This window comes from Theobroma cacao, chromosome 1 (assembly GCF_053813885.1).
Source record: "Theobroma cacao isolate CCN51 chromosome 1, ASM5381388v1, whole genome shotgun sequence".
Taxonomy (NCBI): Eukaryota; Viridiplantae; Streptophyta; class Magnoliopsida; order Malvales; family Malvaceae; genus Theobroma; species Theobroma cacao.
This window is the reverse complement of record NC_142639.1, coordinates 10,331,286-10,403,374: the sequence shown is the minus strand read 5'-3', so window position 1 is coordinate 10,403,374 and position 72,089 is coordinate 10,331,286. Positions and strand designations below refer to the sequence as shown.

Here is a 72,089-nt window from a genome sequence, read left to right as displayed (position 1 = left end):
TTTGTATCCAACATATATTTCTAACCTCCATTGACGATCCATCTTTGTGCGTTAAGGTGGAGCAATTAGGTCACATACCTCATATCCAAAAATTCTTAGGTGGGAAAATTTTGGTTCTTGATCATGAACCAATTGTATAAAGGAGAATTTATGATAACTCATTGACATGATGTGTACAAATGTTGCTACATGCAAAATGGCATGCTCCCAAGCAGAGATAGGGAGTTTAGTTTTCATAAGTAATGGCCTTACAACTAGTTGGAAGTGTATAATAAACGTTTCATCTAGACTTTTTTGTATATGAACCTGAGCAATAGGCTGTTCAATACTTATTTTAACTAATATGCAATATTAGTCAAAGGTTTGAGATGTAAATTCACCATATCGTCAAAACGAATAATCTTGATTACATAATCAGGAAAATGTGCTCACAAACGAATAATTTAGGCAAGTAATCTCGCAAAAACCAAATTACAAGTTAATAATAAGCACACATGTGACCGTTTAGTCGATACATCGATTAAAATTATAAAATATCTAAATAGTCCACATGGTGGACGTATGGGTCCATATATATCACCTTGAATATATTTCAAAATGTAGGTGATTCAGTTCCACATTTAGTTGGTGATGGTCTTAAGAGCAAGCAACACATGAGAATTTATCAGATTGAAAAAATCTTCTTGTTTTTCAATGGATGATCACATGAATTTTCAATAATTTTCAATCATTCTAATTTTCATTATTGATCTGGAGTGGCCCAACTGCTCATGTTAAATATTAAAATTATTAGTAAACTTCTAGTTTACTTTAACATAAGTTTCAATCATTCTAATTTTTATGTGACACAATTCATAAGGAAAAGCAAGTAAATTTTTTTTTTCAGTATACATTTCTTACTCAAGATAATAGATATAATATAAAGGTATTCATTGTCTCTTCCATTTGTTGTCTCAATATTATATCCATTTAGATGAATATCTTTAAAACTTAATAAATTTTTTTGAGACTTAGTAGAAAATAATGTTTCCTCTATTATGAACTTTGTTCATTTAGATGGTAAAAAATATTGGTACTTTTGGAGGCTTCAATTAATCTTACACTATTAGATATTAGACTGACATTGGTTTCTTCCATTGTTAAATGGGAAAAATATTTCTTGTCTTTAAATATAATGTGCATTGTAGTGCTATCTGTTAGACAGATATTTGTGTCATTGATCTTGTACCTAATCAGATGAATATTCATATTTTTTTTCAATAAAATAAGATATATACAGTAAAAAACTTATAAGATAACATAAAAGAACATTAAATATAGAATTAATTATTATAACACATAATAAAAAATATCATTTAAATATAATGAGAACATATAATATTATCTTCATACTAAAGATATACTAAACCATACAAACCAACTATAAAGAAATTCCATTCATGACTATTTCCATTACCAATCAAATGATCAATTCCTCTTTCAAAGTGGACAAGAAAATCAGTAACATCCTGATTATATTGACTTGACCATGATTAAAATCATCTTGAACAAAATTTGTTTCAATATATACATTTCTTTTCTAGCTTTCAATCAAGTAGATGTTTCGGCATACTATAAGTACATGACCAATGGACTTTCATGCCACATTATGGCAAACATTTTCTATATTCTTTTTATTTTGTCCACTTTTATCTTTTTCTTATATCTCTTCACTATTCATCCACTTCTAGTAGTTAAAAATATTCATCCACTTCTGATGATTAGGAGTATTCATCTACTCTTAGTGGGTTAAAGTGTTAAGTGTTGACTCACTTTTGGTGGATTAAAAGTATTTATATTGTTAGAATAATAATTAATGTAACCACCACAATTATAATAATTATGACAACTTTTTTCTCATTCATGACTATAATTATTAAATGATGTTGCATTCATTTCAAGGAATAAACGAGATTCATGATTTTTCATTGGTAGCTAGTTATTTTGCTCAACTACAAAAATACATGAAACCCAAAACAAAATATATTTTCAAATACGTATAAGTATTTTTCACTTGTTACAAAATAGATATCATACAAAGTCAATTTCATATATTTAATTCAAAATGTCTTATACAAAAACCAGAGTATCAAAGATAGATTTACATATATAAAGCATAGTCAATATTTGAAATTCAAAACAAAAAAATCATGTATTGAGCAAATCATATTCCAATATCAAAATAAAGAGATCATATATAATTATATTTATTTACATTCTCAATTCGATTTAATAAATAAGGAGATAAAATATGATGCATACTACATAATAGCAAATTCACATTAAAGTTAGTTTTTATGGATAAAAACACTGAAGAGCTATCACGTCCCTTGCCTGATTCATTAAAACAAAAAATCAAATACCAATCATTGAAATCATTTTGAAGCTTAAAAGAAATAGAACTTCAACTTTAAGATGATGCTGAAAAGAAATTACACTAAAACTTAAAAGATTAAAGAATTGTGCTAATAACGTGTTATGATATATAAACTGAAAAAACGACTATGAAAGGAAGTATTTAGAGAGAATAAGAAGATTTTATTTGAGTGTGTATTTACAAATAAAGTGATGGGCCTATTTATAGTTTAATAACCCTTATTTAGATAGAATTTACAAGATAAAAAGTATGCTTAATGTATTTGATTTGGATGGATTAAATCATAATCTTAATCTAATCTAATTTACATCCAAATGTAAATATACATAATCAATTACCATATTACACTTTTTTGGTCTGGCTTGTTGCACTATTTGACTTAGTCTAAACTGCTTAAGTCATAACATAATAGATATTTACACATATATTCATAACACTTTGTTCAATACACATTAACATCTAAAATAGGGATTTATGGGTGAAAAAATGCGTTTTTCTTTTCTATTAGTTACACATTTGGTACTCAAACTATAATTAAAGTCTTAATTTGATATCTAAACTTTAAAACTTTGCAATCATTAACTTAAACTTTGCTTTCATCTATCAATTTGCACACGAGATTAATATTGTTAATTAAAAGAATGATGTGGTTAAAACAACCAATAAAAACATTTAACATGTTTCAAAATATCACATCAACATGTCACATATTACAACTAATAGTGTTACTTTATTGTGTAAATTGATGGAAGGAAACAAAGTTGGAATACTTAATTATGAATTTTTAAGCTTTAGGTCTGAAATTGAACTTTTGACTATAGTAAGGATACCAAATGTGTAATTAACCTTTGCCTTTTATGTTAGTTACACATAAAAGGCAAAGGTTAATATTGTTAATTAAAAGAATGTGTAAGAAAAATACGTTTTTCTTTTCTGTTAGTTACACATTTGGTACTCAAACTATAATTAAAGTCTCAATTTGATATCTAAACTTTAAAATTCTGCAATCATTAACTTAAACTTTGCTTTCATCTATCAATTTGCACATGAGATTAATATTGTTGATTAAAAGAATGATGTGGTTAAAACAACCAATAAAAACATGTCACATGTGTTAAAATATCACATTAACATGTCACATATTACAACTAATAGTGTTACTTTATTGTGTAAATTGATGGAAGGAAACAAAGTTGGAATACTTAATTATGAATTTTTAAGCTTTAGGTTTGAAATTGAACTTTTGACTATAGTAAGGATACCAAATGTGTCACGACCTGGAACCTCCCTCGGACCCATAACAACCGCCGCGACGTCCCAATTGACACTCATTACCTGAAATGCCAATCAGAACCCCGCAAGGCTTACATATCAGTTTCTTGCCTTTTCTGTGAGCAATCATTTTTAAACATTTCATTTTAAACAATTTTCAGTAGTTTCCTGCTCAAGTAAATCAAAAGACAAAAATATTTTAAAAGGATTTATAGATAAATATCACTATTCAAAATATTGATTAAAATATAGCATTTTTTTATATAAAATAATATTTATAAAAACACATGTAAGAAATCTTTTGTAACGTGTAAGTAAAATAAATTCACGCATACAAAAATTTACAAAGTTATAATGTACAATAATGGTTACAATGACAAGTGGCCCAAAATACACCTAGTGTTGGTGCTAGAAACCTACTGTCTGTGTGGTAGAGATGCCAACTGGAATCCTCGACAAAATAGGGTATCTACAAGCTACCACAGACCTGAAATGTTTGGAAAGGAGGTGGGTGAGATTTTGCAATCCCAATGAGTAAACAGACATTATCATAAATATCTAAATGCGAGTAACAAGGAGTCAAGTTTAAACAACAAATCACAAACCATTTCATAATGTTTTCAATTTATTTCTTAAACCATAAAATATTTGTAATTTACCAAAACAGTTGTTAAGGCTTATGTCTTTTATAAAAAAAAACAAGGCTCAAGCCAAAACTAATCCCTGGGGATACCTTGGCCGAGGCATCTAACCAAGTCCGCCAAGGTTGTTATAACATTTACATGTGAAACACATTTTTATTTTTAAAACAAGCCGTTCCTTGACGTTGGCCGAGTTACACATTCATGTGGGGGTTTAACGTGAAGTGAGCTCTAATACTACCCCGGGAGTTACCTTCATCGCCTCTACAATCGGAATAACTATATAACCGAATTTACCGTGCCCCTCTAATAGGCAGTCCACGAAAACCTATCATTGCAGTGACTAATCCAGCAATTTTAATAAAATTTCGACAGTATAACGTGGCTTTTATTTATTTATCCAGCCTGCATAGTAAAAACAGCTTACATAAATTTTTCAATGCACTTACAAAATATAGCCACATATACTTATATCTCATAAGCCATTCGTAGAAAAATATATAATTTTCAAGACAGTTAACAGCCTCCAATTACTCAATTTCATAATCAACACAATATATTTTTTTTTGTCACATTTATTTCTAAAACATCAAAAATCCTGTTTTAATCTCATTTTCGTTTCATAAAATACATGAAGAGCATTTTTAAAATAACTCTAGATAATTCACAATAATAATAGGTTTACTCACCGTTTGTACAAACTAATTGCTTTTTAAGTGCCCCGATAACTACTCATCGGGTACGATTTCCTTGCCTTTACCGGAAGGCTCTCCTCCTAAACACATTGCAAAAATTTACTCAATTCATCACATTAATGCTAAATCACTATATATTTGACTTAAATCCTATACTAATGCATGGTATGAAATGCAATAGCCAAAAATGGCTTAAACGCGGTACTAACCTATTTTTGGTACTTTACCCGATAAATTGCTAACGCGCTCCATTTTAGCTCTAAATCTTCCCATTCTCTCTCCAACATTTCTAACCATTAAATATCAGCCAATAACCTTCTAAAATCACCAAACTCAGTTCACTTTCCTCCTTGAAATATTCAGCCAAAAATGGGACATTAACTCAGTAAATTTTCTACTTTGTTTTTCTATCACATTTAACAATTTTTCATCATTTTCTCTTCATTTCTCTAAGAATAAAAATCAGATCATCATCATTGTACCTCATTGCAGATTCGGCCGAGGGTGGGTATTGTGAAAATTTAATGCTTTCTTGCCCAATTTAATTTCTAAACACATTTAACTAACTAAAACTACCAATTTAACTAAAAATCAAAACCTAAAAATTTCAAAATCTCTCCCCTAGAATTTCGTCCAGCCCTTGATGTAACTTTTAGATCTCTCTCCTCAAGCATGCTAAATGGAAACAAAGGCATAAGAAAGGTAGAAATCAAGCTAAAGTCGAAAAATCCTACCGTTAGATGCGTAAACGGGCGAAAAACGTGAATTCCCCTTTGAATTTTCTTGTTTCTCTTTGGTTTTTCTTTGTTTCTTCCTTTCCTCTCTATTTTCTCTCTTGTTCTCCCTTATGGCCGGCCAGCACTTAAAATGGGATTTAAATGGGCTGACTTTTCATTAAAATAATATTATATTATTTTAAAAATGCCACGTGTCACTTTCCCATTGGCCCATTTTTAAAATTTCATCCATTTGTTTCCAAATTTTCACCATACACTTGTCCCACATATCCATAGCTTAGATAAAATTCTCAGGCTTATCCAAAGTCTTGGTGGAGTAATTTTTGAAATTTACACTTTTGCCCCAGTAAAAGTGAAAAATTACATTTTTGCCCAAAAAACTGAAAAATTGCCCATAGACATATTTTTCATCCCTTATACTCATACCATTCTCCAATTTGTCAAATTTGATCTAAATTCTCTCAAAATCTCAAATTTTGTCTGCGAGTGGTAAAATTACGATTTTGCCCCTACACTCCAAAAATCACCAAAATTAAACGTTTTCACTTCCTATCATTAAATTATACTCCAAATAGTTAATCTTGGTCAAAAATTTCACTCCATTATCAAATTATTATCTTAGGTCGTAAAATGACGATTTTACCCCTGAACATCAAAATTTTTAATTTTTACCCCTAATGAACCCTTGAACTCCGAACAATCATTTTTAGTCATTCTTGGACTATAAAATATTAAATTTCATTCTAAAATTTCTATTTAAACTAGTTCGAGGTTAAATCAACTCAAGTGTACCGTTAGGTACGATACCGGGTTTCGTCTTTTATTAGGTACTTTCCTAACATAATAACATGTTACTCAGTGCATGTATGTCATGACATGTGTTTATAGAGTCGGGTTTTACAAAATGTGTAATTAACCTTTGCCTTTTATGCAATTAACTCCAATACTTGATATTGTAAAGGTTGGCACAACATCAGATAGAAAACATCTTAAACTAAGTTTCTAGAAGCTAATAATTAAAATGGTTCAATTTCAAGTAAGCATAACTTATCAAGCATGAATTCACCAATATCTCAAGACACCTATTGTTGATTTCTCACGCAAGTGCACGTATCGTTAATAAGGAATATATTAGTAAATAAAATTTGTTCCCACGGAGAATTGAAATAATTCCTAATTGCTGACTACTAAAATTGTAACACCTTAATCTTATCCAAACAATTAAATTTAAATTTATTAAATAGAAAATTAAAACTAATAAACCAAAACTAAAATTAAATAGTAAATTTGTTTATAAAACTCACTTAACTACCAGACCTAAAATTATGATATCCCTCAATACTTCATCTGATTATTGTCTCTCCCTCTTAACTTAATTTAATGGACTAAGTTGCTAACCTAGAGCCCTAAATTATTTACAAGTCTCTGTCAAGTTTCTCATAAAAATACCTTTCTCAACTAATTTACTATATATCTATTCAAATTATATTGAAGAAAGATTCATTAAGTTCGTGCTCTAATTTAGGCTACGTATGGCTTATAGGTGTATGTCTACCCTATATGTAAATCAAATCACCTAATCAACTAGGTGCATTCGATCATACTCTATTCAAGATCTACCTAAATCTCTTTCGTCAAGGTTTAACATAAATTTTCAATTCAATCTAATTGGTGATCAGGCAATTAGAAGTATTAAGAACAAAATAAAATAAATAACTTAAATCCATCAAATGTAAGTAAAAGAGAAACAAATAAATCAGACTACATATTGAGTTCAATTATAATATTAGATAAAAAGTTTAGTTCCCCATTAAGTCACACATCATCATCAAATAAAATTTTAAACATTAAGAACAAAACCAAGAGAATAAGAGAATAAAAAAAATAGAAAAACTCAAGAATTGTATTCTTGATCTCCAAATCTCCTTGATTCCTTCAAATTTGTCTTATTTTCAATGACTTCGTGGCTTGACTCTCAACTGCTAATCTAGTGTTTCGTTTTTTCTTTTAAAAGTCCTTTGAAAGGTTGTTTTTATAAGGTTTTGAAGTTAGGCCAAGTTGGATGAAGAAAGAAGTTAATTTCAGTTGGGATTTCCTCATTAGACTATATGTGCCGCAGCCTAGACCATTTAAATAGCAGAAATCGTAATTGCTTTAGGATTGCTACAGTATGTCAATTTCGACAAGATTTTTAACTACCTTCCATGCCGAACTGGATAAAGTAGTAAACATAAAAGTTGTATCTTTTTCTCTTATCTTTCCAATGGTTTAAGAATCACTTCATTTAGAGCTCTTTATAGAGAGCTATGGCTGAAATACAGAAACATGTGTAGTGAAAGTCTGCACCTTGAAATTGCTCTCCGTCTTTCATTAAAATTCTTCTTTCATCAAACACCTACAAAAATACAAATAATCAATAACAACCTATCCTAACCATATTAACACCAAATTAAGCATAAAATTGACTAAGATTAGATTGACTCACCTAAATTAACTAATTTAAAATAATTAAATAAAACTGATTTATTTCTATGCATTACTATAAGAACTACGCTAAATTACTATCAAAATTAAACCCAAATAACTCTATATCATATATTTATCAGCACCATTCATTTTAGATGTCATATCATTAAGGGCTGTGGATCTTGCTCAAGTGGAGCCCACAACTTAAATTAAAAAAAAAAGAAAAAGGAAGGACAACAAAGGTAAAAGCAAGTATAGGAGTCAATCAAAATCTAAGTACAAAAATCTCAAATGTCATCTTTGTGGTAAAAAGGGATATATCAAGAAATTTTGTTATTAATTAAAAAAGGAAAACAAGAGCAACAAAAGCAAGCAAGAAAAGAAAGACAATGACAATGATGATTGTGTTGCCATCGTTACTACAGAAGATCTTGTGATTGTTCTCAATGAAAATTTGATTAATGTTCTTTGTGATGAGAAAAGCTAGGTTGTCGACGGTGGCACAGGTTACCATGTGACATCAGGGAGGGATTTTTTCACATCTTATACTTCAAGTGATTTTAGGGTTGTAAAGATAGGTAATGATGGTGTGTCAAGGGTGACTGGCATTGGAACTATTTGTGTGAAATCTAGTATTGAGACAAAACTTTTTTAAACAATGTTAAATACGCATAAAACGTCTGTTTCTATTTGATTTCTGCTAGTGTACTTAATGATGAGGGTTATTTCAATACCTTTGATAGTGAAAAGTGGAAACTCACTAAGGATTTTTTTATTATGGACGTGGAAAAAAACGTTTCAGTTTGTACTCGACCAAGCTTTTAGTCCCTATTGATGTTGTTAATGCAGTTGAGAATGACAACTCTTCATAATTATGGCACAAGAGGCTTAACCATATTTGTGAGAAAGGACTTAATTGTTTAGCCAAAAAGAATCTACTTTCAAGGTTGAAAGGTGCAAGATTAGAAAAGTGTGCTCGCTGCTTAGCTAGGAAACAAAACAGTCTTTTTCCAAGAGTCATCTTCCTCTTAGAAAATCAAAGTTGCTTGAAATGGGGCATTCAGATGTCTGTGGTCCGATGAAGATAAAAACATTTAGTGGTGCACTTTATTTTGTGACTTTCATTGAAGACCATTAAAAGACACTTTTCATTTTTGTCTTAAAGGCTAAAGACTATGTACTTGGTGTTTTTAAGCAATTTCAAGCTTCTATTGAAAGAGAAACAGGAAAGAAACTGAAATGCATTCGTACTGATAATGGTGGTGAATACCATGGACCATTTAATGAATACTGCAGATAACAGGGTATTAGACACCCAAAGCTACCCCCTAAGACTTTTCAACTAAATGGCCTAGAAAAAAGGATGAGGAAGACATTGATGAAGAGAGTTAAATGTCTGCTCTTAGAAGCAAAATTGCCTAGATCTTTTTAAGGTGAGGTTTTATATACTACTGCACATGTTATTAATTTATCTCCTATTGTTGCTTTGAAAGCTAATGTTCTTGACAGAGTGTGATATGGAAAGCATGTTTCCTATGATCACTTGCATGTGTTTAGCTGTAAGGCATTTATACATATGCCTAAAGATGAGAGGTCCAAGTTAAATGTTAAGACAAGGCAATGTATCTTCATTGGTTATGGCCACGATGAATTTGGCTATAGGTTGTATGATCCAATTGGAAAGAAACCTATCAGAAGCCATGATGTTGTTTTCATGGAAGATTAGACCATTGAAGATATTTATAAGGTTGAGAAGTCAAAGTCTTTAAGTACTAATAGCTTAGTTGATCTTCACCCAATTCTTGAGACACATATCCTTGATGTAGCTAAGTTTGGTAATCAAGTTAATGTGGAGAATTATACTCTTAATGATAAAATTGAGAATAATCATGATATTGTCGTTGATGAGTATTGTTGATTTCTCACGCAAGTGCACATATTGTTAACAAGCAATATAATATTAAGTAGAATTCATTCCCACTAAGAATTGAATTAATTCCTAATTGCTAACTAATTAAATTTTAACACCCTAATCTTATCCAAACAGCCTAATTATTAAAAAGAAAAATTGAAACTGATAACTAAAACTAATCTCAAATTTATCAGCAAAATTATTTTATTAAATTCAAGTGACTACTAGATCTAAAATTATGATATCCCTTAATACTTCATCTGAATATTGTCTTTGTCTCTTAACTCAGTTTAATGGATTAAGTTATTTACCTAGAGTCTTAAATTATTTGCAACCCTCTATCGAGTTTCTTATAAAAATACTTCCCTCAATTAACTTACTATATGTCTATGCAAATTAAATTAAAGACAGATTCATTAAGTTCATACTCTAATTTTGGCTACGTATGGCTTATACGTGTATGTCTACTCTCTATGCAAATCAAACCACCTAATGAACTAAGTTCATTCGATCATACGCTATTTTATTCAAGATTTACCTAAATGTCCTTCGTCAAGGTTTAACCTAGGTTTCTAATTCAATCTAATTGGTGATCAGGCAATTAGAAGCATTAAGAACAGAATAAAATAAACAACTTAAATCCATCAAATATAAGCAAAAAAAAAAAGATAAATAAATGAGACTACATATTGAGTTCAATCATAATCTTAGATAAATGAATTAGTTCCCCATCAAGTCACACATCATCATTAAATTAAGTTTAAACATTAAAAACAAAACCAAGAAAATAAGAGAATACAAAAAATAGAAAGACACAAGAATTGTATTTTTGATCTCCAAATCTTCTTGAATCCTTCAAATTCTTATCAGTTTCGATGACTTTGCAACTTGATTCTTAACTTTCAATCTGGTGTTTCGTTCTTCTCTTAAAGTCCTCCGAAAGGTTATTTTTATAGGGCATTGAAGTTAAGCAGAGTTAGGTGAAGAAAGAAGTCAATTCCAATCAGAATTTCCTCATCAGACTACGTGGGCTGCAACCTTGACCATTTAAATAGCAGAAATCGTAATTGTTCTAGGACTACTGCAATGCTCCAACTTCAACAAGATTTTTGACCACTTTCCAAGCCGAAATGGGCGAAGTGGTAAACATAAAAGTTATAGTTTTTTCTCTTATCTTTTCAATGGTTTAAGAATCATCTCATTTGGACTTTGTAGAGAGAGTTATGGTCAAAATATCAAAACATGTGTAGTGGAAGTCTACACCTTGAAATTACTCTATTTCTTTCATTAAAATTTTTCCTTCATTAAACCTACAAAAGTACAAATAAATCAATAACAACCTATCTTAATCACATTAACATCAAATTAAGCATAAAATTAACTAAGATTAGATTGACTCACTTAAATTACTAATTTAAAATAATTTAAATAAAACTTACTAATTTCTATGCATTACCACAAGAACTAAGCTAAATTACTATCAAAATTAAGTCTAAATAACTTTATATCATAGAGTTATCAATGAGGAAGATGCTTCTACACATGAGGTTATTGATGAACCTACTGTTCAACTTAGATGGTCTATTAGACAATAAATTTCGTCTACTCGTTACTCATCTGATGAATATGTGCTCTTCATTAACAAGGGAGAACCTAAGTGCGACGAAAAAGCTATGGAAAATGAGCAGAAGGCAAAATGTGTTGCAGCTATAAAAGATGAGATGAAATCTTTGCTTGACAATCATACTTATAAGTTGGTCAAGTTTCCTAAAGACAAAAATGCTTTTCAAAATGGTAGGTGTACAGGTTGAGGAATAAAAAGAATTCTTCCAGTCCACGATGCAAAGCCAGATTAATTGTCAAAGGTTTTAGACAGAAAAAGGGAATTGACTTTGAGATCTTCTCGTAGGTTGTTAAAATGTCTTCAATTTGAGTTATTCTTAGTTTGGTCGTTAGTCTTGATTTAGAGGTTGAACAGATAGATGTGAAGACCATTTTTCTTCATGGTGATTTCAATGAAGAGATCTACATGGAGCAAATAAAGGGTTTTGTGATGAAGGGCAAAGAAAACTATGTTTGCAAGTCGAAGAAAAGTTTGTATGGCTTGAGACAAGCATCAAGGCAGTGGTACAAGAAGTTTGATTTTGTTATGATCCAGCAGGGATTCAAGAAGACTAATTCTAATCATTGTGTGTTTGTGCAAAAATTTTTTGACAATGACTTCATCATTTTGTTGCTTTATGTTGATGACATGTTGATTGTTGGTCATAATTCTTCTAGAATTGACAAGTTGAAAAAAGAATTTGGTAAGTCTTTTACAATGAAAGACTTGGGACTAGCAAAACAGATCCTTGGGATACAGTTCATTCATGACAAAGAGAGCAAGAAGTTGTGCTTGTCTCATAAGAAGTGCATTTAGAAAATACTTTAGCGATTTTACATGAATAAAGCTAAAGTGGTAAGTACACCTCTTGCTACTCACTTTAGGGTTAGCGCAAGACAATTTCCTTCTAATGATAAAAGGAAAGAAGACATGCAACATGTTCCGTATGCATCTGCAATAGGAAGTTTGATGTATGCAATGGTTTGCACAAAGCCTAATATAGCTCATGTAGTTGGTGTGGTTAGTCGTTTTCTTTCAAATCTTGGTAAAGAGCACTAGAAAGCTATGAAGTGGATTTTGAGATATCTTCGGGGCACTTATAGTTTAAAGATCTATTTTGGAATTGGGAAACTTGTTCTTTATGTTTACATAGATTCAGACATGGCTGGGGATGTTGACTCTAGAAAGTTTACTTCTAATTATTTGATTACCTTTACAAGGGAGTTGTGGCTTGGTAATCCAAATTGCAAAAAATGTGTTGCTTTGTCTACCACTGAAGCTGAGTTCATTACTACTACTGAAGCTTGTAAAAAGTTGCTTTGGATGAAGAATTTTGTGCATGAACTTGGTTTTACATAGCAGATATATGTTTTGTTTTGTGATAGTTAAAGTGCTATCCATCTTAGTAAGAATCCAACTTTCCATGATAGATCCAAACATATTGATGTTTGATATCATTGGATACGTGATGTTTTGGACTCTATGTTGTTGGAGCTTGAAAAGATTCACACAAATGATAATGGTTCAAATATGTTGACGAAGAATCTATCGAGGGGGAAGTTCGAAATTTGTTATTTGGTTGTCGATTTGGCAATTGCCTCCACTTAAGTCGAAAGGGGAGTTTGTTGTGGATCTTCCTCAAGAGGAGCCCACAACTTAAATTAAAAAAAAAATGGAAAAAGGAAGTCACATGAAAAAAGAAGAAAAAAAAAAGACTTCTACCTTTTTGGGATCAAGAGAGAATTTTTTGAAGCGAGGAAAAACAAATAGGGAGAAAATTTTTTTGGCTTGCTTTGTGGTATCAATCAAAGATGATTTATTATCCAATTCTGATGAAATTTGAATACATTATTCCTAACATTGTGAACTTCAATAAGTATAGTCATATTGCATTTTTCTTTTCTCTATTTTTTGGGCTGTGGTACCCTTTATTTGGGTTTTATGTATTGTTGCTTGGTGATTTCCACTTTGTTGATAATGGGTAGGGATTGTTATGAGTGCTAGAATTGCTATATGATTCTTTGTTGTACTCATTGATCTTTTATAGTGCATTCTTTTTCTAAACTAGATCTCGTGATTTTTATCTCTCACATTCAAAGGGTTTTCCACATTAAAAATTGCATGTTCTCTTGTAATTTTATTTTGTACATTCATAACTATATTTGTTGTCTAAATATTTTTGTTGGTTGAATATTTGATCCTCGCAAGTTCTTTCAAGCGAGAAAGATTTTATTTTATATTGTTACTTCCGATGTATTAATACCCTTTTCCAACATTAAATAGTACAAAGCATCCTCAAAACTTCCCTTGTCATAGAGCCCGTGAACATAATTGTCAATATGGTCCCAAACCATTTTTCTCCGTCTCATCCTCTCTTCAAGATCCCACTAGGTATACAACTTCGAGATGCATTTTTCCAATAATACAAAGAATTTCACCGAAAACGTCCAAATCAAGTAATTAATCTCTATTTTGTCTTGATACAAATTCGAAGAAAACATAAGCTAGTTTCCAGTCATACCGGTTTCACTGAAGCAAGTTTAAGACCAAATCCTCGGTTATTGCAACCCCACATTGACCAAGGAGCTGACTCCATTAACCTATTTCCATGATTTTTGAGAATGATTTGAACTTTTTAAAGAAGATTTCTCACCTGGCTACTTTTATCAAATTTGCAAGTCCGTGCGTAGCCCTCAGTTTCTTCACTGAGCCCCGATTCAGGTCTTGAAATATATGCCCAAACTCGCTTGAGTTGGGTTGAGATGTGGAATGAAACTTAAGATAAGATTCAAAAAACCTCTTTAAAATATTTTAAAAAGATACTTTAGTCTTTTTTATTTTAAAATAATATTTTTAATTTTTTAAATATTAATACTGTTAATCAATTTTTTAAAAAAATTATATCTAATACTGCATAAATATTTTAAGACCCATACTTTTTTAAAAAATATCTATTCATATTTCATTCTAAAACTTAATAAAATTCATTTTGATATTTAATAAAATTAAATATTTGATAAAAAAAAACTTAAAATTTAATAAAATTCATAATGAAAAAATTTTAAATTGTTTTTCTTTTTGAAGAGCAACTTTTATTTCATAATGCAAAAATATAAAGATCTACCAACCATGGTAGAAACAAAAACCCAAAAAATCCAAACCCGATCATCAAATAGAAACTTAAGATCACTTCCCAAGTTGCAAGAAGATTAAAATGTCTTCCCATCAAATCTTGAGGCAACCACAAGAGCCCTTTCCGAACAATTGTACAACAAGCACTACATCAAAAGCAAAACTCAACTCCAACCAAATCAAAAACACGACAAAGCTGAACTAGGAAATCAAAAACAAAAACGCAACAAAGCTTATGTCTTATACATAGAGAATGAAGCCAAATACACGGTGCACCATCAAGACTTTAAACTTTTGATATATAATAATCAAGTCAAAATTTTTTTACGTTACCTTAAATCCTAATCTCAAAAAATAAATTTCAAGCAAAAATTTTTCAACAAAATTAATAATCACAAGTAAAAAATTAATCTCTTGATCCAACAACATCAAATTTGAAATATCCATCATTTAATAAAATATTTACTTTAAATATATTCTTTTCAATGAAAAAAAATTCTCATACTGTTAAAAAAACAAAAAGTTTAATAATAATAAACTTTAACTTAAAAAAGAAACTTATGATTTTCAAACAAATAAAGCTTCAAATTTCTAGACTTTCAAATCAAAACTTTTATAAAAATTTTTTTATTAAAGTTATGCGAGAAAGGTGAATAGATTTTTTTTTAAAGAGAATATGCTTAAATTCAAAAAATAATATAAAAAGTATTTAAGTCTTAAAAAACTTATGTAATATTAAATTTAATTTTTTTAATTATTAACCAACAGTGTTAACACTCAAAGAATCAAACATATTATTTTAAAATAAAAAGGATTAAAGTGTCTTTTTGAAGTGATGTAAGGGAACCTTTTGGGTTTGGCCTCCAATTACCACATCATGAGGATAGTTATTCTATGGGCCTAAGTTCTAGTCCAAGCTGCATAAAACCCAATGCCCATCTGCCACACTTGAACCTAAACTTGATCCGCCCAATTCCTGTAACTAGCAGTAATCCTGTTAAGGATATTGACACTGTGATGCAGCTTACATTGAAAATGGTGTATAACTCACGGTGCCAAGAATAACAAAATGATGTCAAAATCATTTAAGAACCGTTTATCATATGAATCACTGATATACACTTTAACCAGACCCTAAATCCTGCTGACATGACTATTAACACGGCATGATTCCCAAGAAAATCTCTGTTGAAATGGCTTACGACAAACCGGCCATGATATTTAATCACTTTAAAACCCTTGGTTCATGTTTTAAAGGACTCAATTACATCTGAGATGCAATGGAGGAACAATACCACTCTTCGTCAGAATGAAACAACTGATTTGGAATGTGAGGAAGGTCGCAGCTGAGACAGTGCAGTATCGCTTTCATCAGTCTCATCAAAAACCATTGGTGTTTTGTTGACATGCTTACTGTAATTAAAATCAGCAATCAGAATTAGTGTGATATAAAGTTGGAACAATAGGAGTGTAAAACAAATAGCGTTACAAATAAGTAAAATCATTTCCACTCCCATGTGAAGAATGGACCATATTGGAAGCATTAATCAGATTGAAACAATCCTGGCCCATTTGTTTTCACTTCATCTACAATGTTGTTATCCAGCAAAAAGGTCGCCTTCAACAAAATTGTTGAATATGAAGTTATTCCTTCAATTTGTTTACAAGGGCCAACAGAGGGGTCAGAGATGTAGACACCCAACCTAAAGGTATCCCAAAAACAGTTCATATCAAAAGTAGGTAAATGCTTGTGCAACGCATTTTGATTATAGGGGTTATAATCTGTTCTTTATGGAACTAGGTACTAGTGTTTTCTAAGATTTTATAATAAATATGCAGACTGCAAAGTATAATGATGTAGCAAAATTTTCAATGCCACTGTTACAGGTACTTCTCTCACTCCCACTTGCTCTCTGTTTTCAAACAGAGATTATTGCTAGAAACACGAGTTTAACTAAGCAGTTTCCCTAGTCATTTAGGCTGCTATTTGTACACTTTTTTGACAACATACATGTGATGTATTTTTTTGTTAATGAGTAAAAGGAAAGGATCTTTAGTATTAATGCCAATCAATATGAATCTCCCTTGCATTATGATACTAAATATTAACAAATACTATGAATATGCAAATCAACTCAGCCACAACAAATTTAGGAAAATTAAAAACAATAAAAAGAGAAACAGGAATTGCTGTTTAGTTACAAAAACCATGACTACAACATCTAAAACATGAATTGCTGTTTAGAAAACCAGAAAAAGGAAAGCAGATATTGGTGTTGAGGTACAGAATGAATGACTAGCGAGCTGCCTCCATATTTCAAGTGTATAAAACAATGTGAAACTGTGCTTCTCACAACTACCCAGACCAAGTACTTTGTTAAGAAGAGGTTGAGTTTGAGGTAAAATACTTTGAATCTTAACTCCTATCCCCCAAATTGCAACAATATAAAATAGAATCACAGACAAAAAAATTGGCAAAGCAGAAAGGCAAGCATACCTCTGAGAGATGAGACTCTCGTCAGACAGTGCCTTTTCCAGCCTCTCTTCAAATGGGGTTGCATGCCAACTGACCTTCTGATCCTGCAAACAGGACAAGCATTCATCAAGCAGAGCTCGGTACTGCAAGAAGATAATGCCGCCAGCAAAAAGATTTACCTCCTTGTATTTATTAGTTGAATTCGGGATGCCATTCCCATCCCACCACTTGGGCGTTACATGGGAAGACTCTTCCTCATTCCAGTGAGCAGCGACCATACCAATGATGGGCCTGTCCCCAGGGGTTCTACCAAAAGGAGGGAGTTTGCTATAATTAGACTGGATATTTTTATAACGATCATCAATGTTATTCTGTTTTGGCTTCAGCCAAGAAGACAAGCTTCCTTCCACCTCTGACTCTTCTGCCCGAGAAGTTCCTTCTACTCCCATTCCTAGCTTGAGGGCGGCATTTTCTGGTCGCTCAGGAGATTTTGTCGGCTCTCCCAACATCTCTTTGGAGCTAAATGGCTCCTCCTTCATCACATTCAACTGAGAGGCATTCTCAGCTGGATTCAAGACCGAATAAACATATTGAGACCTGATCCGAGTCTTCCCATTTGCCAAGTTTTCTAGGTTTGAAGGAAAAACAGTTCCAGGGGTTTGCATTTCATCAGAAAGCTTTAATGGGGTTGGATTAGGCGAGGGCTTTGATGCACTTTGGTAACCTGGTAATTCAAGTTTCTTTGAATTCTGACCACCGTTTTCAGATTTTGAAGAAGATGCATCAGATTCACATTCAAAGCGTACAGACTTGTTCCTTCCGTAAGCTGAACTCGAAACAATATCAATCTTGACTGTTTTATCGACACTCAGTGCCTCACTACCTTCAGTAGAACCCATAGAGAACCTCCCAGTGTTTGCTGCATTTGATATACTGCGACAAATGAAACGGCACCAGTCAAATGTCAAGCAGCTTTACAATTATGTAAAGATGAAACATGTTTTGATTTTTTGATAAAAATTTAAGGTCAGAAGTTGAAACCTGGTAGGTGTATTTTCCGAAGAATCTGGCCCCCTCTCCAACGCCTCGAAAAGTTTGATAGGCGTAGGGGGCTGATCAGATTGCTTATCCAACTGAAACTTATCGATGGATGTGTTGGGAAGCCATGACTGGAATTTTGAAGGTTCTGAATCCCCACCACGAGGCGGCGACTGCTTAAACCTCCGAGATGCTTTCCGAATTTCAGCCGGAGTCTCTGGTATTGTTCCACAAGCTTTAAGGAATTTCGCCTGCAGGAAGGTAAAAATTTTGAATTCAGATTTGCATTGAAAAGGTAAAGCAGCCAATCTAAATAAGAAAGCTCGATGAACAAACCTCATCCTTGAGACCTTTATCAATTTGTGGAGACCCCAAATGATTGGATGGACAATCTCCTTTCTCTTTTAGAATCAAAACAAAAAGAAGGTTCAATTTCAAACATGGGAAAATCTAAGTTTGAGAACCGAAATTTCTATTGAAAAAACAAAATATTAAAATTAGCTGATTCGAAATTTAGCATTACCTTCATCAAGAAAGAGCGACGATAAACGATTTCGAGAAACTCCACGTTCCTGCTTAAGGATATGGATATAATTAGCCAAACGTAAACAAAAATCTACCTTTTCATTATCCTAAAATTTGTTCCCAGAAAAGAAAACAAGAAAGTGTTTCTTGAACTGGATTTTCTCAGGAACCAAACAGAGGAACGAGATAACTGGAAAAAAAATTGGAAAAAACAAAACAAAGCGCACGGTGGATTTGGAGGAGGAGGAGACGAGGTGAGGGCGGGAGCGATCGTCTCTGACGCGAAAGCATCCAAAGAAACAACCCATGGCTCTGCAAACCGTCTGATCAAGAAATCTCACCACTGATCTCGTGATTATCCCCAACCCTAACTCTCCATTCAGGAAACAGCATACCATTTATCAGAATTTTTTTTGGTTTATGGGCTTTAAGGTTTAATCGGTGATTTAACAGAGAAAAGGAGGAGAGTTGTTGGGTCGTTTTTTGAATTTTGAAATGAAACAAAACGAGGGAAAAGATGATTATGCCTCTAAAATCTTAGAAAATCGCTTTAGCATTTTTCTTCTCGGCCGTCTACAATATATTTGATACTCGCTATGTAAGGATGCCACGTGCGCAAATTTGATTGTTGACAGTTTGAATTACGAAATTGGCCCTATTCAGCACGCTGAAAGGATGCTAGGGGTAGCGAGTAGCATCTAGGCTGTAAATTTGAACAGGTAGAAGGAATGTCTTTTCATTGCCTTGTGTTTTTTTATTTTTTACTGATTAACGCTTATTAGGCTCATAATTTGTCTTAATTATTTTCCTATGAGATAATCAGTAATTTTTTTTCAGTATTATCTGGAGTACTTCAAAACCTTTTTCTTCTTGTAATAATTATAGTAAAATTCTTTTAAATGAATTCTTATTTTCTTACATTTACCCAAAAATGAACTTCTTTTAGATTTTTTTTAATTATTCATCGAATAGAAGTCTAAACAAATCAAGTTGACTTCACGCGTGGTTTATATTATTATTTAAAATACTTACAATTCAATTCAACTCATTATTTAAAGTACCCTGAGTTTGTGCTTGAATTCGAGCTCAATTCAACTATTTTAGGTATACATTAGGGAGCTTTATATAATTCGGTATGTTCTTAGGGCAGTACTGGGCATGCCCTTTTTCGGTCGATAGACTCTATATATAATTACAAAGCCTTATATAATTTGTGACGAATATACCTATAAACACCCGTTAACTTGACTCTTAAAATAATTACAAAGCTTCATGTGTCTATATCTATATGCCACCATCTCTCATGTCTTTTCATACATCATATAATTGTCTAAATTCTAAAAAATTGGAAAGATCATAACAAAAGCAAATGGTGGTGCAAAGTTAATCATTAAACTATCTCCTATTAATGTTCCCAAGTATCAATTTTGCAAAATTAAAAGGATTTTTGCAAATAAAATTAATCTGGCTAATATATAGTTAGGATAAAGTTAAAAGTTCACCTCATTTCCATAACTCAATATATAGTTAGCTTGTTTCTTTTTCTTCTGTTTTTTTTTTTTTTGGGGGGTCCAAATAGAGGAAGACGTAAGTTGGTTGACAAGCAAGAGGCCAATAGAAAGAGAGAAAGCCCAATCTTGTAGTATTTGTTTAGAATGAAAAATAGATATTACCACATGGACGCAAGTGGAAGTGTGATTAGCGACGATGTACCACCACATTCCATATTTGAAAAGACTAATCTCCTTTACTGAGTCCCTAATCTCATCCACAATGTCACCGTTCCAAGCAAATCCCTGTCTCTTAGCCTCGCATGTAATTGGTAGCTCGTCGCTCTCAAACATCACGTCTTCTAACCTTTTTAGGTAATTCCAATATTCTTCCTGATCAAGCGACGACCCACTGAGCCAAGCCACCTCTGCCTCCTAGCTGCTGCTTCATTGGTGGACTAGTATCTGAGTACATATTGAGGATCAATATTGTAACACATGAAATGTATGTAGCTAAAATTTATACTAATAAGTATACACCGTCGACATTGTTTGTTTCTCTTTCCTGATCGTCTTTTTTTACATCATTTAGCACAATCCTTAATCTTATTTTATGGAGCAACTTGCATGAAACTAAGCTAAAAGATGAGATAATATCAACACCAACATAAATAATTATTCTTATATATATATATATATATATATATATATAACCTTGAGTTTCTTCTTTTAAAATTATATTTTTTGAGTTGAGAATTGAAAAAAATAGTGAATCATCCATTTCCTTTCATGATCAATCCACTTAAATATCTAGGGTTCTCATGATTGCAATGATGGTTGAGCATATATATAGAGGATAAGATCATACGAGGATATGGAGTCATTGTTTCCATATATAACTCTTTCGGGTTACTCATACTCAATTATATTGCTTACAATAAATAGTTCGGTAGTTATTTATCCAAAAAAAGTAAGACCTGCACAACCTTGCCCTTCATTTTCTGTGAAACAATGAAGTGAAATAATCTAAAGTCCCCACAAGTGAGGTTCTATACAAAAAAAAAAAAAAAAAGGAACAAACTCTTGAACTGCTAGCATAAGTGAAACCATCCGCCTTGTTGGATACTTTTCATAAATTAGTCATAATTTCCAAGTTCTTTTAAGGTACCTCTGACTCTTTCAATTGCTTTCAAGTGTTCAGGACTTGAATTACTTGTATATTATGAAAGTTTACAAACTATATAGAATATCTCAAGTCTAGTACAATGCATAGGATTCATTAGACTACCAATAACACTAGCATACTCCAATTGAGTTTCCAAAATTTTCCAGCAGCTTGTGCAAAACATCATATGGAGTGCTCACTTTTTTAATTCCCAAGTGTTAATATGCACTTGTTTATGATCTTCTCAATGAGATTGACAGAAAGCATAACTCCATTGAGATTTAAATAATACACGTGGGTTTGGCTTGGGTTGCACCTCAAGATGTTGCTCAACTATTCGTGGTATGGAAAGCTGCTTTGTCGAACAGGGCTGAGGACAAGATATGGCTCATGACATTTTGTTTTACCATTATTTGATTTATTTTGCTTTGCAGAATGACATGGAAAATGTCTAGATATCTTCCAATTGTTTGATGTCATTAAAAGTAAATTGCATGCTGGGTTAAAGTTAAATGACCAAAGGAAAACAAATCCATGACGAACATAATCAGATTTCCAAAAACGGCCATGACCCAAATAATGTGAAAGTGAGGAAAAATGTTGCGGTGGGGCAATGTCCTGTTCCTAGCTCTTCAAAATTCAACGATGATGGAGGGGAAAAGGGTTGTCCTAATATATTTTTTATATATATTAAGAAGAATTGAGAGTAAATTTAATTAATAATATATTTAAAACATATTAAGGTATTATATGTATATATATAAATTATAATCATAATAATTTTTTTTGAAAAGTATAATCATAATAATTTAATATTAGTTATATATATATATATTTATTCATAAATCTGTATTAATATGAAATTACAAGTTATATATTTTAAATGATATAAGTTATATGTTAATATTATATTATATGATAGTAAACATCCTACAGATTAATATGTTATAATTATTACATCTTAGTAATGTTTCGTAATATAAAATGTTATGAATATATATAATTGTATAAATATATTATATATACATATATTTAATTTATACATAAGTATTACTATAATTTATAATAGACTTTATTTATATGATTACACTTAATAATTTTATTCGTTATCACATTAGATTTATAACATATTGTTTATAATTAGTTATTGTTTATACAAACTTTGTTATAAAACATTTTAAAACATAACTTTAATAATTAATTATATATATAATAAAGTAATATTATATATATTTAATTTATACATAAGCATTATTATAACTTATAATAAATTTTATTTATATGATCACACTTAATAAATTTATTAGCCATCACTTTAGATTTTATAACATATTGTTTATAATTAGTTATTATTTATACAAACTTTGATATAAAACATTATAACATATAAGTTATATCATTAATTTCATATATATATATATATATATAATTATGGATGAAGTTTATAAGTTTTAATATTATAATTTGTAAAAAAAAAAAGTGATAAATTTTTATTCATTGGTCAAAAACCGAATCAACCAAACTAATTCTATGTTGGTCAGTTAGATCTTCCTTTATATTTGGTCGATTTTTTAAAATTAATTAGTTCATTTGGTCATTAGGTATGGTGGACTAATCCACCCATTTGCTCACCCCTATCAACAGATGTGTCTGTTATGTTTCAACAAATGTACATGTTATGTTTCAATAATTGTGTTTGTTGAAAACACTTCTATTTATTCAAAGAATTATGTTTTAATCTGAACAATCACATCTTAAATAATTATCTTCTAACATGAGACTTTCAAATATTACAAACTATCCAACAATCCCCCGCTAGTTTGTAATATTAATATTTTTTTTGAAAAGGTGATATTAATATTATTATGTACAATAAAAAGTATCTCGAAAATTTGAAGTTTCTACTAGTGTAAATATTTTAAAGTTGAGATGAAGTTATTCGTATTATAAAGGATTTAACCATAACTCCTTATATAATAACCAAAAATATCATATTCATAGCATTATCATAATGTGTGGGTCCGAGAACCCGACCGTTAGACGTTGAGTGATTTGGGAGTCACCACCAATCTTTTTTTAAAAGGTGTGATTGGCCACCCTATTTTGTTCTACTCGACAAAATCCTAAATTAATTTTAGGTCCATCGACAGAACGATAAACTGGTCTACGTATCTTTTAGATTTGGGTTTGGAAGTACGATTACGCACAGGGAAGGGTTAGCATCCCCGTGACGCCCGTTCCATGAACGGTACCATTTAATCATATATTATCCTAACCCATTGATTTTATTCTTATGTTTTCATAATTATTATTTATCTATTTCACCTTTTATTAGAATATTTTATTTCATTTTTTACGGGTTTAACATGAACATGATGCAATTGTGAAATGTATAACGTAAAATAGGGATAATGTCAAACGAAAATCTTTTATTGAGTGTACTTTCTGAATGTGTCCATCATACTGGTGGGATCTGGAAGTATTCTCCCACCTAGGGAAATACTTTAGCAACTCGCCTTCGCAAGTTTACTACGTAAATCCCATCATCGGGATAGTCGTTTGTGAGTAAAAAAAAAGTGTTTTCATGAATGCAAATCCTAATACAGGTAAAAGCCTTTTGTTAAAGATATTTCTCCGGACCTTCCCATCGTATTGGTGGAACTTGGAGGTATCTTTTCACCTAGGGAGTTTACCGATGAAACTCGCATTTGCAAGCTTTCTCGAAAAGTCCCATCATCGGGGTTTAAACCCGTATACAAAATATATCTATATGCCATGACATTTAAAAATGCAACCATGATACATGATGCACTTGTAGGTTCTATATTCGTTTCTTATTTTTCACGAAATTTACTACTTTTTCTTTGTGTGCATGTTTATTATAAACAAATAATTTCCATTTATTGATTGTTTTTGTATAACCATTTCTATGTTGATAAATATTTTACTCTATAGGTACTTATTTATTATAAGAAACTCCAAAATAAAATTTTTAGACCAATAATTTTTATTATCCGTAATTATTGTTGTTTTTGCATATGTGTTTTCCACTTTTGTGTTATTATGATTAACAAATTTATTGTTATCATTAATTTCCTATTTATTTTGTTTTGTATATTTTGATTAATTGGTGATTGAGTATATAGTTTTTATTTCATTTAAAATTAGGAACATTGGAATTCCAAATTAGGACCCTCCCATCGTACTGGTGGAGTCTTAATCGAAACCCCTAACCTAGGAAAGTTTACTCGAAATTGCGACTTCTCGCGCTCCGAATGGACATCCCATCATCGATATTGATTGCAAATCAAACATTATATTTTATACTTAATAATTCTTTACTTGGCTTATTCTTTTATTTTATTTTACTTTTATTTATTTATTCATTGATTGATTTTTTACCAAACTTGGAATCTTTCCTAACTATAAATATCGGTCCAAAATATATTTTTTTTTATTATTATTACTGTCATTTCTTTACATACATTATTATTATATATATATTTTTTACAAAAAATAAACTAAACTTTCCTTCATAAAAATATTTTTTTTATTATTTTTTATTTATCTAAATTTATGTTCCTTATAACTATACATTTTTACTTTTGTTTTGGTGTTATTACTATTATTATTATTTTATTGATTTTTTTTTTGTTTTAATTCTCTAACACTAAAATAGATAGTCATATTTTATATATATATATTCTTCTCCTAGAAAAATAAATACATTTTAATTAAGCAAGATAGGCTAGATCCAATATCAACTAAAATAAACCCAAACAAAAGAGAATAGTTATACCTTACCGGGCTGAGATTGGGCCAACCCACAAGCTCGCAGGAAGCCCAAGACCTCAGCACCAAATCTACTCCTTAAGCCCACGATACCACGCCCGAAACGCACTGTTTGGTGCTTGTAGAGCCACTCGAAACGGCACCGTTTAGGCCTTGACCCTTTCAATTCCCCCACTCCACTAAAACGGTGCCGTTTTGCTCTATTCTGTCTGGTATAAAAGCTTTTTTTTTCTCTTCCTCATTTTTTTCTTCCATTTTCTCTCTCTAACCCCAAATGCTCTCCCTTCTCTCTAGCCTCAATCGCGGCCCCCTTCTCCCTCTCTCAACCCCCGTCGGCCGGATCTGGATCCCTAGGGTCCTTTCTCCTAAACGGTAGCCCCCCTCTCTCTTGAAGCCTTCTCTCCTCCTGATCCGTAGATCTAGCCCGGATCTCCCATTTTTGTGCTGCCAGCCACCCAACCCTCGAAACCCACTAGGAAAAAAAAACTCACAAATCTCCCTTACCCAAGCACCTCCAAACCCAAAATCCTAAGCCTCCACCACCCCTCCCATTTTTCTTCCCTTTTTTTGTATATTTTTTTTTTGTATTCTTTTTTATTATTGTTGATTGTGGTTAGGGTAGACTGCTAGTAGTTTTAGGATTTTTAAATGGTTGATTTGTGGTTTGAATCTTTTTTTTTTTTTTTTTTACAGATTGGCTCTTTTTTTGAATCATTTTTTTCCTCTAGTTTTTGGTTCTGGAAAATTTATTTTCTCCTCTCTCAAATATGTTCGAAGCCCCCCTTTTAAGAACTGGATTGTCCAAAATTTTGGACAATCCAGAGGTGAAATCATGCTTTTTTGAGCATGATTTCACATGTCTTTGGCACAAATGGGAGTTGGTAGCCGAAGGTGACCATTCCTTCCCAAATCCGGCTGTCTTTCAAGGGCATTAATGCAATGTAATGATGGACTGGAGAAAGGACTGAGCACACTCAATCCTTTCCTGTTCCTCTCTTTTTTTTAATTTATTTATTATTTTTTTATTTCTTGATTTTTTATTATATTTCATTATTTTTTATTTTTTATTTTTTTTTAAATAGGTGTCTACAAGCATTATTTAATTGCTTTAAGATTCTACCAACTACTTTAAACACTTATATAACCTTGTGCTAATCTTGGTTTCATGAATATTTATAAGAGTAAACCCTTTTAACTCTTGTTTGAAGTAGCACAACTTCAATATTCATATATATAGGTAGAATTTGTTATTATGCCATTGTTACTATAGGCATTTAACATTTTCATTAAAAGCCCTTTGCTCATCATCTCCTCGTAACAGGCGTACTGAATATTTTAAAATGAGGCTATTTGAATATTCTAGAATGAGGTATTTAATATAAAAAAATCAGTGCATAATAACAACATATAGTAACTTGTTATTATCCATTGAACTTTTTATTATTAGTTTTGCTAACTCAAAGTTGGATTTTCATTACTAACGCATTTAAGTCAAGGGTTTTAGCCTCATTCCAGTAGATACTGATTTTACAGCCTCCCTTGGCAAAGCTTTGGCAAGTGGATCAATCAAATTTTTACAAGATTTAACATAAACTACTATTATAACACCATTTGAGATTAATTCTCTAATGTAGTCAGGTCGTAGACTTATGTGTCTAAACTTTCATTATAAATCTTATTGTGAGCTACACATATTATAACCTCACTATCATAATATATGGAAATGACTAGCATTAATTATGGCCACAACTTTATATCTAATAACAAATTTTTCAGCCATTTTGTTTCTTTTCCAACAATTGTTTATGCTAAAAATTCAGATTCTATTGTAGAATGCGTAATTCAAATATGCTTCTTAGATGCCCAACTAATAACACCACCACCTAAGGTAAAAATCCATCCTATTGTGGATTTATTGTCATCAATACTAGCTATCCAACTAGCATAAGAAAATTCTTCTTTCTCAATTGATACCATTGCACCTTAATGTACAATCGAAATGTCAAATTAATACATCAATATATATGTTCACAAGAGCACCATTGTACTTTTATTGCACAATAGAAATACCATGTCAAAGATATTGAATATCTATATTGCACCATTATGCCTTCAAAGATAAAATAAGAATGCACCATGTATCAAGATGTAAAATTTACATATTGGCTTCATTATACCTTCATGTAAGATAAGAATGCCACATGCCCACCTATCACATAGACCTTGATGCTATTTACATATTGGCATCATTACACCTTAATGTATAATAAGAATGCCACGTATTTATTAAAAAAGTAGTATAAAAAAAGGAGTAATAAGGCTTCAGGCATGCTGTAACACTGTAACACCCGACCCTAAATTATCTGTGATATATCATTCACATGCTTTGGATAGCATGTTTGTATACTGAATTGCCCCGAAAAATAAGTTAAATGACTATATTACCCCTAATGGTATAGTTCAGTCAAATAAGTCTTGAACTAGTTTAAACAGAGAATCGAGGATGAATTTGAGAAAACTAAAACCCATGGGTTGATTTAAAATGAGGATTCAGAGTTTGAAGTCCGATATGGAGTTAATCCGGACTTTAAGTATTCTAGGGGTAAAATGGTAATTTACCACCTGAGGACGAATATGGAAATTTTTAGTCCCGTTTGATTAAGATTGATTATATTAAACTTATTGGAGTTTAATTTGAGGGTTTGGCAGTGAAAAAGTTTAATTCCGGTGATTTCTGGAGTGTAGGGGTAAAATAGTAATTTTTCCATTCGCGAACAAATTTTGAGATTTGGAGAGAATTTAGATCAAATTTGACAAATTGGAGAATGGTAAGAGTATAAGGGATGAAAAATATGTCTATGGGTAATTTTTCAGTTTTTGGGGTAAAATGTAATTTTTGACTTTTACGAGGGTAAAAGTGTAAATTTCAAAAATTACTCCACCAAGACTTTGGATAAGTCTGAGAATTTTATCTAAGCTATGGATATGTGGGACAAGTGTATGGTGAAAATTTGGAAACAAATGGATGGCTAGAATTTAAGAAATTAATAAAACAAAAAAAATGAATAAAATAATATTATATTATTTTAGCCTTTAAAAAGGTCAAAATTTCCAGAATTCTCATCTTCTTCAAGCTGTCCAAACCAGGAGAAAAAAAGGGGAAAAGAAATAAGAACCCTAGCTGAAAAATTTGGAGAAAATCAAGAGAAATCAAGAAATCAAGCATTAAAAAGGTAAATTTCATTGATTTTCCTTGTGATTTTCACTATCCATGCATTTTTTTCTCATTTTCATGCAAAATTAGAGAGTAGGTATGGACACCCATGTTGGCCAAACCTCCATGGATGAGTTTTGAACTTGAGTTTTGATTGATTTTAATTGAATTAAGTGATTTTAGTTAGGTTATATTGAAATATAGCAAAAATAAGCTAGAGAAATAATTTTCTCCCATTGAAACCCATTATGCTGAATTTTCTAGGGGAATATTGGCTGCTGATCTTGATGTTTAATTGAGGAATTATGATGAACAATGATGAATTATGAGCCTAAAAAAATAATGGGAATTTTCAGAGCAAAAATACGAATTTTTACCCACTAGGGGTATTTTCGTAATTTTTTATCGAGACTTATAATTTGCACCACACTGAGGAACATTAAGTCAATTTGGGTGCAATTGAGGTATAGAAATTGAAAAAAAATAATTTGGAGTTTAAACGAACGCGTATATCGATTTATCATGTAAAAGATCGAAATAGGCTAACATCTCGTTTAGGTAAAATTTAGACATTTTGCACTTCATATCATGCATTAGTAGTATAAATTAGTTTATTTTGGTTTAGTACCAAAGTAGTAAACCTCTTAATTATACAATTTGTCGAGGTGACGAATCCTCTAGCAAGGGCAAAGAAATCGCACTCGATGAGTAATAGTTTGAGTACCCGAATTTAGTTTTCAGAAACTGTGAGTAAACTTATTATCGTCTTAATTATCTAGAATAGTTTTATACAATTGTGTGATTTTATGGAAAATGGGTTTAAATGGTAAATTGCTATGTTTTAAGAGAAATTGTGATTTTATAAAATGATTTTATAAATTTTCTGAAAAATCAAATACTGGTTTTGAAAATAGAGTAATTGGAGACTGTCTGCTTGTGTTATAAATTTATGGTTTTAAATTGAATGGCTTATGACAATAAATGAGCATGAATGGCTAAACTGATTTTGGTGTTAGAATTATTTGTACTGTGTATTCAACCTTGAGAGGCTAGGTTGCGATAAATTGCCATGTCATGCAGTAAAAAGATTTTATAAATCATGTGGTAAATAAAAGATTAGCTACTGCAGTGGTGGGGGGTTCCGTGGGCCAGCCTATTAGAGGGGCACGATAAACTCCTTTATATTCTCACCTCGGTCGTAGAGGCGCGTAGGGTATCTCCTGAGGTGGGCTTTTTTAGTGCACTTCACGTGGACCACCGCGTGAGAGTGAGACTCAGCCAACGCCAAGGAACGGCTATGTTTCAAAATAAAAATATGATTTATACGAAATATGAAATTTTAATAACCTTGGTGGACTCGATTGGATACCCCTGGTCCAAGTGTCACCGAGTACAGGATTTGGCATGAGCCAAGTTTTGAGTAATTCACGAGCCATATTGATTATTTGGTTGAAATGAATATTCGTGATGTGAAAAATTTGCTGAAGTTAATTATTTTTTAATTGTCTCCATTTACTCGCCTTTAGATAGTTTAGATGGTGTCTGTTTACTCACTGGGATTTTATAATCTCACCACCCTCAATTCCCCACATTTCAGGTTTGGGATAGTCGATAGATAGTCGATTGCATCAAGGACTTCAGTTAGCCTTGTATTGTCAAAATTATAGGTTCACAGATTCGCATCTTATTGGTTAGTTAGGGGCCCACGTGTCATTGTAAAAGTAATTTTATACTTTAGTTATTTGATTTAAAATATGTATGAACATATTTAGCTTTTACACCATGTTTTTGGCGGGTTTCGATATTTTCGAAGAAAAATGACGAAAATACCCCTGTAAGCAAAAAAAAAATATTTTATTGTTTTGATTTTGGAAACGACTTATAATTTCTTGAAATGCAAGATTTAATAATTGTCGCTCACCGGGGAGATGCGAAAGCTGATGCTAAGCTTTGCGGGGTTTCGATCGGTATTCGGGGTAATGAATGCCATCAGGACGTCGCGGCGTTTGTCACGGGCCCGATGGGAGTTTCGGGTCGTGATAATTAAAGTGGTATCAGAGCATGGTTTAAAGATCAGAGATTTTGATTTTAAAGCTTTGGATTTTAAAGTTTTTGATTTTAAAGTTGTTTTAAGAAATTCACACTAACACTACGTGGCCCAAGTTAAGTTAAGTTAAGTCAGGTTAGGTAGAATAGAATACGTGCATCTGCATATAAAATTTGGAGTTGTTTAAACTCGTTTTGTTTCTTCCTATAGATCTTATGGGAGCTATAGGAACTCTTATTCCCAGTAATCCACTTCCTTGTTAATGTCATGCAAAGGTCATAAGTAGGGTCGTTGTTCGAGTTTAAGATGCCACTCATGACACGAGCCAGTGTTGGAGAGATCTTAAAACGAATGCTCCTAATGAAAGATTAATGAAATGATATATCCCTCCGATTATAGATGGAGAAATTTGGAGTTGGACAAATAGGCCGTGATAATTTACTCATTTGGTGGAGTGTATAAATTAAGCATTGAGGTAAGAGTAAATTCATACATATGTGCATGAAAATAAGAACACTATGTTAATTGAGCGTGTTATGCCCATATAAAAGTGGTGTTGATTTCAATTAAGCGATTGTGAGATTTTAAAAATTGATTGGATCTATTATAGTTCATGGATATAAGCACGTGAACTAACTCGAGAGTGAGTACTAATGATTACTATAATTGATGTGTGGTCATGAAGTAAGAAGTTAGTAAACAAATTGCTCTAAGGATGAGCTTGAACTTTGTTATGCATAGTAAGGAGGAGCCAAAGGATTAAAGGACTAGATGTGGAATTGGCAGCTTGAGGTTAAATGACTTGAAAATGTCGAATCTAGTCTAAGTGCCATATGAAGTTCTATAATTGAGATTGATATACGAATTACTTGAAAGATCAATTTAAAAGTGTATTCGGTTCAAAATGTGGTCTATGATACGAATGATCAGTCTTAAAGGTGATCTCCCCAGAACAAGGAATTTAGAAAATGTTGATGTTTGGATATACTCTAAGAGAGAGAACTTCTACATCCTAAGTTTAGGACAACTTTGATCTTATGATTGCAAAGGCAAGGTGTAATAACTAAGTAAATTATTCACTTAATAAATGTGATTGATTATTGATGAATAAAGTCAAGATCTTGATGTTTAGTGGTATACAATTTGATAATTATGATAAACACTTCTGTTTATTCAAAGAGTTATGTTTTAATCTGAACATTCACATCTTGAATAATTTTCTTCCAACGTGAAACTCTCAAATATTACAAACTATCCAACAATGACAACATTATAAGTGAATGGGTTCTTGACTGGATTCATCCAAGTGTTTTAGCATACTGATATTAATTTGGAATGATTCCCTGCTGCCTTTAAAAAAATGAACCTTGGCTGCTGATACCTTGGTGAAAGTAGGTTTCTTCGCACACTTGATTTGCTGCTTGTCATTAGTTAAAGGTTCTCCATATCGAAGTTGATTCTTCTTATCGCTGATTTTGTTTTCTATGCTTAATTATACCGTTGTTGTCACTGTCACTTTGCTATTGGGTTTGTGTTATTGATGCTATTGTCGCTTTGCTACTATTGCTACTTCACTACCACTTTACTCTCTAGGAGGTATTTGTTGTAGCTACTGGTACTTCCTCACTGTTAAAGGTAGGGTGGAACGAAGTTAGACTCGATCACTGACTCAACCAAATCGAATGTAATTTGAGTAAAATGATTCAGTTCGATTGGTCCATTGAGTCTATTAATTTAAAAAGAGTAGTCCAATTAATATATTTGATCAATTTTCAATCTTAAAAGTTTTGGATGAATTGACCAAAAGACCAAACTAATATCTTATATATTAATTTATAATATTATTTTTTAAAAATTTTATATAAAATATATATTTTCCTATTACTACGTTGATGATGTGATGGTTGATTATTTTGTATTAAGATGGTTTTATTTTGTGAATGTTAATTTTTTATCTTTGTTATTTAAATCTTAAATATTAGAACTTAAGATTCAAACTGTTGAATATTAATTTGATGATTTATCTGAAAGGACATAATTATGTAAGTGAAAGTACAAATGTTATGTTTTTTTATGTTAAAATTATTTGTATATTTTATGATTATAGATGAAATTTATAAATTTCATTATTATTATTTGTAAAGATAAAAGTGATAAAATTTCGATTCTTTTAATCTAAAACTAAACTGATCGAACCAATTCGATGTTTGGTTAATTTAATTTTTCTTTAAGTTTGATCGATTCTAATTAATTTTTTAAAAATATTTAATTCATTTAATATTTGATTATGATGAACAAAATCGATAGAATCGACTAATTATTCACCTGGAATTAAAAAGTTGGTGTTACCAAGCAATATTTTAAGTGTTTCGGTTAGTGGGCATGGTGGTTGTATTGCTGTTGGGCTGAGTATATAATTGATTTGAAGTCCTTTGTTTTTGTGGCATCTGAGCCCGGTGATACCTATGTTAGTGTGCGCCTAGAAGGGCCAGGGTCAAATCTTATTTATTGACTCTGTCGTCTTGCAGTTATCATTAATCCACTCAATGCTTTTCAGAAAATAAGAAAAAGGCCATTGATAAAGCTTGAACGAAGACCAGTTTCGATTAGGCTAATGATTTAACCAATTGAGGGCACCTTGCCGGCCACTGTAAGTTGTTTTCGTTCTTTGTTGTCTTCTTTTTGGGTATTGACAGGTAAGTAACGAGAGTAGACAGCTGTAGGATTAGAACACGTTCGTAGCAAAATCACCTTATGTCTCTGTAGTTGAATAATGGTGACCAATACTATAATTCCACAAAGTCTTTGTCTTCCCCAAAAGCACACACATGAAACGCGAAAATTGCTTCGAAAAAGATTTTGGATCATATTCTTTTCATTGGCCAGCTTTGCGGCACGACAAAGGGCTTGCTGTGCTTCAATATATATCCTCATCCAATTTCATCACGTAATTTCTTTTGGACTCCTTTTTCCCTTCTATATCCACCATTTTATTTCAACACACAAGCAACCCTAGCCAAACTTTCCATGCCAAAGCCACTCATATCGATCCTTGACATCGAAATTATGGTTTTCTTGTGTCATACAATTCTCTTGCACATGTGAAAGGGAAAGCCTTCACATGCACTCATAAATTGATTGCTCAAAAGAAGGAATAGGAGCCAGCCTTTGTTTTGGGAAGTTAGGTACAATGTAAATTCTGTTTTTGGTCTATTTAAAAAATTGTCAATTAAATTTGTTGATTTCAATAATTGATTTTGGTGATCTGTGATTCTGGATTTGTTTCAAATTCTTTTTCATGTCATAGTTCTTGAATGGCTTCTATGAGGTATGCTTGAAATATAATTTTCAAAAGCTTGATTATCTAGGATATATGTATTAAAATTAAATTTTTTATGCATCTGAAGATTTATCGATGTAATGATAAGTATATGTATTTAAAAATAATAAGTTTGAATTCTTTGTTGGAAAAAAGAGAGTTAGGTTTTATTTTTGTTCATAATTTTTTTTTGTAAAAACGTTGAATTCATATATATATATATATATATATATATATATATATGTATATAAGTATTTTACCATAAGTTAGAAACTTTATAGATCAAAAGAAGTAGTTAAGGGATTTCACCTAATAAAAAAAACTTCATCAATATTTGATTATTTGAACTAAATATTTCAGTCCAAAAATTATCATATTTACAACCCCTTCAACTTAATAGAAAAAAATAGTAAAAACAGTTTCATTTTGTTACGAATTTCACATTAATTATAAAAAAAAATCTACTTATTACATCTAACAAATATATTTTTTGAATTGACATATAAACTCATAATATTTTTAATATAACTTGCTGGACTCGTGATTACTTTTAATATGGCATGCGAAGACATCCACAAAATCAGAAGGAGATAGTGAAGGCTCTAGGAGGCCACATGTTTGCTTACATGAAGCACCACAGAGTTACCAAAAAAGCTGTCAATTTTGAAAGCAGCGGAATATGAAAAGATCCTTGTCTCAGACAATATAGCCAGATTCCTTTCTCAAGTAATTTATATATTTCGTTTTCATTAGTTTCAGTTTATAACTAATATACTCCCAAAAGAAGGAACTAGAAGTGAGTTAGACCAAACAGCAACTAGGAAGGTAGTGACATGGGAAGCGACAAAACCTATATATTTTCAATGCCAAAGTGAGATTCAGAAGAGAGAGTGTGTACTATTTGCGAAATTAATAGCAAAGATGGCATAGAATTGAAATCAGCCTTTGAGCTGCTTTTGACCTTAAACCCAATGCCAAAAACACTTTTAAAGATAAAAAAAGTTTGGGCTTTAAGGTTTTAAAGCTTTTTAATGAAGGTTAAATTACTCACTTCATCACTAAAGTTTCATAACTTTCTGTTTTGTACTTTGCATCGTTCATAGTTTTTAAAATTTACTTTTTGATCATCAACATTACAAAAGTTATGCAATTTGAAGTCACCTCGTTAAATGATAACTAAGCTCATACTTGATATTCTCGTCGTTCATTTTTTGTAACCAAATATAATTAACTTTTGAATAATGAGTGACCAAGATAGAAAATTTTGATAACCAACTTTATCGAATATATATGTAATGTTATTCCCATGTCACATGCCATATTGGCCCAAAAAGATAAGTTGTAATGCAAAGTATGATTTTTTTTTGAGTATTTTATCTACAATATCTTACGACCATTATACAATTATTTAATTGTTAGAAAAAATTATGTAAGAATCTATTTTTTATAAATATGAATTTCAAATAATATTTTAGTAATGTAATAAATTTATAATTGCAATTGGTTAATTATAATATAATAATTATAAGTTAATATTTTTTATTTTTGTTAATATCTAATTAACAAGAACTGTCCATAAATGCGTAATTTTTACATTGGTGACGAAATATAATTTTTGAAAGATAAGTGACCGAATCAGATAAGTCTAAGAACTAAAGTTATATCAATTTGATTTATTTATTTATTTATTATGGAAATCAACATGGTATGCTTTTCAAAATTTTATTTTATATTCTCAGTCTAGTCAAAGCAAGGACAATGTGCTGATGTGGAACAATAAATGTGACTTGACGAAATGTGTAACCGGATAGCTCTTAAACAATACATAATCATCTGGAAAGGTCTAAGGCCAAGCTCTGGAAACAGAACACGTTCGTAGCGAAATCACCTCATGCCTGAAATACAATTATTAGCTAATGATGCACCTCGCGACCAAAATATTGTCCTTTCTGCTATATATTTTAAGGGGTCTAAGCACGTATAGTACCTTCACCAAGACATATGGTATTTTTTACTACAGAAGAATTTTGATGGAAGAAGGATTTTGAAAATTTTTTTGAATGATGTTATAATTAAATTTATTTTGATTTGAAGTTTTTATCATATTTTTTATAAAATTATCAAAAAATTAATAATTTTATTTATATTATTAATTATATAAAATTTTAATATAAATATTATAATTAATCAAAATTTTTGACACTTTAAGGATATCATCGGATACCATTTCACTCTGCCGTCTGCCTTGGATTTTGACTTTATAGAAAAATAGGAGCTCAAGTCAATGGGCTCATGGGCCTAAAATCAGCACTTGGGAAGAGAGAATTGTTGTTAGGTTGGTCGGAGTATCGTTGAAACATAGCGGAGAGTAACTGACTTGAACCAAAGACGGTTGTTACAGGGCATGGAATTACCGTTCGTAGATATGTCTTGAATAAAAGAAGGGGCCACACAAGGGGCATGGACTACACATTCAACAGTTATTTTGTTCATCACATTTGTCATTTTGAGTATTTTTTATTATTATAATTTTTTAATTAATATGTCATATCAACATTACATATATAAAATAATCAATAATATTTTAATTAATAATCACTAATCAATTATTAATTATAAAGATTTATTTCATCTAAAATAAAAATATATAAATTTAATTAAATATAATAAAAAATAAAAATTTATTTAAATATTTTTAAGAATTTTTTTTTGGAAATATTATACTTATAAAATCGTTCCAATAATTTATGTCAATACGACAATACATGCTACTTTGGCAACAATTTCATCTTGTTGTAGAACAATGATTTAGTAATTAAAGAGAAATTATTTTAATTTACTGATATTTGTTCTTAAAAAAGCTCATGGAAATTCATTTGATTCCTTTTAATGTGATGATATAAGTAAATGAACTGCATGGTGCAAAAGCATTATCTTCTTGACAGGGCTGACATGGTACGGTGAATGCGGTCGACTGGAAAGTGGGATACATGCACAGTAGCAACCATCAAATTGGTGGAGACAACATTTCGAGTTATCATTATGTAATTCTTTCTTTTCTTCTATAGTCGACGGACACACACCACTTCCATTCTCCATCGAAATTCATTTGATTCCTATTACCGCATCTGGCGGAACAAATAATTGAGACCAATAGTATTTTTTAAATATTTTTGTTTCCTTTTTTATTAAATAAGAAAAAAATGGTTAAATTTAAGATCCATACTTTAATTTAATATCACACTAATCTAGATCATTATTATTGCTGATACCAAAACTTAGCAGAATTATTACCCTAAACCAAACTTTCAAAATTTTGAAAGTCTTGGATGCTAAATTATTTAGACATGAAGAAGTAATTGAAGCACTAAATAAAAGTCAAAAAAGGCAATTAACAAGTGGGAATATTAGGGTTTTCACAAAGTACTTCGCTTGCTAATAGATATTATTATTATTTATGGATTTGATATAGATTGATTTAGGGGGTTTCCTTTGCCAAACCTCCCTCTCGTTGTATTAACTCTCAAATTGGCAACTTCTCCTAGACAAACGTAACAAGAATCCCCTAATTTGATGAAATCCAATTTATTGACTAAAATCTCTTTTTTCAATTATTATTATTATTATTATTTTAACCAAAATATTTATACTAATATATATATATATATATATATATATATACACACACACACTAATACTCTATATTCATGCCTAATTTGTTAACAAGTAATTATGTTATGTTGTCAAATACTTCAATTGTTTTGATTACTCACAAATTGTGTGGAGATAAATAAATAATAAGTCCATGAGTATTTAATTTTTTATAAATAAACAGACAGTCGAATTATTAGACACTTAAGTATTCTTATTTATACTCTAATAGAATCAAAGTATGAACTGAGTTACTATTATTCTTTTGCCACTAGAAACATTTGTTAAGAAATCTCATGTTCAAATTAACATTTTTTGCAAGGAGTTAGGCTTCAAAGAAACGTACAACTTTCCAAAGCAAATGTTGAAAGTGATGGTTAGTGTGTAATCCTCGAGTTTTCTAGAAAAAAGAATTTGCAGGGCATGCAATTTAATAGGGGGTGGCACGACACTGGAGAGGCTGCCAGGTGTTTTTGATTGATTCGTAGGTCCAATGACTTATTGAATTAATGGATTACGAAATGTGGAAAGTGAGTGTCGAATCCCCCACTTTTTTTTTTTTTCTGTTTTGAAAAGTAAATGAAGGTTAAGAGAGTACGTACATGTCATGAGCTTTTCAAGTAGTAACAAACAAATTAGGTATGATATTGGAGAGATAAACAATCTAGGATTACCATAATGTTCTCTCTTATACCTAAAGCATGCTAGTGGGACTTAGTGGAGGAATTACAATTATGGGTCAACTCTACAATGCATCTCTCTGTGGCCACCTTGTCAATTTGCATAAGAAATTAAGTATTATTAAGTAGGATGTCCCCAACCACCATGTTTCCTTCCAATAATGTTTGCTTGTGGAAATTTCTTGTTCCCACTTCCCATTCACTGATTTGACATTTTAAGGGTGTTTAAAATTTTGAGTCAATATTTAGTTTTCTAAAAAACAAATTACAAAGCTTATCCAAGTTAATTAATCTGTAACTTACCAATCAAAATCTTAATAGTTCTGCCTTATGACTAGCACTACTCCTATAATTTTATTTTGAAGGAAATTTAGCGAAAACTTAAGAAATTAAAAGATCACCTATATATATATAATTCTTTTATTATAACAAGAAAATTTTTCCTCTATTTCAAATTAATTATTCACTTTCATTCTATTAGGTCAAGCAAAATTAAATTTGATCATTATTTATTATGATTTATAAGTAATTAAAATTTCAAAAAAATAAATTAAAAAAAACTAAACTTAAAATTTTCAAATTTTATTTTTTCAAATTTTAATTTCACATAATATTACAAAAAAATTATAGTCAAAATTGACTAATTAATATTGACTCAAAAAATAAAAAATTGAACCTTCAATTTGAAATAGACGGAGGATATATATATATATATATATATATATATATAAGTTTTAAATTAGAAGTTGCCACCCCATTCTTATCCCTTGCGTGAAGGATTGGTGGAAGGACACGTTACAAGTATACTGAAAATTAGGTAATGGAAGTGACCCAGTTATAGATTAATATTTCTTCATTGTACTTAACAAAAACCTTCAAATTTTTGGATACATATGATAAACAATTCCTAAAATGACTCGCCACCCCTTAATTTTTGAAGGATGTATTCCCCCCTTTGGTAAATAGATTGTATATATGTATCCTATGCTTCAGAATCACTACTTAGGTTTATAGAAATGAGAGGTAAATTAATCTTATTCATATTTGTGTAATCCTCAAAGATTATATATATATATATATAAAATATTTAGACAGAGGTAACGTAAGACAGGGTAATTAATTTCATAAATCTTAATTGTTAAACTTGAACATATTAATACAAAACTACATGATCAATGATACAATATCTTACGAATTAAGAATACTGTTAACTAGGGTATGAATCTAAAAGGAAATTGAATTGCCTTTGTTCCTCTATTTTCATATGTCTCACTCACTGTAAGCATAAACTTTATCTCGCTTTATTAAAGTTTACAGTCAAACAAAATTGTTTTTTTTTTTTGCATAAAAATAAAAATAAGGATATTATATATAGGTGGTTTAATTTTAAATTCTTTAATTTTGTTGGTAAATTAATATATAAAAAATTTAGCTCAGTAACCTTAATCATTTTACAATTTTAATTTCTTTAATATGAGCATTTCATATTTTGCACATAAAAAAGATGAAATTTTGTTTTTTTATGGTAGATTAAAATATAAAAAACTTAGCTCAGTAAGCTTAATCATTTTCATATTATAAACAGCATGTGTAGATGTTTCACTATACATAAAAAATTGAAGTTGAAAGCATTTAAAGGATTGAACTCAATATAGCATGTTATTATTGACTTTCAGTTTTCAATTCCGTTAGCAATTGTTGTTGTTATCCAATTTAATAGTTTATATAATACTATATTATGTTGTATATCTCCACGTATGAACAGGATTTATGACAGCTACTGCATTTTTTTTTTGGTTCGGTCAGTCAGTCGCGTTGTATTAAAGTTTTTTTTCTCTTAATATCACTTTGATGTTATAATAATATTATTTAATCTTTTTAATTAAAAAAAGAATTATATTGCATTCGAATATTTGATTCATTAATTGGTGCATGATCTTTTTACTTAAAAAATAAAGTTTAAATTTTTCTTCCTTCAATTCAAAAAAAAAAAAAACAGATAAATTAACTTCAAATAACAAAAAATAGAAATAACAATAATAAAAAAATATAATTTGGTATGTTGACATGAAAAAATAGAAATAATAATAATAATAATAATTAAAAAATATGATATGATATGTTGACATATGATATATTGATATAAAATGATGATATAATCATTTGTCTTTTTTTTTAGCCACATGGTGCGTTATTTTGATTAATTATAATTAGTTAACTATTATTTATAAAAATATATTTAATTCAAAATAAAAATTTTAAAATATTATATTTAATTTTGAAATAAGATAAAATTTATGAAAAGTTTACCTAAACTCAACAATTCGTATTTTCATATTTTAATCGTATCGTATAAACATAGAGTATTAATAATTATATAAATAAATATAAATACGACATAATTAATTAATCGTGTTAAGATTTTAAATATGTACAATAAATGTGTGACATGACATAAGTAATATGTTCATTAAACATATCGAGTTAAATTTTATATGATATGACATGATTAACACGATTACAATTTTTATGATTTATAATATGTTTAAGTGATTAATATACGATTGATACGATTAACACGATTAGAACAATTGAATTAAAATATGTATAAGTAAAATATAATTATATTATTTAAATTTATAATAAAAAATTAAAAATATCATAATATTTATTAAATATAATAAAATTTAATATCAATAAATCTTAATTAATTGTGTATTAAATGTATCTATACAACACATGAACATGATTTAATAAATAAATAATAAATGAATTATTAATTATACGGAGATATGATAACACGATTAATTAACTAAATGTATTAAATATGTATTAAATGGGTTAAACGAGTTTGACATAATTGAGACACGAAATATGATTACTTTAAACTCAAATCTACTTAAATTCATGACTTTTTATATTGTGATGCCGTGTCCTATACAAAATTTTCAGGTCTAATTAGTTACCTCTAATAATAAAAAGAAGACAAAACATGTGACAAAAAAGAAAATTAAATAGAATTTATTAAATTTAAAAAGTTCATATAATTGGTCAAACAAAAGTATTAACAGAGCAAGGTAAAAGATGTGGTTTGAATTGTATGCTCTATGTACAGATATTATCCACAGAAAACAAGTGTCGGATTACGAGTGACGGGGCATATTTCTGATAATAAAGGTTCTGTGGGAGGATATCTTTTGCCCTTTTGGTAAGAACAAGACGTGCATATCCTTTGTCTTGGGAAACATCACGATAAAAAGTTGTATCCATTTGCCAGAAGAGCTCAAACTCAAGAGTCTACTGGTTCTTGCAATTTGATATATATATGGTGCCGATTGCCCATCGCACAAAATTTAACAATTTTTTACTTTATCTTACCCAACCCTCTCAGCCTATCTCTCTCCCCTCTCTCACCCTCTGCCTCGTGCCTACACTCCTCAAAAAAACTGGTACAAAAAACCAAACCAGAAACAAAAACAGTAACTGACCCAAAGACATAATTGGACTGCTCTTTTAACATGGCTGGTGTTCTTCTTTGGGTGATATGTCCCAAAGAGAATGCCACCGCTTTACTCAGTTTGATACCAAAGAGTGGTAAACAGAAAAGGTCTAGGTTGTGTCCGACACTCAAGTTCGCAACAGGGGTCTCAGCCTTTTCAAGTGCAGTAGCAAACCCTGCAAGATCTTCAGAGGAGAAGGTTTATGAAGTGGTTTTAAAGCAGGCTGCGTTGGTTAAAGAACAGAGACAAAAGAAAGCTTTGGATTTGAAAAGAACAGCTGAAACTGATGGTATGACAGATTGGGATCTCTTGAATGAAGCTTATGATAGGTGTGGTGAAGTCTGTGCCGAGTATGCTAAGACTTTCTACTTGGGTACCTGCTCTTTAGCCTCTCTCTTTCTGCTTCTGCTTTACTTTTTGCAGTAAAATTTTTGAGATGATGAGGTAACTTTACTTATTTCTGTTGTGGACGATCCATTTTAAAAGTATTAGCTGTGTGTTTTATTAACATATAAAATTTTAGATCTTGCTTTTGGTAATTTTTTTATACTTTTTAAAAGTTCACACATGGGGTCAATTTGACCCTTGTTATATTTAATTAGTAATTCCCATGTTGTTCTTACATTTTGGTTTGTCCTTGGGATTAGGCTGTTTGGTTGCCGAGAAATGGGAGAGAATCGGAGAATATCCAAAGCAAATTCTATATTTTCCACTCTGGTCTGAATAATTGCAAGAAGTCTCTTTTTTTTCCCCTATTACTTTACTTTCCTATCCTCAATAATACTTGGAAAGAATTTTAAAGGTGGCTTTTTCATCATTGTAACATCTGTTAGAACATTACAGTCAAGAAAACTCTGATTTTAATATGTATAAAAAAAGTTGGGGAGCATTACTGTGATAATTCCTACTTAAAATTCAACTTGTTCCATCTATATTTTTGTTGAAGGCCCCTTTTGAACTTACCAATTAATGGGTTGTATTTTAGTATTGGTAGTACTTTATATGGTCAAAATTTAACAATTCTCTAAATTATCACTCTTCGGAAAACAAGAACATGAAATTTCATATTCACAACCATTGGTTGTTCTTTGCAGGTACATTACTTATGACACCAGAGCGTCGGAGAGCTGTCTGGGCGATTTACGGTATGTTTGTCTGCTTCATCAAGTCTTTACAAAATGATTCCTTTCTGTCATGTTTGTGGTCCATAAAATTATTGGACCTTCCCTGGTTTTTGTGGCAAATGATACTGCATTGATTTTCTGTGTTTTTTGGATGCATCTGTTGGCCTATAGCATATCTCACTGTTAAGGGATAATTGTTGGTACCTATAATTTTAATTCTGTTCCTCTGGAACAAAAATAGATGTTTCAAATACTTTTGAACGATTGGTTATTGAAATGAACCACATTGCTTCCATGTCTTTGAAGGTTAATAATAAACCTGCAGCCAAGGACCGATTCATTTCAATTTGAAATGCAAAGTCCTCTAGCTGTATTTGTACATGTTGGATGATATTATGTGATGCTTAAGTAGTAAAAAGAATCGTAATAACAAACATTGTTGAATATTTAATTGCTTCAGACTTCCTTGCTGGATGTTTCACCGTTGTAACTAATGTAGCCTTTGTTTTACAGTTTGGTGTAGAAGGACTGATGAGCTTGTGGATGGACCTAATGCTCCACACATCACACCCAGGGCTCTTGACAGATGGGAGAAAAGATTAGATGACCTTTTTGAAGGTCGTCCCTATGATATGTTTGATGCTGCTTTGTCTGATACGGTCTCAAAGTACCCTGTAGATATACAGGTCGGTAGCATTTATATGGTTAAAAACTTGGATATTTTGCAGTTTTGCTATAAATTTTTGTTCTGGAACTAAATCAATTGATCATGAATTCCTTTGTACAGCCCTTCAAGGACATGATAGAGGGAATGAGGTTAGATTTAAGGAAATCGAGATATAAGAACTTTGATGAGCTCTACCTTTATTGCTATTATGTTGCTGGGACAGTGGGACTAATGAGTGTTCCAGTGATGGGAATTGCACCTGAATCAAAGGCATCGACAGAGAGCGTCTATAACGCTGCATTAGCCCTTGGAATCGCTAATCAGCTTACTAATATACTCCGAGATGTTGGCGAAGAGTAAGTCCAATGGTACCAATTTTTTTTACTTTCTGATGAACTCCTAACTGCTTTTAAATGACTCACACCTTTCTGGTCTGAATTTCCCTAGTGCTAGGAGGGGAAGAATATATCTACCACAAGATGAACTGGCACGTGCCGGCCTTTCCGACGATGACATATTTTGCGGCCAGGTAACAGACAAGTGGAGAAGTTTTATGAAAGATCAAATAAAACGAGCAAGGATGTTCTTTGACGAGGCTGAAAAAGGTGTTGCGGAGCTAAATGCAGCTAGCAGATGGCCAGTGTGGGCATCACTGTTGCTATATCGACAGATTTTAGACGCCATTGAAGCAAATGACTATAACAACTTCACCAAAAGAGCTTATGTTGGAAAAGCAAAGAAATTTGCTTCACTTCCAGTGGCATATGGAAGGGCACTTATGGGCACTTCTAAATTGTCTGACTTGGCGCGTACTTGAATTCATTTTTCTTTATCTCTCTCTTGCCTTTTTTTTTTTCAATGGCCATTTCTTTTGACTTGTTACATTGCCTGGATGCAACAAGTTATTGGTCTGTAAATTGTTTTACTAGTGATTTCGTGGGCAAAAAGCAAGATGGTATAGGGCTCAGTTAAAATGTGTAATATGTTTCCAAGTTTAGTGAAGTTGTAAAGGAAAAGTTTCTCCACTATGTAGATGCCAGTATACAGTTGACCACACTTATTGGCTACCGTATTCTGCTTTACAATTATAAAAAAACAGTGGTGGACTCCAGGTGTGAGGATTTCCGGGTAAAGATCAGGCCAAAGTCATATTCAAATATGATTTTTCTCTGGCATTTGAGTATTTGGCTCCGAATATATGCATATATCTTTCCGCGCACAAAACTAAGTTGGTATACCCTGTTCTCTTCATAAAATAAATAAAACTAATTTATTTTGAGGTTATATGTATAAGTAATAAATAAAATCTAATGAATCATTATTTAATATGCATGACATAATTATTCCATTTAAAAAGAAAGTCAATAATAAACTAAACGAATCAACATAACCAAAATCATAAATGTTTAGACTTGAACAAGTAACTTTGGGGCTTGTTAGGCATAGGAAGTATATTAAATAAAGCAAACCTGTCCTAGGAACGGTCGCCTACCCTTGACTGCAAGCCTACTCCGTTTCAGATTGACTTTGGGTTTTTCTCTCAAGCTTAGGCCGGCCCAACTCAAAATATTAATATATTTTGTAAAAGTGCAACTTTAATTTAGATTAAAAATTTTGGCTTAGGCATGCTCTTCAAGGCTCGACCATGCCTTAGGCCTAGCTAGACATGGTCCATGGGCACCACTACATAAAAAGGGCTTGCTTAATAGGGTTTAAGTCCAAATTATTTTGAATTGGATTGAATTATCTATCAAGCCCATGTCAGTCCGTTTATATTAAATTTGTAATTAAAATAACAAAGAATAATTTTATAATTAAAGGGCTTGCTTCTTGAGGGCAGATCCGAGAAAAGTCTCAAACCAAAGCCATATCAATGTGCTCCAAACATAATTATCTCCAGCGAAAAGGATGCCCAGCGGAAGCCTCTCCAAACAGATTTTCTTAATTTTTATGTTCACAGTTCTATTAGAGGAAAGTCCGATCCCTCGGGTGGGATATATGTGATGATGTATTGAGAAATTTTTAAGATAATATCCTTCCTGTATATGTTATGTGATTCTATTGGTGTGTTTTGTAGTAACGTGCGGGTCCGGGAACCCGTTCGCCAGACGCGATGAAAACTCTAAAATTAAGAGTCGCCACCAATCTTTTTTACTAGGTGTGATTGGCCACCTATTGACTCGATTCTAATCGACAGAGTCTTAATTAGATTTAAGCCCGCTGAAAGAATCTTAAACTGGTCTACATTTTTTGAGATCTAGATTCGGGAGTACGGTTACGCTCGGGGAGGGATTAGCACCCCTGAAACGTCCGTTCTATGAACGGTACCATTTTTAGATTATCCTATTAGGTTTTATTTTTTAGTTCATTTTATTTCCTTAGCTATAACTTGCTTATTGTATCTCTGATTTTATTAAATTATTTTATTTGATTTTAAAATGAAATGCAAGTGTGAGGCAAGATGAAATGCATGACGTGAGATAAAAATATATCAGACGAATAACCTTTTATCGAGAACGTTCTCTCGAATCCGCCTATCATACTGGTGGGATCCGGGGGGTTCTCTCACCTAAAGAATTATCCGAGAAACTCGTCTTCGCAAATTCAATGAATAATTCCCATCATCGGAGTTATTGTACGTTTTTTTTTAAATAATATTTTCATGAATAATGAACCTAATACGAGCGAAAGCCTTTTATTAAAGATGTTTTCCAAACCCTATCATCATATTGGTGGGACTCGGAGACATCTTTTTACCTAGGAAACTTTTCGAGAAATACTCACCTTCGCAAGATCCTCGAAAAATCCTATCATCGGGGCTTAACTCGTAAACAAAAATACTTATATGCAATGGTATGCATGATGCAATAGAAATATAAGATATGCTTTTGAAGTTTATTTTTATTTTATTGTTTATTTTTATTATTATTATTATTTTATTTTTTCATTATATTTTTTATTTATTTAAAATAAAAAATTTCAAATCCCAAAATCAAGGCCCTCCCATCATATTGGTGGAGCCTTAATTCGGATTCCGATCCTAGAGAAAATTAGCCCGAAATTACGACTTCTCGCGTCCCGATCGATCATCCCATCATCGATATTGAGTTCATTTTTAATCCATTTTCACCATCTCTCTATTTTTATAAAACTATTTCTTTGAACAAGTTTATCATCCACAAATGAGAATTCTATTTATTTATTATTTATTTATTTTTCAAAATTCATTCCTATGTTACCTATATAAATTCACATAATCAAATATATTCATTCATTTTTGCATATATATTGTTAAACATTTTATTTTCACCCTTATCTTTCTTTTATATTTATGCTTTTTTTATATGTTTTTCTTTGTCATATAAAAAATATTTTTTATATTATATCTTTTATTCTAATTAAGCTCAATTAATTATTCTCCTATCTAAATAATGAATCCAACACAATATCACAAAGTTAACATTAGAGAAAGTAAAGGTATACCTTCAATGGGTTGACAATAGTCCAACCCAAACAACCTGCCTCAACTGGCCTACCCCACAAAAGCCCATTGGATCGCCCCTGAAATGTACTGATTCAATGCTTAACCGATAGCCACTCCTTCCCTTGGGAACGACGTCGTTTTGCACCACTCCAGTTACCCAAACGGCGGCACTTTATGTATCTACAATCCAAACATCCAAGCTGTCTTTACCCACGATCTCTCCCATTTTCTTTTTCTGCTCATTCACCCGAACTGGACCTCCCTCCTTTCGCCAGCTACGGGGAAGATAGGACTTACAAAGCACCTTTCGTCGGCGCTATAAACGGCTTTCCAATCTCCATTTGTCGGCTCCAAAAAGATCAAGCTCTCTCTCTCTCTCTATGCCCGTCGACGATCGACTCTCTCCCTCTTTCTCTATGCCCGCCGACGATCAGCTCTCTCCCTCTCTCTCTATGCCCACCGGCCTCCTTCTCTAGTTGTTCACTCCAACCCACTCACTACACGACGGCCCACACTCTCTCTTTCTCTATTTTCTTCTCCAATTAGCATATCCAAAAAGATCAAGGCTTTTTCCAAAACAGTCGCATAAAACCCCCTAAATCTCTTTAAAAACCAGCTAAAAATTCTCTCAAAAACCCAGCTACTCTCCTCCTCCCATTGCGTATTTTTTCATTGATCTTTTTGGTATTTTTTGGTATATATTTTTTTGATTTGTGGATTGTGGATTTTGGTTGCTAGAAAGCTTAAGGTATTTTTTTATTGCGGCTAGGTATTTTGGTTTGCAGGTTGTTAGGGATTTTCTAGGGTTTTTGCTTGCTCGCTCCCCGGGTTGCTACAGTGCCCCCTCCTCTTTATACTCGTTTGTGGCTTCTGGAGGGGGCACGCTCCCACTACTCTGCCAGACGCGAAAAATTCGTGTCTGGTAGAGTGAGGGTGGTGCATCCTGCCAGTCGTACCCTTTTCTCTTTCTCCTATTTTTATTATTATTTTTAATTCATTTTTGTTTATGATTTTTTTGATTTTCTCTCTTTTTTTTTTCATTTTTTCTTTTATAATGTTTATTTCACCTAAAAAACTAGTGTCTACATGTTTGATTCTAATGGTGCTGAAGTTTATGCTGTTAAAGTGGCTTTAAAACTATTTCACAATTAATATTCTTGGCTTGGAAAGAAATCTTTAATCATTGAATCAGATACAACAATTGTTGTTTTTTAGATGCTTCATACTTGCAAAAGATCTTGAAAGCTATGAATATTATTCCAACAAATTGATATGTTCCGTGATGCCATTGATTGTGTTTATTTGAAAAATTTTAGGAGAAGCTAATTATTATATATGCAAGTATTCTTGCAAGAATGAGTGTGGATTGAATTGAAATGTTTGTGGCTTAACCCTGCAGATTTGATAGTATTTCTTGACCCTGGGTTTTTTTATTAAGTTTCAGATGTGGAAGACTTAAGTGGTGGTGTGCTTTAAATACATGTTGGGTGTTTCAGCTGCTGGTGTAGTTTGGTCGTTAGTGCCAATGATGCTTTAGATTCAGTTTGTTTGCAAATGTAGTTGTTGTAATCTTTTGTAGCATGACAAGTTGGGAGTTTTTACAAGGAGATCAATTTTTTTTACCCCTCAAAAATAAACTATTCTAAAAAATAATCATCTTTTTAATTTTAACTAGTTAAAAGAAAAAAATTTTAGACAGAATTATCTTTAATAAAATCTTCTTATATTCAAATTACACGGTATAAAATTTAAGTTGATTTAGAAATGTCAACTAGAATAGTTCCAGCAAGAGAAAGTGTAGCCACAATTGCAAGCATGAGGCGGAGAAGAACGGCAAGTGGTGCAGCATCCAAAGGGGTTGTCGAGACTATGCTTCAGTTTTACACAAATGATGGACTAGGGCTCAAGATCTCTCCAAATGTCATGCTCGTCATGAGTATTGGTTTCATTGCTTTTGTTGCCGTTCTCCAAATCATGGGTAAGTTGTACTTTGTTCATTGGGAGGTTTGAAAAGTGTATTAATATTAACAAAATTAAGTTTTAGTTTGCTGATTTTCAATTTTGCTTTGATGGATTCGATTTTTCCCTTTTTCTTTTATAAAATCATTATATTTTAATTTTTTTACTAAAAAAAATAACTAAAAATCTAATTATCCAAATTAGAGGATTTAAGATTATATCTTTTTGTCCAAATCCATTTCGTTCATTGAATAATTTTTCAATACATATTCATTTTCATGTGAAATTCCTTTTGATTTTAAACTTTTATTTTTATCGTGAAAGTGTTTAACTTTAAGAGTTTATGTCTTAGTGAAATATAAAGATAGAGAATAAGTTACACGCTATATTTAAAAAATGTTGTTATTGCATGTTATGTTTAAAAAAATATTGTTACAATTGAAAAAAAAGTTGTTACACATTTTAATTCTAAGAGTTTATGTTGTAGTGAAATAAAAGAGAGCAAGTCACACACCATATTTAATAACAAAAAAGAAAAACAAAACGACATTGTAAGCTTAAGCTAATGTTACATGCTTCAACAGAAGATGTTACATACAAAAACTTTAGTAGCAAATGTTACATGCCAAGGTCAAAGCTTCAACACTAGATGTTATATGCTAAGGTCAAAGTTTCATCACTAGATGTTACACGCCAAAACCAAAGCAGAAGATGTTACACACGAAAACTTCAGTAGTAAATGTTACATGCTAAGGTTAAAGCTTTAACACCATATGTTATACGTCAAAACCAAAGCTTCAGCACTAGATGTTACACGCACCAAAGCCAAAGCAGAAGATGTTACACGCCAAGGTTAAAACTTCAGTACCAAAAGTTAAATGTTAAAGCCAAAGCTTTAGCACCAGATGTTACGCGCCAAAACTTCTTTCTTCGGACTGATATTACACGCCAAGGCATGAATCACTTTGTTACATGCTAAGGCATGTTCTACCAGACTTGAATTATTGAAAAACTCAACACCAATAAACCCAAGAACCTGTTGTTACTCACCATGCCATACTTTTCGGTCTGTAGATCGACGATAAAGGGTTTTGTGAATGTAAATTAATAAATCTAAGAATATGTTATTACTTCTCATGTTATACATTTTGGTTTGTAAATCAAAGACGATTTGGCAAAATGACAAGAGATAAAAAGATGGTGACGATGGTAATATTAGAGAGAGTTGGATGACGAGAGAGAAAAATAAAGAGCGCAACAGAATGAGGAGTACAACAGACGAATGACAGGAGAGAAAAATTGAAAACATTTAATTTGTTTGAAATAGTTTTAAAGGTATTTTTGTCACCTTATGACTAACTTTGATTAAAAATAATTAAATTTATTTTTATGATTATTTTTGAAATCGTTTTACTAAAAGGGTTATTCTTCGCGATTCCTTTTTTTATAAGTATATCTTTCAATTTTTTCGTTTCTTTTTTTCCTTTTGGCCTAAAACCTTCTAGATGAAGCTATTAGAGTTGGTTTAAGATGGATAGCCAATAATGATGCATTAGAAACCGTGGAATGGTGGACATAAATAAATATGTCAAAAGATTGATGATGTAACCTGTTCTGTCTTTTTGCAAACAATATCTTTACCGACTCTGGAGTTTCCACGCACATTGTGTAAAACTTTAGGAATTCCTTTCTTCCATAGAATTGAGACTCACTCTTTCAAAGAAATGAGGCGGACAACATCTTTAGCAATAATGAGGCAGAGAAACAAACCTTCACAATTTTGACTACCTAATGCATGATTGTCTCGTGTTAAATTATTAGGGTGTGTTTTTTTTTTTTTCTAATATTTTTAGATCTTTTCCATGCATAAAGAGGTACAGACAGAATTCGATCCTTTTGGATCCTCTGAGAAGTCTTGTTTTCGCTATAAGTTTTTTTTTCCAATTCTTTTTTCTTTCGTCGAAGGATTCTTTTCTTTTCTCCCTTATACGCTTTAATCATATTCAATTAATTTTTGAGATAGATTATTCACGAAAACAGTGGACAGATTAATTATCCGTCTGGTTCACTCATTAAGTCACGTTTTGAATCGTCATTAAATCCATTTTTTTAACATCTGAAGCAGTTGAACGTACTTCTAAGACTCGGGAGATATAAATGTTAGCATAATACATAAAAAAAAAATACAAATCATAAAGTAAAAATTTAATACTTAAATAGTTTAAGATTTAAGGTATAGGGGTGCCACACGGTGGATAGGGCTCCATCCCTCAGCCAAACGGAGAAGTGAGCGAAATGTCTATCTTAAAGGAATAGAAGCAAAAGATGCGAAAGTCCTATTTCCAAAACATTCCAACACATTTTCAAGTCAACAATTATGATACGAATTTAGTATAGTCAACATTAACTTCTTGTTGTTGATTATTGTTAGATTGGGATGTGATGGGTTTTGCTATGTAAATGGCTTGCACTCACATTATCCTTTTCATGTTCTGCCAAATGGTGAAAAACGTGCCACGAAAGCTAATTGATATGCTTGTACTATTCCTTTGTTAAAGATAGCAATAGAATAGCATTACTCGATAGACGAATTCAATATTGGCATTATCTCCTGTAGAGAAAGTTAAAATTGCGTATGAATTGGAGACAAGGAATAGGGATCGGCATAGCTTTTCAAAGATTCCATTTGACTGGGACAAGCACAAGAAAAGTTTTCTCAACTTAAAGCAGTTTTGTTTAATTTTGCTAATTATTATTATTTGAGATTACGTTGGTTACTTCCACAAAGGAGTATATATATTTATATAAATCTAATTGCTGTTATATAATTATAAATATTTTTTGGTTATCTCATATATTATATTTTTGAATTCTCACTTTAGCATGCATGCGCAAAATCTTTCCACTTTAATTATATGGAGAAACTGCATGATTACATAAATACTTCTTAGTCTGTCCTCTTTAATTATATGGAGAAAATTGCCAAAGAAAGTAGGTGTTTATTGTATACATTCAATCTTTACGGTTCAATTAATAATTGTACAAACATATTAGACCAAGACCAACATTAGCTAATTTATTTTGTTAGATTCAATGAATATTTAATTTTGATAAAACTTAGGTTAGATAATTTATCGCGATGTTTTAGTATTGCTTTTTAGGGCTTTTCTTTAATCAAATTGATAAATCTCAGAATCAAACACCGAGTAATCATTCATGGCATCGAAAGATTGAAATAAAAAATGATATCTAAAACGAAAATAAAATGATTCAAAATCTTATCATATCGGTATATTAGAATTTAATCAATAAACTTTTTAATTTTTTTCTCAAAAAAAAGAAAATTTAAACCCTCTTCTTCGAAAAGAAAGATTCATGCCACTTTACTATTAAATCCAACACGTAAGGTGCAATGAAATCAAACAAAGAAAAGAAAGAAATAGTAGATGGTTAGCATCTTTTTCACACACATTGAATTTAGAGGGAGTGTAGCATTGTTGAACACGGCAGAAGCAGCAGTACATAATTGTGGGTCCAGAAGTAGGCACCGTCTTTCTTTGACACGGGCTTAATTTGATTGGGACAAGTTATCTCTTTTGTTATAATCCCAAACCTTGACTTGCTTGGTTTTGCTTGACCATTTCCATACCTATTTATTTTAAAGTTCATTTGCCAAAGAAAAGTGGAAGGATGATGCATATCCTAGGATTTTGCTCCAACGTGCATGCATTTACAACCTAATCATTATGCTTATAGCATAATTTAGTACTTAACCAATTTGCTCGATTACCAAACTTTTGATTGTGCAGATAATTATGGCTTCACTCATTAGTTAGGAAAAAGTCTATGGTTATATATGTTCATACACGTATAAGGTTACTACATATAGAATAAATCTAAATATAAAAAATTTTTCTTACACTAGGAGAGTTTAGTAGTTTCTTTTTGGCCCAAAAAGCTTAATAAATAAGTTAATGCTTGTGAGACAATTATTAGAAATGCTTATTTTTTTCTATTACAAACCCCTTTTCTGTCCTCAATAGAAACAGTGATAGTCTTGTCCCTAAAATTCGTTTGAAAACGAATTCGGAAACATTGCATGATCATGTCAGTGTTTTGACTTGGTGACATCTTTGATCAATTAGATCTAAACAACTGTAGGAAAATTCTGCAATACATTTTGACAGTAACGCATCAGGTACCATATAAAAATTCAAGACTGAAACAAATAATTCGTTGAAATTTTAGGATCGGATGCTTTAACATTTAAGTACTGAATTTATTATAAAATTTGTTTTGTATATTGATGGAAAGTAATTTTGATTTTAAGAGTCAAGATGAGTTGTTATAAATAGAAAATTCAGAACATATCAATCACAGCCAAAACTCCTCAAGGATGCCACAAATATATTAAATAAAATTTTATTGGGATATTATTTTCTCCACATATATGAGACATATGATTTTAATTACATAAATTTGATATTATAGTCATGGATGGAAAATTCTCAATGAGTTGGAACAACATCTTAGCCACACAATTTTAAGCAAAGTTTGTAAAGTTATCAATCAATAAAGATGGAACCCTCATATATACTCTTGTGTATCATGGACTAATTAGAATCAAAAGTAGAATGAAAAATCTCAAGCGTTAGTTTCAATGGTAGGTGTGTATGTATCATGCGCTGAAATTAAACACAGGGTATGATGGAAGTCAAAAACATTTTCTTGGCAAGTGGCAAACAATATTGATGTCACAAAGCCAAGTTGTGAAAATTAGCGGTATATGTTGATGGGATCTTGTAGAGCTTACATTATCGGCTTAAGAGCTTTTCCACATTGTTGGGAACTTTGCATCAGCCTTTACATCAGTGATAAGAATTAATTTATCTTATCTTCAAAAATATTTACATTAGACCATTTAACTCAATACTAGAAAAATTGGGTTGAAATCCCATTTTTTTCAATAAAAAGAAAATATCTTGATGACCAGGTCATGCCATTCCACTTTTAGCGCCTTAAAAAGGAAAAAAAAATCAATTAATTGTGTAATCCATTATACTAAGAAATTTACTAGTAATACATGCTAAGGATAATTTTGATAACATATACATATATATATATATGTATTACGTTTTTCACCATTATGATTATTTTACATATAAATCATTTTCAGTTAATTTTCATATGTTTATTGATCTATTATTAAATATTTTTAATAAGAATGTTGTGTTATTTTCAATCTATGCTATTGACTAATAGGTGCTTGGAAAGCTTTACGAAATTTTGCTAAGAAATCGGCGGTGGCTCCCATAAAATTCTAACCACTTCATTCTATGTTGACTTTGTCTTTCTTCTGCTTCTTCTTTGTTTTTTCTTTTTTTCAATTCAAACCCGATGGACCATCATAAATTAATGGTAATAAATCAATATTTTCTTGTTTACATTAATATTTTCAACCTCAAAATTTTAAACAGAAAATATGTATACCAATTATTGAACCAAATATTTAAATACTTTTATTACTAATTAATAATTAAAGAAAATGTCGGTCAAAATATAACAGTGGTCTTCTCTTAGGAATTGTATCCTTCTTTTATACTAATAAGTAATTAGAAAAGGTTAGAAACAATGATATTGTGATCTTCTCTTAGAAACTATAGGAATTTATTTGTTTATTGACAAGCTGTAAAATCCAACTTCCACATTTCTTTCTTAATATTTCAATCCAAAACCATCAATTGGCAAGACATTTTATTCAATCATTTTAAGTGAAGTCTTTTTACATTTGAGTTTGTTTCTTGCAAAAAGAAAAAGAAAGGTTTTTCATGCGAATGTCCAAAGCTCGAGCTAAAAACCCTCACCTAAAAATTATAATTAAAAAGAAAGGTTTTTATTCTAGGACTTGCCACCCTAGAATTACAATTAAGGCCTTTAATTTTTGTTTTCATATTAAATTATTATAATTCAGGTTTCTAGTTCAAGCAAAATTAATGAAGACATCGTATTATTGTTCAAAGGGAGTGACGTATACACGAAAACTTAATCTGTTTATAATGATATATCTACAATCAAGGGATTTATACCCTAAATGAAGTTATGAACAACTTGGGGACATGAATGTACAAGCCAAAGTTTTTTGCACAATTAATTTCTCCAAGAAGAAATTTTTTTTGGATAATTAAACAAGTGCAGTTTTCTCATCATGATTATATTAGACCCATATGCCTGGTTCAATAGATATCATTTTAAATAAGTTTACCTCAAATTGAATAATAATAATAATAATAATAATAATACCTGGTGGCAGCTATCCCAATTGTATGTAATTTCCATTTTTGAAGCTTAAGAAGGATTCGATATTTCAAAAGGTAGTCTAATTAAGCCATGAACTTGTGCACAAACATTACCAGGAAGGAGCAGTAGTCTATATGTTCTTAATTTGTATCATAAATAAAGCTAGCCGGTGAAAGATAGGATTCTAAATTTATACCGGTTGGTTGCCCTCGAAAGCTAAAAGAAACCCAATAAACGAGTACAAAAAAGGCAATAAATATTAACTACTAAACAGTAGAATTTGTTGACGAGTTTTCTTATTGAAGAGCAGTAATCAAATTAGTGGATAATTATTGTATTTAATAGGAAAGAAAAGAAAGTTAGGTTTTGTTTTACTTTGTTAATCAAATTGGAAGTACTAAGTAGTCGGTTTAATTCCATGAAGGAAGCTAGGTAATAAATAAACAAAATATGTGAATAAGAGGAGTACATATGGGTGTGAACGGGCCCCCTTGGAAGCTACAAAGTCTATGCTATCTTAGACAAAATTAAAGCATTTAATTATTCTCACTTCTGCTGATTCCTTGCCTGCATTCAATTCATATTTAAGGTTAGGCCAAACCCTTTTTGGGTTGATCAGCAACATCAGCTAGTAAAGTCTCTCCATTCTGATGAACTAAGGATGACCAAGAATTCTCGGAGACCCGGCACCGGAGTAAGGTCGTACAACAAATCAGACCTGCCACGTTTGAGATGGACTCCTGAGCTTCACCATCAATTTGTTCAAGCGGTTGATTGCCTTGGTGGAAAATATAGTAAGTTTCGATTGTTGTTTTCTCTTGCTAAGAAAATCTCTGAAGAATTAAGTTGCATGAGAAGATATACAGCTCCAGTTCGAAAAGAAGATGGGGAAAATTCTTTGTAAAATGGTGTGATCATTATGCACTATTTATTTCATATGCCCTAAATAAATTATAAAAAAAAAATTGCAGTTTGATTCTTGATTACTCTTCGCCTCTGCCATAACCAGCAGCAGAAGATCAAATACGGAAACCTGTAACGTGTTTTGCTTTCAAGTAACTGATCGATGCATCCATTTGTTGGGTTTTGCAGAAGCGACACCGAAGCGAATATTGCAGATGATGAGTGTAAAAGGGCTCAGGATTTCTCATATCAAAAGCCATCTTCAGGTATAGGTTTTTTTTTTTTGATGATTACTTCAATTTCAAACGATCATGCTGATGAACCTAAAAGATATATTTCCTCATCACAACAGCAAAAATCTAAATTTTACTGCTAATTTGACTTTATTGGTCTAGAGACAAGAGCCCTTTCTCTCTCCTTTTCTCTCCATTTTTCACTTTCCGAAGCTCTATATACGCCAAGGACCTTCACAGCTTGCATAATTAGTGACAATCCGTCCATCCCTGCAAGGAAAAAGAAAACGGAGGATGACAGACCATAATCAAGATTCTAACCTACGAAAGTGTGCCCAAAATTTTAGGAATTTCGACGGACATATGTAGTAGTTATATATAAAAACGTATGAAGCTACGAGGGTTTTATTAATTAGTAGTATATGTTTTTTTTTTTTTTTTAAGAAATTCTTCCTACGAAAGCTCTCTCTCTCTCTCTCTCTCTCTCTTGCTTTGTCTCTTGCTACTATATCTTCTTCCTTCTTACAAATCTTAGTTAATTTTCTCCCTTGTCAAAATTTTTTTCCTACTTTTTTCAAAAATTAAATCAGCTCTTTGGAATACAGCCAAAGGAAAATTAATTCAGTGCCAGAAAACTAGAAGTAATGAGTGGACCAGATTCATATCTAAATTATAACGAACAGGAATATTAAATGCATTTGTCTGTTAACTATTTCAAACATGGAAACTGGTTTTCATCTGTTTATATTCATCTTTCTCAAAATCTAATTTATAGTTTACTTGAAATAAACTGTCTAATTTCCTTGTTGTTTACAATTTGCTATCATTTTTTTCCCTCTCCTCATCTCTTCACCCTCCATTACAAAGAAAATAAATTTCCCTTTTCATTACCTGATATTTTCAAACCTGTTATGAAATTTAAAATTTTCGTGTATATGATCATCTTCCTTTTAAATGTATGCATCTCCGAATTAAAAGAGGTAATTGATGAAGGGTTTTTCCTGATATACTTATTTCTTGTGTTTTAAGTAACTTTAACGTATAAGAGCCTCCTTCTTCCTCGTCAAGAAAATCAAAAGTGATAAACCCAGTTTAAAGACATGTTGATTTTCAACTTTTTGTTGTGGGTCGCTTTAGTAGTAGCCACACTAGCTTAGACAGCATAAATAGGGTTGGACATATTAATAACTTCAAATGTTTCATATGATGCTTAAATATATATCTAGAGAAGTGGCATGCATGGGTTAGGTATGCCATCCAAAAAGGCAGGCTTTAAGGCAATGTAGATAGACTGGGGCTACTGGTTTTAAAATAGACTTAATTGGCAGCCCTGCAAACTATCCTAGAAATGGGTTAATACCAAACCAAGGCTTTAATGTGGTAACACTCCAAGTTCATCTTAATATTCCTGTGCTATAATATTGTACATTAATTCAACTCACATGACTTAACTTTCTTTTAATTCAAATTTTGATTTATTAATTAGTTTTTTTCGTTTCCTAGAACAAAAATCAATCTGGGACAGTTGCAATCAAACAGGTTTTCAGAATATTATTGGGTTTATTTTGGCAAAAAAAGAAAAAATTTCTGCTACTTAGAATCAACTTTCTTGTAGTTTCTTTTTCATTGATGTAGCCGAAAGGTTTAGGCCAATTAGAACTCAACAATTAGGGCTAGAATAGGGTTGATTGTGTTGGAACAATAGAAAGATAATTGGGTTTTTTAAAAAAGCGCCTTGAATAAATATTCAAAATAACAAAAAATGATAATAATAATCTTCTATCTAAGATCACCTATTTATAATAACCAAGATAAATCCTAATCAAATAGTAATCCTAATCCTAAATAAAGACTTAAAGTACTAAAATTCTAATAAAGATAGGAAAAAGAATCTCAAACTAAATAAAATAAAGAAAATAAAATCCTAAGCTAATGAAAATACTAAATAAAATAGAATTCTTGATGCGCCTGCATCAGTCCCCTCGGGTTAGAAAAACTTGGCTCCGACGAGTTGGCCTTAATACACTCCTCATAGATGTCTGGATTTAATTGTTTCAATTCCTTTTCATTACTATCTTCAGCTTCAAAATTTTCAACAGATAGATACCCAACAATTTTGCTGTTTGTGGGGCTTGAAGTTGCTGATTTCTTAGTCTCTTCTTTAAGAGGATATATAGTATACCTCTTGTTATCCTTGTAGAAGGAATAAATATTTGGCTTCCTCTTATGATCCATATCGTGATCATATAACCACGGTCTACCAACGAGAATATGACCAACATCCATTGGCACAACATCACATAAGGCCTCATCAGCCAAGTTACCTCCCATAGTGAATTTCACCAAACATTGAGTAGTTACTGGTAACCTATGTCCTTTCTTTAGCCATCTAATTTTGTAAGGATGAGGATGTTTGCTTGTAGGAAGCTTCAATTTGTCTACCGCCTCTTTTGAAATAATATTTTGCACGCTCCCTCTATCAATAACGAGATTACACACTTTACCCTCACAAACAACAAGTGTGCAAAAAATACTTCGCCTCATCCAATTTTCTTCTTCCTCATTGTTTGTTGTAGTCATCACTCTTTATACCACTAAGGACTCATAATGTATAGGATACACATCAATTTCCTCTATTTTCTCATCATATTTATTATAAATAGGTTCTAATTCCTCTCTAAATTCTACTAAGTTCACCTTTCTTTGTGGGCAAGCAAAAGAAGTGTGTCTCTTCTCCCCACAAGTAAAACATCAAATATGGGAATTGTTGCCTCCTTTATTTGTAAAAGAACCAGAACTGTTTTGTCCGGCATAAGGCATTATACTTTTGCCTTTATCATTTTTTTCAACATTGGTTGCACCCCCATTAGTTTTATTGGTTGTGGTAGCCTCTCGATAATTTTGTTGGGATGTTTGGTAATCTTGTCTTGCTCTAGAATCATTTTGCCAATCAATGCCATATAAGGGCTTTCTAGCACCATAACATGAAACTCATTTTTCTGTTGATAATGCATATTGATGAGTATCTTCAGTGTTGTATAAACGAACTACTCCCATCTTGTCTCTAATAGAATGATTCAAACTAGCAAGATAACGAGAAGTAATTTGTTCGTTACTCTCAGTTAACCCAACCCGAATTGATAAGTTATTGAACTTCGATGTACACTCCTCAACAGTTATGTTATTTTGCTTCAAACAATGAAACTTTTCATATAATTTCATAGTATAATCAGTAGGTAAAATTTGCTTTCGTAATTTGCTTTTCATGTGCTCCTAAGTGTTGATTTTAAGCTTACCTTGTCGTGCACGTTGCTATTCAACTCTCTTCCACCATTGAAGTGTAGTACCTTTCAATTTCAACTTTACAAATAACACTTTTCAATTTTCTGTCATGGGTTTCCATTCAAAGTAATTTTCCAAACTAGCTTCCAATCCAAATATTCCTCCGCATGAAATTTCTCATGAAAATCAGTTACTTTGATCCTGATTCGTCCACCATTTAAATCAAGAGCATGTACTAACCGATCCTTCTATCTAACTCTTGCTGCTTGATTTGCGGGTCTATCTTCATGAAAGGGGTTCCCGTTCTCAAATTCATCATCATCCTCAAGATCTTGAATCTCAAGGGGGTTGTGGTCACTTTTCGGATTCTCCATTTAGCTTCCACTGGTTCTTGACGTTGTAAGGCTTGTACAACCTGGGTTAAGTCATCAATCATTCTCTGCATCTCTGCCAACTCAGCTTGTTGGGACTGATTACCTCTACCTTGACCAACCATAGTCTCCTAGCGTAAATCCTTATAGGATAGTAAGATCGTTTGCTTTGATACCACTTGATGTAGCCGAAAGGTTTAAGACAATTATAACTCGATAATTAGGGCTAGAATAGGATTGATTGTGTTGGAACAATAGAAAGATAATTAGGTTTTCCAAAAAAACCTCTTGAATAAATATTTAAAATAACAAAAAATGATAATAATAATCTTCTATCTAAGATCACCTATTTACAATAGCTAAGATAAATCCTAATCAAATAGTAATCCTAATCATAAATAAAAACTTAAAGTACTAAAATTCTAATAAAAATAGCAAAAAGAATCTCAAACTAAATAAAATAAAGAAAATAAAATCCTAAACTAACGAAAATACTAAATAAAATAGAATTCTTGATGCTCCTGCATCATTCATCCCATGCATTTGATTTTCTTTTAACCACCATTATCAAACTTTACCTTTTGTTTACTGCTTCATCCCATGTGATTTTTAAACACCGCTTTTATCCATTTTTTTCATCCTTAATTATATATGTATAAACTTAATTATTCTTTCATATTGGTGCATTCCTAGGTCTTAAAAAAAGTCGTACATGTATAATTATTTGAATAATTTTTAATTTTTTTTGTTATATATATATATAATGAAGTAAAATGCTACCAAATGAATATCACTACTACGGGATAAGATATAAGGATTTTATAGATTACTCACTTCGTTAATGTTTTTATGAACTTTTGAATTTATGATTTATTTTTATTTCATATTTAAAAAAATTGCATAAATTTTGTGATTTTTTATGGTTTTTCTAATACCAACAAGGAAAAAATCTCTTGTAAAATAAGTATGGAATATAGAAAAAGAATAAAAGTTTTAAATATATATTTGAGACATTTAATAAATAAAAATAAAATATTTAATTTGAAATAGGATAGATTAATATACAAGATAAGAAAAATCATTATAGTATGCAAGGCAAGTTAATTAATGACAAAAAGCATAATGTCATGCATGTTATATTTTAATGTTATTCTTACCTTCACATGAGCTTAAAAAGCCATTGGATTTGGTTTCTGTAGATGTACCGGAGGTCGAAAGTAGAGACGTCAGTATTCCGTTTGTATCTGTGAGGCACCTGTGTGTAAGGACACCCTTTCAAGGTGGAGATTCGAGAACTCAAACAGCGGAATAATTGAAGAGTTGTGAATATTTTTTTTCGGTGTAATTAATTACTTAATTAATTTTATCATTTCTAATTAAATCTTAAACTTGACTTAGATGTTTTAAAGATGATATTTTCCATTTTACAAAATTGAATTAAGATTCGACAGTATGTTTATATACAAAAAGATGTTAACCTCTTGTCATGTTAGTTGAGAGTATTCAAGAGAATCTTTTATTTTTCTTGAAAAGACTATCGTTCGATTGGTTTGATATTTTGTGAAAATTTTTTCGATTATACACACACACACACACACACACACACACACATACCATGTGACAGTAGTAAGTATGCCTTCACCTCTCTAGCACCTTGTCTATGTACTTAGATTGAGAGAATCCTAACAACCTATTAGATCTCTTTGATTTTAAAATCTTTATTCCTAGAATATATATAGGCTACTTCTCTCAAGTCTTTCATGAAAAACCTTTTGGACAATAAAATCTTTACAGTTTGTAGCATTGGTACATCATTTCCTATAAGTAATATGTCATCTATGTGTAGCATTACGAAGAAGATTGCATTTGTACTAATTTTCTTGTACACACATGGCTCATCCTTGTTTTTAATGAATTCAAACTCTTTGATTGTAATATTAAAAAGGATGTTTCAACTCCTAGATACTTGCTTGAGCTCATAAATACTCTTCCTTCTACAAATTCCCATTAAGGAATGCAATGTTCACATCTTTTTGTCATATCTCATAGTCATGATATGTAGCCATAGTAAGCAAAATCCAAAAGAACTTTATCTCTTCATGTGGATCAATTGAGATCCACACTTAATTTGCATCCATTTTGAATTTCAAGACCTCAAAACCATTTTTCGAAATTAATTTTCAATATTACTTACTCTTAAGTAGTAGGCTTATCATTCATGAGTAGTGCGTCCCTATCAACAAGAAATCCATATCTCTTTGAGACTTCACATATGTCTTACTAGATCGCAAGGATTGTTGTGTACTTTGAGCTTCTAGCTATGTACATGTTATATCCACAGGCTCAAGTTCTAATGTCATGTCAATTTTTGGATCTCAAACTTGAGAAGGTGTTCTTCTTCCAATCTATATTTCTTTTTTTTTAATTTTTATATGCAATAACGTGTGGGTCTAAGAACTCGACCGCTCGAAGTGAAATGAAGTTGTCACTAATCTTTTTTATTTAGATGTGATTGGTCACCTATTTGAATATATTTTTTTAAAATGTTACCTTAAATTTAATCAAAGTTCATTTTAAAAAATAAGCTCCGATCTACGGAACAGTTTTTGGGTTTGAGAGTACGGTTATGCGCGGGGAAGGTATTAGCACCCCGTGATGTCTGTTCAAAAAACAATACCAATTAATCATGTGTCATCTTTATGTTAGCCTTAATTCTTAATTTAATTCCTATTTCCTTTAATTATTATTTACTTGTTATATTTCATTTCTTATTTTCTTTGGTGTTAGAGATTTTTTTTGGACCCCTCTAACACTCTGGTAAGGGTTTTCGAAATCCTTCTCACCTCAAAAGTATTCGAGAAGCCACCCTTATCCCCTTGAAGAGGCTCTCCTATCGAGTTTGTTAGGTATTTGTCAAGTGTGATTCTTGGCCTTGAATTTTATACTTATTATTATTATTTCATTATTTTATTTTTTGTTTGTTGATACATAAATGAAATTTTATATCGAAAAAATCTTCCTAAACTATCCCGACGTTTTAGTGATGTTTAAAAATTTCTCCTCACCTAAGGAGATTTTCATCAATGAACTGAGTTTATCTTACGCATATGATTCAACCATGAACTGATAATGTGATTTTTAAATTTTAAAATAATGAGAGAAAAACCTTATATTAGAAAATTATTTCGATGAAATTTAGAAGTTTTTTTCTCAATTAAGGTTTTTTTCTGGAACTCATAAGAAAAGATCTCATTTTTAGAGCTTATCTATCCATTTCAAAATATATTGAATCAAATGATGCAAGTTCCTATATATTTAATAACGAATGAAACGACAAGAGACAAAAAATCTGAAGCTTCACTACCTTTTCTTATACTTTGGTTTTCCTTTGTTTTTAAGTGTTGTTTTTTTTGTTGTATTATGGCTTACTAGTTGGCAGGATTGTAGAGTTTCTTTTTTTTTTCTAAATATATTTTTCTCTCTCTAAAATGGCTATTTTATTGATTATTTATTATTTTTTTATTTGAAAGAAAAATAAAATAGGTGTCTACAACTATTAAACCTCAAAAGGAACACTGTCGATGGTAGCCAACAGAGCGTTCAAGGCTCCTTGGGCAGCTGGATTTGGGATCAGTTGATTTTCTTTGACTTGAAGGTTCTCATCTGTGAAATCATGCTCAAAACTTTCTGATTGTTCAAAAATTTGGACAAATCGAATTCTGTAAGAACCTTCAAACTTTTGGTTCAAATGGGAGGCCGGATGAAGAAAAAAGGAGGCGACATTCCAAAAAAAAAATATCCCCATTTTCTAGAGAAAACCCTAACAAACCGAAACACTAGAAAACCCATGTTAGAAATCTAAAAATCCCATATTAACAAGAATAAAAAATACTCTAGTTTCTAGCAACCAAGAACCTCAATAAAAAAACAAAAAATAGTAAAAACAGTAAAGAAGAAAACGAAAAGAAGAAATATAATGGGGAAGTTTTCTCTTTTCTACATTCATGCGGTTTAGGAGGTTAGGATTTGGGCATTCTTTGTTGGTTTTCGATCGGGAGAGAAAGAAAGAAGGGAAAGTGGAAGTCTTAGAGAGAAAAATGAGAGCTGCACTTTAGAGAGAGAAAATGAGAGTGAAAATGAGAGAATAAAAAAAAAGAAAGAATTTATCTTTAGGGTTGTAAGGAGCAAGGTGCCAAACGACACTGTTGGAGCATGGCAAAAAAAGGGAAAGGGCTAGTCGTGCAAATATATCTGGAGGAATTTGGAATCGGCCCATATTCTTATTGGGTGTCTTGCCATTGGAAGTGGGCCAGCAGAGCGGGCCTTTGCTAGCCCACACGAGTATTAACAGATTTTGCTGATCCTTGGGCCTACTTGTGCACATTTGGTATAGGCTCTTTTCACCCTTTTCTTTTTATTTTTTTTATGTGCTTAGGCTTATTTGTATTTTTGTTAGTTGTGCATATTAATAAATGATGTAGGAACAAAGATATACGTGTAAAATATTATTAAACTAAGAATTAAAGAAATAGCAAAAAGGATATAAATAATAATAATAATGATAAATAGAAAGGTGAAAAAAAAAGGTAGATAAATATTTAGCTATAAATGTTTAGGTTTAGATAGGTAAAATATATAAGAAGAAAATGGATGGTAATAGGTTTAGGTAGAAAGTTATTAAAATAAATAACAATTTAGTACTAAAGAAAATAATTTAAACAAGAAATAGTAGGAAAAATGCTTAGTTGTAAAGAAATGAGTTTAGATAAATGAAAAATAGAACAAACAATGAAATATTTAGTTTGAAGAAAGGATAGGCTAAGTAGAAAAAAATAGATTTAAAAAATATATTTAATCATAAGAAAATAGGTTAAGTAAGCAAGCAAAAATAAAATTTATTTGGCCATAAAAGATAAAATATATAAAAAAATAAAAAAGATATTTATTCACAAAAAAGGTAGATTAAGTAAAATGTACATGTATATAATGATAAGGTGGAATATTTGATTATAAAAAATAGATGTAGGTAAAACGTAGACATTTATAGCCAAGTACTAAATATAGTGAGATAAAGAAAATAGCAATAATAATGATAATAACAATAAAATAGATATTTAGGATTAATATTAATAGTTAGGAAAGCATTTAGGTTTGGTCGACAAGATGTTATAATATTATTCATGGAAATTATATAAACCATACCAATGATGAAATATTCATGCAGAGCGCAATAAGTCGTAATTTTGAATAAGTTTTTTTTTAGGTAGGGGATTTCGATTAAAACCCACCAGTATGATGGGATGGTTTTAATTTTGAGTCCCGATATTTACAATCCTAAGTAAATGAAAAGTACATTAATCTAATTACTAATTGAACAAAAATATAGAAACTGTTATGAAATAAATTTTAAAAGAACAAATAAAGATAACTGAAGAGAAGAAAGAAAGTGTATAGGGGGAGAAAAGCGATCTTATTGAAGTGTGTATTTACAAATGAAGTGAAGGGGTCTATTTATAGGCTAACAACCCCTTGAATCATAGTCCTAATCTAATTCTATCTAAGAGTTCAAATCATATTACATTTCTTGTATCTTCCCTTTTAGGCTGTTTGACTTGGTCTACACTTCTTGAGTCATAATATAATGGACATTCACATATTTATTTATAACACTCCCCATTTAATGTCCATTGTATTAAGAATATGCCTCGTTAAAACCTTACTGGAAAAAACCTCATGGAAAAAAATTCGAGTGAAGGAAAAATAGTACATAATTCTTTTCAAGAATACGCTTATGAAATACTGCCTCATTAAAAACCTTATCAAGAAAAACCCAGTGGGAAAAACCTTGATGAAGGAAGATAGTACAGTGCGTATTTTACTCCCCCTAATGACTGCATTATATAAATCTTTAAAATGATGCATTCCAACTTTTCAAATGTTGCAGTAAGAAGGGCTTTAATGAATAAATCTGCTAGATTGTCACTTGACTGAATTTATTGAACACTAATTTCATCCTTTTCTTGAAGGTCATGAGTGAAGAAGAATTTTTGACGAAATATGTTTTGTTCGATCGCCTTTAATGTATCCTTCCTTTAACTGTGTTATGCAAGTAGTATTATCATCATATAACGTTGTTGAAATTTTCTTCTTGGTTGACATGCCACACATTTCTCGAATATGTTAAGTTACGATCTTAACCAGACACATTCATAACTTGCTCATTAATTGCTAAAATTTTTGCATGACTAGAAGAAGTAGCAACTATAGTTTGCTTTATAAAATGCCATAAAATAGCCATACCTCCATATGTGAACAAATAACCTGTCTGGGATCGAGTTTTGTGTGGATCAGATGAATATTCCGCATCTGCAAAACTAAATAAATTTTATTTTGATGCATTTGAATTATATAAGCCATATCCATTGTTCCTCGGAGATATCAAAGTATATGTTTAATTCCATCCTAATGACTTCGAGCTGAAAAAAAAAACTATATCTTTCTAATAAATCATAGTAATTGATATATCAAGTCATGTATTACTAGCAAGATACATTAATGCTCCAATTTCAATAAGAGATGGTACTTCAGGACCATGAAGTTCTTTATTATCCTCACGAGGTCGAAAAATATTTTTTTTAACATCTAATAACCTTACAACCATTGGTGAACTCAATGGATATGCTTTCTCCATATAAAATTGTTTTAGCACTTTTTGCTATAAAATTAGATTAATGGACAAATATTCCATTTGTCAAGTGTTTAATCTAATCTAAAGACTCAAACAAAACTTTATTTTTCCAAGATCTTTCATCTCAAATTCTCTCTTTAAGTAATTCACGACTTTTAATAACTCTTCAAGAGTTCCAATAATGTTCAAGCCATCAATATAAACAACAATTATAATAAATTCATATCTAAACCCCTTTTATAAAATACATGGGCATATAAGATTATTACTATAGCCTTCTTTCAACAAATTTGCACTAAGGGGATTATACCACATGTCTCTAGATTGCTTTAATCTATATAAAGATTTATTTAATTTAATCGAGTAAATTTCTCGAGAGTTCAAATTTTGTGCTTCAAGCAACTTAAATCCTTCAAGAATTTTCATATAGATATCTATATCAAATGAGCCATATGAATAGGTAGGAGTTACGCTCATTAGACGCATTTTCATTTTCTCATTTATTGCCAAACTAGTTAATATAGAATTGTAATTGTGTCCACCACAAAGAATATCTCTTTTCATATTTAATACTAGATCTTTAGGTAAAACATTGTGCGATAAGCCATGCTTTATATCTCATAATCTCATTTTTCTCATTTCGTATTCGCACAAATACCCATTTATATCTCATTAGTTTTACATCTTTTGATGTACGGACTACAGGTCCAAAAACTTCACGTTTTTGCAATTAAATCCAATTCCACTTTGATTGTGTCTTTCCACATTGGCTAATAATTTATTCAAGATCCTCGTTTTTCTTTCATAATATTGAGCTCTATATTATATGCAAAATATCGTCGACGTTTATTTATAGCTTCCATCTTTTCCCATCATGACCTAATTGATTGAGATCTCTTCATTTTCAATGATTTTAGGTACCTGAATTTCTTTTGAAATTTTTCTCAATTATGTCAGGGGTCTCTTCTAGAGTTTTTACTTCCTCTTTTTGACCATCTTAAATATTTGCTCCTTTTCTTTTTTAAGGATTTTATCTTTAAAATCGATTGATTTCCACGCTTCTAGCATGCCTTGTCCTACAGGGACATCAATGCTAATAGGAGCATTTGCAGCTGGTATATAAGATTTAGTTATTCCCTTTAGGTCAGTAAATACGTCTAGCAACTGATTTACTATATTTTGTAAATAATTATCTTTTAAACTTCAAGTTCATATTGCTTTGTACGAGGATCAAAACTAGATAATGATAATTCACTCTAAGAAATTTCCTCTTTCAACTGCTTATTTTCTCCCCATAATGTTGGAAAAATTGTTTCATCAAAATAACAATTGACAAACTTTATCATAAATAAATCTCCTATCGATAATTCTAAATATTTAATTACAAATGGAGATTTGTATCCAACATATATTCCTAACCTCCTTTGAGGACCCATCTTTGTGCATTGTAGTGGAGCAATTGAAACATATACCGCACATCCAAAAAATTCTTAGATGAAAAATATTTGGTTTCTAGCCATAAACCAATTGTATAGGGAGAATTTATAATAACTCGTTTGGCCTTATGCATACAAATGCTACTACATCCAAAATGGCATGCCCCCAAGTCAACATTGGGAGTTTGAATTTCATAAGCTTGCAATCAGGTGGAAGTGTTTAATAAATAATTCTGCTAAACCATTTGTATATTGAAATACCCCATACTTTGATATGGTGATAAATAAAGTTGATCGAATGCAAATTGAGGTCAATTAAAATGTTTAGAAGTGATAAAAGACGAAAGGAGTAGTTTAGGATAAAATGTTTCGCAAGTGAGAAAATAATAATAAAATAATAATAATTTTATCGGAGGAGAATTTGTGAGATAAAAGGCGATTTGGAAGTCAAGTGAGGCATAATAAGGTATTTTTGTTACCAAGGAGACAAGATAAAATTTTTAGAACAAAATAATATTTTATTAATAAAATAATATTAAAATATTAATATTTAGCCGGATGTCGAAGTCAATCAAGAAGGAGGATCATATGGTTGATCCAAGTGGGGGAGAAGATGACAAGCCCGACTCTACAGAAATATTTGTGATGACATACATGTGGTGGATAGCATGTTTACATGCTAAGAGAGTCTTGAAAAATTTACAAAAGTCGGTATTGTACCTAGAGTTACAATAAAGTTGATTTAAGCCTCGAACTAGATCAAATAGAGAATTTACAATGAAATTAAGAATTTTAAAGTCCCAGAATGGGTTAATATGGTGATTCGGAGTTCGAGGATCAATTTGGAGTCAAACTGGAATTTTCGCTATCTAGGGACAAAATGGTCATTTGCCACCTGGGGACAAAATGGAAATTTGTAGAAAAGATTTTTGGCCCCATTTGACTTATTGGAGTAAGATTTGAGGTTTAGAAGTGAAAAATTTTAATTTCGGTATAATTTGGAGAAAAAGGGTAAAATGGTAATTTTACCATCCGGAATCGAAAATTTAATTTTTGAAAGGATTTTGATCAAATTTAATTATTTGGAGTGTGAAATGAGTATGAGGAGTGCAAATTATGCATTATGGCAAATTTTCAATTTTTGGGGCAAAAATGTAATTTTTGAAAAGTTCGGGGGCAAAAGTGTAATTTTGAAATATTTGCTCCACCAAAACTTTGGAAAAATCTGGAAATTTCACTTAAGACTTGGATAAGTCAAAGGGAATGCATGGTGGAAAAAGTAGGACAAATGGATGGCTAGAAAAAAAAAATGAATTAATAAAATATTTAAAATATGAATAAAATAATATTATTTCATTAAACAATAAAAAAGGCATAAAAAAATCAGCCCACCCATTCTTCTTCTTCAACATTCGGCCAAGCAAGAAACAAGAGAGAGAAAGGAGAAAATAAAACCCTAGCTAAGAAATTTAAAGGGAAAATAGGTGGAAATTCAAAAATCAAGTGAAAAAAGGTAACATTTCTTAAATTTGTCTTGTGCTTTACCTTTCCTATGCATTTTCCATCATTTTTCATGGTTGAATCATGTGATTTGAGGATGATTTGAATTCTGGTCATATGGGTTTAGAGAGAGAAAGTTGTTAGATAAATTTGATTTTGAGCTATGTTAGTGTTTAGTGTTTAGTGTTAGTTTAGCATGTTTATGAGTAAAACAACAAGAAAAATATTTATCTTCTCCATGAATTTCCCTAGGCCGAATCTAGCCAATGGTATGTGAGGATGAGGTTGACTTTATTTTAAGAGAATTGGGTGGAAAAATGATGAATTATGAGGTTGGAAATTAAATGGGAATTTTCGGTGCAATAAATTGAAATTTTTACCCACTAGGGGTAAAAGCGTAATTTATAGTCCGGACTGATAAATTGGACCAAATTCACAGTCATTGAGGTATTGTGGATATAATTGGATAATTGAAATTGAAATGGATGGAATTGGAGTCGAATTGGGGATTTTAGGAATTTACACCGTGTATAGGCGAGTTAGGTCGGACACCGCAATTAAGCGATTGTCTAGACATTTCAAATCCTATCTAGTGCATACGCATGGGTAAGAGCCTGAAATAATTTATGATAAATTGACACAATTTATTGAATTTTGTGTCATGGATTATGGATAGGTGGTGACTCAATTGTTTCGGGTAAGAGACTGCACCCGAGGGCGGAAGATAGGAGTATTTCTACTCCTAATACTGTGAGTAAACTTATTATCGTCTTAATTATCTAGAGTAGTTTTATACAATTATGTGATTTTATAGAAAATGAGTTTAAATGGTAAATTACTATGTTTTAAGAGAAATTGTGATTTGATAAAATGATTTTATAAATTTTCTGGAAAATCGAATATTGGTTTTAAAAATAGAGTAATTGGAGACTGCTAGTTTGTGTTGCAAATTTATGGTTCTGAATTGAATGGCTTATGACAATAAATGAGCATGAATGGCTAAACTGATTTTGGTGTTATAATTATTTATACTGTGTATTCAGCCTTGAGGGGCTAGGTTGTGATAAATTGCCATGACATGCTAGAATGAATTTTATTGATTGGTGGATTATATATTAATTATTTACTGCAGAGGGGGTTCCGTGGACCAGCCTATTAGAGGGGCACGGTAAACTCTATTATATTATTACCTCGAACGGAGAGGCGCGTAGGGTATCTCCTGGGGTAAAGCTTAGGGTTCACTTCACGCTAAACCACCACGTGAAGGGGAACTCAGCCAACGCCAAGGAACGGCTGTATTTTTCTCAAACTAAAAATATATTTTAAGTGTATATGAAATTTTAACAGCCTTGGCGGACTCGGTTGGATGCCCTGCGCAAGGTATCACTGAGTATGAGTTTTGGCACGAGCCAAAGTTTAAAAAGATTCATAAGCCAAGTTGATTACTCGATTTATATGGATTGATTTTATTTGGTTGAAATGAACTGAAAGGTAATGAAATTACAGTATGATGACTTGTTTAATTGTCTCCATTTACTCGACTTTAGATACTTTAGATGGTATCTGTTTACTCACTGGGATTATAAAATCTCACCCCTTCTTCCTACATTTTTCAGGCTCAGGACAGTTTGTAGATAGTCGAATAAGACGAGAATTAAGCTCGAAACTGCATTATAGAAAGTAAGAGTTCACAGTCTTACATCCTCTTGGTCAATTGGAGCCCACGTGTCATTGCGGATCAAAACTTATATTTTGGTTATCTGTATTTCTATTCATACAATTTTTACTTTACTTTCATGTGCGAAAAATTATTTACGAATATTTCTATAAAAATTTATTTTATGAGAAAATAGAATATTTTATTTATTATTTTTGAATAGTACTAGTTGTCAATAATTTGCTTTCAAATGAACGTTTTAGATACTTAATTGTTTTTAAATCATTAAATATATATTTTATGCTTACCTACTACATTTTTAGCAAGTTTTGAGATTTTTGACGAAAAATTACGAAAATACCCCTATGAGCCAGAAAATAATATTTTATTGTTCTTATTTGAAAATGACTTATGATTTTTTTAAATGCGAGATTTTATAATTGTTGCTCACCAGGGAGATGCGAAAGTTGATGCTAAGCCTTACGGGGTTTCGATAGGCATTCGGGGTGAAGAATGTCTGTCGAGGCCTCGTGGCGGTTGTCACGGGCTCGATGGGGAGTTTCGGGTCGTGACATATATAAACATAAGCAACATGTTGTTCAATAGTTATTCAAACTAATATGCAATATTAAAGGCTTGAGATGTATATCCACCAATATTATCAAGACAAATAATCTTAATTACATAACCAGGAAAATGTGCTTGCAAATGAATGGT

At 31.3% G+C, this 72,089-nt stretch overlaps 2 protein-coding genes and 2 long non-coding RNA genes across 5 annotated transcripts; 2 read left to right on the top strand and 2 right to left on the bottom strand.

Moving 5' to 3' along the window:
- Positions 1–15,936: 15,936 nt before the first annotated feature.
- Positions 15,937–19,420, bottom strand: JASON (aspartyl/glutamyl-tRNA(Asn/Gln) amidotransferase subunit). 2 transcript variants are annotated; one of them, XM_007048883.3, is made up of 7 exons: positions 19,141–19,420; positions 18,912–18,960; positions 18,725–18,789; positions 18,392–18,639; positions 17,530–18,283; positions 17,372–17,454; positions 15,937–16,287 (listed from the first exon to the last, which is right to left on the bottom strand). In XM_007048883.3, exons 1-7 carry the CDS (start codon positions 19,309–19,311, stop codon positions 16,179–16,181), a joined length of 1,479 nt encoding a protein of 492 aa, XP_007048945.3. In that variant the 5' UTR covers positions 19,312–19,420; the 3' UTR covers positions 15,937–16,178. The 2 variants fall into 2 exon arrangements, with proteins under 2 accessions (XP_007048945.3, XP_007048946.3); XM_007048884.3 differs by lacking the exon at positions 15,937–16,287 and adding an exon at positions 16,305–16,577.
- Positions 19,421–41,623: 22,203 nt separating this feature from the next.
- LOC148764520 (uncharacterized) lies at positions 41,624–43,000 on the bottom strand. The gene is made up of 2 exons (XR_016026185.1): positions 42,870–43,000; positions 41,624–42,148 (listed from the first exon to the last, which is right to left on the bottom strand). It is a non-coding gene; the product is annotated as an uncharacterized LOC148764520 (long non-coding RNA).
- Positions 41,790–44,590, top strand: LOC18612214 (phytoene synthase 2, chloroplastic-like). Its single transcript, XM_088806105.1, has 5 exons — positions 41,790–42,148; positions 42,870–42,916; positions 43,409–43,581; positions 43,683–43,918; positions 44,010–44,590. The coding sequence occupies exons 1-5, from the start codon at positions 41,790–41,792 to the stop codon at positions 44,377–44,379; spliced, it is 1,185 nt and encodes a 394-aa protein (XP_088662231.1). The 3' UTR covers positions 44,380–44,590.
- An 11,249-nt stretch (positions 44,591–55,839) lies between these two features.
- Positions 55,840–61,623, top strand: LOC18612212 (uncharacterized). The gene is made up of 3 exons (XR_016028656.1): positions 55,840–56,096; positions 56,395–56,471; positions 61,291–61,623. It is a non-coding gene; the product is annotated as an uncharacterized LOC18612212 (long non-coding RNA).
- The last annotated feature ends 10,466 nt before the right edge of the window (positions 61,624–72,089 follow it).

Excerpts from the sequence above, each read along its gene's own strand:
- JASON (XM_007048884.3), bottom strand. The coding sequence starts at position 19,311 with ATGGTATGCTGTTTCCTGAATGGAGAGTTAGGGTTGGGGATAATCACG. Across the intron at positions 18,790-18,911 it reads GTCGCTCTTTCTTGATGAAG|AGAAAGGAGATTGTCCATCC; the intron begins GTAATGCTAAAT and ends TGATTCTAAAAG. Across the intron at positions 18,640-18,724 it reads ATAAAGGTCTCAAGGATGAG|GCGAAATTCCTTAAAGCTTG; the intron begins GTTTGTTCATCG and ends ACCTTCCTGCAG.
- LOC18612214 (XM_088806105.1), top strand. The coding sequence starts at position 41,790 with ATGGCTGGTGTTCTTCTTTGGGTGATATGTCCCAAAGAGAATGCCACC. Across the intron at positions 42,917-43,408 it reads AGCTGTCTGGGCGATTTACG|TTTGGTGTAGAAGGACTGAT; the intron begins GTATGTTTGTCT and ends TTTGTTTTACAG. Across the intron at positions 43,919-44,009 it reads CTCCGAGATGTTGGCGAAGA|TGCTAGGAGGGGAAGAATAT; the intron begins GTAAGTCCAATG and ends GAATTTCCCTAG.